The 72,089-nt window shown below is 39.1% G+C and overlaps 1 long non-coding RNA gene across 1 annotated transcript; it reads right to left on the reverse strand.

The window, feature by feature from the left end:
* Positions 1-35,274: 35,274 nt before the first annotated feature.
* On the reverse strand, positions 35,275-39,062 carry LOC114014399 (uncharacterized). The gene is made up of 3 exons (XR_003557866.2): positions 38,850-39,062; positions 38,454-38,527; positions 35,275-35,651 (listed from the first exon to the last, which is right to left on the reverse strand). It is a non-coding gene; the product is annotated as an uncharacterized LOC114014399 (long non-coding RNA).
* Positions 39,063-72,089: the final 33,027 nt, after the last annotated feature.

Consider the following 72,089-nt stretch of genomic DNA (forward strand, 5'->3'; position numbering starts at 1 on the left):
AATGTCTACAGTCATGCTTGCATCAGGATTTCATCTTCAAAGGCAAGAGCTGTAGCAGAAATCTTGGCATATGACACACATGCAAAGTACCAGTAGGACACACCTTTTGTATATCAACCCGTTCACGTCACAGTTCTACGTATTTGGGTGCATAATTCAGACTGATCAGCCAACCACACATTGCAATATGGCAGATGTAGTTCATTGCTCTCAGCCCTTGGGAGACAGTGAACTGCAACTGCTCTGAAGCAGTACCTTAGGGAAGCAGAGTGTAAGCTGCTGTTTGAATGGATACAAAACTAAGTGTTTTGTGCTACTTCGTATGTGGGTTGATGTGGGCTGAAACAAAAGATTTTACTTATTTTTCCCAGTTAGAGATTCAAGTTCTCTACACAGTTAACAGAGTTCCTGATTATTTTTTTTTCATTTTTCAGAAACTGAAAATAACTTTTCCAGTTACTGCTGGAAAAGCTTACTGCTAAGAAGTCTGCAGCATGCAAGGAAAATATAGGGAAAGCTGCAATAACCTCCAAAAAATTCAGTCTTTTGGGTCAGATCTGAGTCATATTGACTTGAGTCAGACTCATTCATGATCAAAACCTAAAATCTGGTGGTGAGTGATCCAGTTGCTGGAATGTACTTTGCTTTCAAAGGAAAGGTTAAAGATCTTAATTGGCAGTAATGCCCCTGCATGTTAAGATGCTGGAAAAACATTAATGGCAGTAAAAGGAAAAATTTTCAGCATGTCCCACCGCATCAGTCTAATCTCCTGAGAAGCAGAAGCAAGGAGAGAAACTTATTTTGGGTAAGTTCAGAGAAGCGATTACTTCCTGCTATAAAATATGGACAATAATAATAATAATAAAAAGAAGAAACAGCAGAGGAAATGGTAAACAGTAGTAAACTGTAAACCCAATAGTGGGAACAGTAGGAGGAAAATTATGAAGCACTTAGCAAATTGAAGAAAGAAACCAAATATCATTTAGATAATATGTCATGCTGGTTGTATAATAGCAGTAACATCTTCCTTTGTCCAGCTGGCAACATTATACTGAACATAAGGCAAGCAAAGCCTTTCTTCTATCTAAATATGAATTGCTCTTTGTTCTTGTAAACGAACAATAGCTACAACCAGATTGAGGAGGGCTATCAATGCAGTGTCAGATCATGATCACGTTTACTGAAGGATGAATAAGAATTGCCTCCAGCCTCACAGAACAGTTATATGCATTTAGTAACAACAGCAAGATTATACCAGAATAAATTACTTATGGAAATCTATGAAGCCCATAAGGGCTATATTGTTGCCAGTTTGTACGTCAGAGCAATCATTTAGGGCCTGCAGCCAGGTAGGGGTTTTTCCTTTGGTTTGAAATGTAACCAAAAGCCAACAATTCATTACATTTGTATATGGAAAAGGCTTAGATATGTTCCACGGTTCTGTATAGTTAAAATGTATGTCTTGTCAAATTAATTCAGCTATAAACATACCACAAATAATGTGTAAATCTCTTCTTCCTTATTTGCTGTGTTACTTAACCTGTTTTTTTCTTTTAAACTTATAATTGATCTGATTTTCTGCACTTCTTTCACCAATAAAGACAATGACTTTTGTTTGCCATCTAAAGCCTCCCAGCTAGCAAAACAATTACTTAAAACTCTGCCTTTATCTGACATAGCTGTTGACGCAATCTGTAGAAAGATACAGCTGCTGCCAAGTGTTACAGGGTTCACAGAAAGTACATATTTAGAGAATATGCTTATCAAAATAAGTGGGAGGCAAAAAAAGCAGAACACATAGGTACTAAATACATCTTGTCTCTAAAGGGGAAGAAAATCCCATGTTTCATTGAAATGTTAGAAGTTCCAGCTTCCTCAAATGCTTGAGAAGCATTTCATAAAATGCTTAGTAGTGGACAATTGTAATTTCCAGTGAAGTCACAGAATCACAGAACTACAGCATGGTCAGGGTTGGAAGGGACCTCTGGAGATCATCTAGTCCAGCCCCCTGCTAAAGCAGCTTCGCCTACAGCAGGCTGCACAGAAATGCATCCAGGCAGGTTTTGAATGTCCCCAGAGAAGGAGACTCCACAGTCTCTCTGGGTAGCCTGTCCCAGTGCTCTGTCACCATCAAAGTGAAGAAGTTTTTCCTCATATTCAGATAGAACTACTTGTGTTGCAGTTTGTGCCCATTGCCCCTTGTCCTGTCACTGGGCACCACTGCAAGGAGCCTGGCCCCGTCCTCTTGACACTCACCCTTAAGACATTTGTATGCATTTATAAGATCCCCCCAATCTTCTCCTCTCCAGGCTACACAGCCCCGGCTCTCTCAGCCTTCCCTCACAAGGGAGATGCTCCAGTCCCCTCACCATCTTCATAGCCCCCCGCTGGGCCCTCTCCAGCAGTTCCCTGTCTCCCTTGAACTGGGGAGCCCAGAACTGGACACAGGGCTGCAGGTGCAGCCTCACCAGGGCAGAGCAAAGACGGAGGATCATCTCCCTCAACCTGCTGGCCATGCTGCTCCCAAAGCCCCTCAGGGTCCTTCTTGGCCACCAGGACACACAGGTGGCTCATGGGCAGCTTGCTGTCCCCCAGAACCCCCAGGTCCTTCTCCGCAGAGCTGCCTTCCAGCAGGTCACCCCTGGCCTGTGCTGGTGCATGGGGTTGTCCCTCCCCAGGTGCAGGACCTTACACTTGCCTTTGTTGAGCTTCATTAGGTTCCTTTCCTCCCAGCTCTCCAGCCTGCCCAGGTGTCACTGAATGGCAGCGCAGCCTCCTGGTGTGTCAGCCACTCCTCCCAGCTCTGTACCATCAGCAAACCTGCTGAGGGTGCGCTCTCTCCCTCCATCCAGCTCATGAATAAATTGAACCAGACTGGACCCAGTACTGACCCCTGGGGAACACCGCGAGCTACAGGCTTCCAGCTAAACTATGTCAATTACAAGCCTTTCTGGATCATCTCTATGATAGCATAGACGTAAGGCTAAGGAAAGGTAAGAGAAGAGAATATTTGTATCTACAAATTAATTTGAGCAACAGTGGGGCAACCCATCTATGTTGGTAAGGAAAGATGCTGAGACATGATTTCAGGTCAATGGCTGGAGTCTGGAGTAACCTCACTGAGGTTTCCCAGAAAAGAGGACACCTGGATCTCCTTCACGGTCTTGGCTTTGACCATATCCCTTATCTCATTTCAAAACACATACAGACCTTTCACATTGTTTTGCTTGGGCATCTTTAAGTCATCCTGGCAAAAAGACTCTGCCAGGAAAATATACACAGCTTGAAAGTATAAAGCACTTATTTATTGAATAACGCACATTAAAAAAAAGCATATAGCCGAGATTTACTGGGCTATTAGGACAAGCATTAGTGTGCTCACCATCCGTGATAAAGAGTTTTCATTAATAAAGTGTTAACTACACCCCTAATTGTTACCTTATCAGCACGGAAGTAGGGCATACCATGTCCTGATGACCTGTTTGGTCATGACCCTCTTTTGGCAATGACTGAATGGAGAAGTTACTACTAGACGGAGAGGTGATAGGTCTAAAATGTTTATGAAAATGCCTAGGCAAAGGATCAAGGCTCTGAACTGAAACTGTCCCTTGTTTGGTGCATGCTTTTTTCTATTCTAGCAGCATATCACTATATTTACCCCTGAAAAGAGCAACCTTCAGGATGGTGTTCATCTGAGCGATGACTATTTTAATGCTCTGCTTAGTAATTTCTGTACTTTCATAACCACATCTGATTTGGGGGGAAAACAACAACTATTTTTTTTTTTTTTGTATGCTTTCCTAGGTATATCTTTTAAATCACTTAAAAACTTTGAATCATAGAATAGTTTAGGTTGGAAAAGACTTTAAATCATCCAGTCTAACCACTGATGTAACGCTGCCAGGTCACAACTAAACCATGGCCCTAAGTGCCACATCTACACATCTTTTAAATACCTCCAGGGATGGTGACTCAACCACTTCCCTGGGAAGACTGTTGTAATGCTTGACAAACCTTACAGCAAAAAAAAAAAAATCGTAATATACAATCTAAACATCCCCTGGCACAACTGGAGGCCATTTCATCTTGTCCTGTCACTTGTTACTTGGGAGAAGAGACTGACACCCACCTCTGTATAACCTCCTTCCAGGCAGTTGTAGAGAGCAGTAAGGTCCACCTTGAGCCCCCTTTTCTCCAGACTAAACACCCCCAGTTCCTTCAGCTGCTCCTCATAAGACTTGTGCTCCAGACCCTTCCCCAGCTCCGTTGCCCTGCTCTGGACACGCTCCAGCACCTCAATGTCTGTCTTGCAGTGAGGGCCCCAAACCCGAACCCAGGATTCGAGGGGCGGCCTCACCAGTGCCCAGTACAGGGGGACAGTCCCTTCCCTGGTCCTGCTGGCCACACTGTTGCTGATACAAGCCAGGATGCTGTTGGCCTTCTTGGCCACTCGGGCACACTGCTGGCTCATGTTCAGCTGGTCATCAGCCAGCATCCCCAGGTCCTTTCCCACCAGGCAGCTTTCCAGCCGCTCTTCCCCAAGCCTGCAGCGCTGTGTGGGGTTGTGGTGACCCAACAGCAGGACCCGGCACTGAGCCTTGTTGAACCTCATAGAACTGGCCTTGGCCCATCGATCCAGCCTGTGCAGATCCATCTGCAGAGCCTTCCTGCCCTCAAGCAGATCAACACTTGTCCCCAACTTTGTTTTGTTTCCCCATGTTTGTCATCTGAAAACTTACTGAGGGTGGACTCAATCCCCTCATCCAGATCATTGATAAAGATATTAAATGGGACTAGGCTCCAGTTAACTTCCAGACAACTGGGACCTCCCCAGTTTGCCAGGACTGCTGATCAATGATTGAAAGTGTCTCAGTGTGCAGTTCCACCACCTCCCTCAGTACCCTTGGGTGTATCCTGTTCAGCCCCATAGACTTGTGCCTGCCTAAGTGGTGTTCCTGGCATTTCAATGACCATTTTCCATTTGATTATGAGGGCTTAATTCTGCTCCCCAGCCCTGTCTTCCAGCTCAGGGGGTTAGGTACCCCAAGAATAACTAATCTTACTAATAAATGCTGAGGAAAAGAAGGAATTAAGTACCTTAACCTTTCCTCATCCTTTGGCGCTATGTTTCCCCTTGCATCCACCAAAGGATGAAGATTCTCCTTAGCCCTCCTTTTGTTGTTAATATGTTTATAGAAACATTTTTTCTTGTCTTTTATGGCAGTATCCAGATTAAATTCTAGTTGAGCTTTGGGCCTTGTAATTTTCTCCTTGCATAACTTCACGACATCCTTGTAGTCCTCCTGAGTTGCTGCCCCTTCTTCCAAAGGTCATACACTTTCCTTTTTTCCTGAGTTCCAGCCAACATTCTCTGTTCAGCCAGGCTGATCTTCTTCCCACTGCCTCACCTTTCAGCTCATGGGGACAACCTGCTCCTGCGCCTTTCAGATTTCTGTCTTGAAGGATGCCCAGCCTTTCTGGACCCCTTTGCCCTTCAGGGCTGCCTCCCACGGGGTTCTGTCAACCAGAGTCCTAAACGGACCAAAGCCTGCTCTCTGGAAGTCCAAGGTAGCAGTTCTGCTGATTGCTTTTCTTACTTCTCCAAGAATCAAAACTTCTATCATTTCATGATCACTATGCTCAAGACATCCTCCAGCCATCACATCATCCACAAGTCCTTCTCTGTTCACAAACAGGTCCAGCCGGGCACCTTCCCTAGCTGGCTCCCTCACCAGCTCTGTCAGGAAGTTATCTTCCACACACTCCAGGAACCTCCTAGGCTGTTTCCTCTCAGCTGTATTGTATCTCCAGCAGACATCTGGTAAGTGGAAGTCCCCCAGAAGAACAAGGGCTAGTGGCTGTGAGACTTTTCTGAGCTGCTTTTAGAATTTACCATACCTACTCTATGTTTGGCCAGGAGCTAGAAACTTTTGAAAAATGCATTACTCTAATGACATCCATGGAGGAGAAATCCTTACCTGATTTGTCCTGCACATGGCTAGAACAGGTCTTGTGTACTGTCAGTTTGAAAACTCCATGTTGCTGAATGCACAGTTCAAACTGCAGCAACATTGTTATTTGGAAAACACCTGGTTAAGTTGCATCAGGAAACCTGTGGGTTTATATGTTGTATTTTTTATTTATGTGAGAAAAACCCATCAGGAAGTCATTACTTGCCTTTCTTGCATCTCTCCAGTGGCACAGCTATAACATGAGTCAAAGAGCAAGACTCTCTCATTTGAAATCTGCAAATCTCAGTGTTCGTTGACAGCTCTGTAATTTTTGTCAATACCTTTCACAAACCGCACAGTATTGCTATTTTCTTGATGACATCTGGAGGGATATAGGCTGGAGTTACCAGTTTAGTAGGCCAGTCAGTATATCAAAATGGTCAAGTAATCTGCCTGTGCAGTCCATGCTTACAAACAGGTGAATTATTTAAATATTTTACTGTGCCACTGTGCTCTGCAATCAGAAAAGGCATAATTAAGATTAGTGAATGTCTAATGGGAACAGCAGATTTTAATCAGATTGTTTACTGCCAGTGGATCCGGATAGTTTTCACTTGCCTCGGTTTCAGTTTCAAGAATGCATCCAAAGAAATGTTTGCCAGGGAACTGTTTGGTTTCATGAACATATTTTGATGTTGAGACTTTCAGTAGCTTATGCAGAGGGCAGTAATGAAGGAAACAGGTTTTAAAGTGAGTTGTCCATCATGGAGATGAGTTTTGTAGTTTGTGGGCCTAGCAAATCCATATATTTGCCAAAGACTTTTGAAATCACTCTGGGAGGTGTCTCACCACCAAGGACTGCCTCTGACAGAGGAAAAGCAAGGACCTGGCACTCTGCTGTAATTTGAAACACCGTACTGGTTGGTAGAAAAAGAAAAGGGTTCACAATGTTTTTCCATCAAAATCCACAAAGCTTAGGGTCTGTGGGCAACATGGAGAAGCAGTAATTTTTAACTGAGCACTTGAAGTTTTGTCTTTTAAGTTACTCAGGCAAGAAAAGAGCTTTTGCACTGCCTAGCTCAGGCTGCAGGGCAGCCTGTTAAATGGAGAGCACCTCTCAGATCAGTGAGCCACTTAAACTCTGTGTGTGTATGAGTGTGTGTCTGTGTGCATTTGTTTGTATCTTTTCCTCCAAGACATTTGATAAGTAAATAACGGCTGCACTCCACTTTTTTAATCCTGCCCAATTACCAGATCTTCCATCAGCACACTAGAAAGAACAGGTTCCGGAACTGTTTTTGTGGCTGATAAAGCCATTGTAGGACCTTACCTTAAATGACGGCTCTTTGTCAGAAAAAGGAGACAATACAGGGTGAGGCTGGGCATGTTTTTACTGCTAATCATGTTTTGATTGTTCTGAGGGTTCCCTGGTTGCTGTGCATACAGTACTTGTGTGAGCTGTGTGGTATTACACATCAGTGAGATGGCCAAGGCCTGTTTTCAAGGCATGTATAAATTTTGGGGCAGGGTAGGGTATTAGTCCTTAAAACCATATTGTTTAGAGGGTACATCAGCATGCCAAATTTCCGCCATTAGCATGGCAGCGTGGCACACAAATGATGACATCCATCCCCTGTCTGAAGCTGAGGATAAATGGAACAATGAAGATAAGCTTAAACAAGTAGTCAGAGTGATTCACCAACCGGATTAGCAGAACAGAAAAATCCATGAGGCTTTCCATGACCTCCCACAGGCTTTTGTTTTCCATGGTGCTGAGAGTGCATTATTTCCATCAAACAATGTGAAACAATGCAAACCAGTATCACAGAGTAAGGGGCAGTCTGAGGCATAATCCCACTGCTGCCCACAGTCCCTAGGGACCATTCCTCAGACACACCCTGCTTCCAATGTTTCTTCTGCTTGGAGGCTGGAAGGAGGATTGGGGGCTGCAGGAAGGAGGAGTTTGCATTGTGTATTAGCTGCAGGTGAGGCACCCCTGCCAGTGATAAGAGGTTTCATTTTCTAGTATGACTTGAATGTGCATATATGTTTTTCCTCCCTATTAATTTTAAGCCCCTGGGCTGAGTTCAGCCAAGTCTGGCAGAACAGCAGTCTTGACAGTAACTGGGTTTCATCAAGAATGTTGTCTGGACTGAGAGGGGGAACACTATTAATGCCTTCACTAAACAAAATGCTCTAGTGTGAGCCAAACATCTCTGGACATCAACTAGCAGAGAATGAAATAAATGGATTCCCATCCACAAGAAAGTGGATGGGGTGGCTTTTCACCATTTGCACCTATCCCTCAGGTACAATAGCTGAAATGGTGGTCAGTTGAGAGAGACCCACAGCAGAGAAGGGAGAGCATGAAGAGGAAGAAAAAGGCAACACACAGACACCAGCCAGTGGGAGTGCCAGATTTCTAAAGAAACCTTGCACAATCTGGGAAATAATAGGAACAAGAACTGTATCTGTATTCAGAGCTTACAGATTATAGCACAGTTAGAAATTAAAAGCCAAAAAGAAGACAAAGATTGTTTTCACTGTCTCATGAGGTAGATGAGAGGTGAGAAGTGAATGAGGCATGATTACCAGAAATAATACCAAAGGCACTGCAACAACTGATAAGGTAATTTCATGTAAACTGTGACCCAAGACAAACTAAGTCTTAAAATGAGACTGTTTTTCTTTACCTGTGGCCAAGAACCACAGGGGGAACCAAAGCATATTTCCGAGCAGAGATCTCTGATACTTACATGTAACTTTGGAAGGATTTTTAAATTCCCTAGCTGAAGGACAGAATCATTTCTTGTATTTGTGATTTCAGCATGCAAGAATTATTCCTGAAAAAAAATAGACGTCTCCAGAAGAGCTTTTGAAAAGTGGGGATGGATGAACTATCTGCGGAACGGATTCCATTTGTGGCAGACGCCTGAGCAGAGAAGGTAGTAGCTCTACAAGAAATCTAGGTGTCGGTCCAGAGGCAGTCTTACTCTTCCACTGCAGCAACCACTGCTCAGAGCAGACTGTGGAAAAAAAGAATACTTAGGGTGCTAGGAGCTTGGAAGTGAGAGGCATCTCATGTGCTTTCTTCTGATGATAAGAAAGAAGAAAAAAGGAAAATATGATACATGCAGGATGTGGAGACGACTGACAAATACGAGAGGGTACACAATGTAACTTGAAGAGGACGGGAGACAGTCTCCGTGCCTCTACTGGAGAAAGTGACTTTCTCTTAGGTTTGAAACTGGTGGGTGTACATCCAGTATTCTTCCTTCCCTTTTTTTCCCCCCCTTACTGTGACTCCCCTGATGCAAAAAAAAGAAGGGAAGATCTGTTTTCTACCCCAACCTTTCAATGGGAAAAAGTATTTTCTCTTTTAAGCCACTTATCCAAAACTATAATTTTATGTGCATCTTTTCCTCTTTGAGGTGCTGATGCAAAACTTACTAAAATTAATGAACAGATCTTGGCCCCATGTGTTTTGGGTTAATATGGTGTGTCTACAGTGTCAACCAAGCATAGGCGTGAACTTGTTCCCAAGTTCATAATCATATCTAGTGTGCACAGCAGACAAAAATACTCACACAACCATGTATCCGTCTCTGGACACAGAGTCTAGATTGCTCCCAATGAGCTCAACAGTGCCAGGCCTCAGGCCTCAGCATGATAATTTTCTTTAAGTTTAATTTTTGCATTGTCTTCAGCATAGCTTTCCTCTGAGTTACATTCTCACAGTTGCCAGCTTTCCCAGACTGTTCCCAAAATGCAGTTTGGATGTTGCAGTCCTGTTGGTAAGAAGACTTACGTGGGTTGTATGGTTTATACATTATATTGCTGGACTATACCAGCTGACCTCAGGAGGAGAAAATAAGTCTCGGCATTGCTTGATTTCCTAGCAAAGATATAGCCAGAGAGACAAGTGACAATGACATTGCATGTTAGCGTCTCACCCTGCAGATCAGCCTCAGATGCACTGGCTCACTAAACCCTTCTCCAGCTGGAGGTATTCCCAAATCAGCTACTTATGTGCACTGCTCTGAACAGAGCAGCATCCAGGTGCACAAACTCCTGAATGCGCTGGGCATGCATAGAGTTATGATGGCCAGCAAGCCTGGGTCAGCTCTTCACTTCACAGTGTGAAACTGCATGGGTGAAAAAGAAAATTAATAGCCAGAACGTATTGCCACCAAGCATTAAAAAGTATGCTGAGCCTGGCTGTAAAGAGGAAAAATAAAAAAAAAAAATTTCCTCCACTTTTTCTCAAAGAATGACTGCTGTCACTGTATTTGCCCCAGTGCAGTGGCAATGCATGGGCTTGGAACCCCCAGGCAGTTTCTATGCTGCTCAGGGGGCCTGAGGCAGGCTATGGCTCAGCCAAGGTGTGCTATTACAGTAATGGAAACCAAACCATGTGTTTGAAACAAGGTGTTTCTTCTGAGTGCTGGAGAGGAGAGTGGGTATTTGTGAGCTTAGAAAAAACACCAACTTGCCATGAAGCCTAGGAAAAATAATCTTTGTTTTCTTGAAAACAGTCTCTTGATTCCTGCCTGTCAGATGAAATGCGTTTGCCAATGTCTTGAAGTTACCTTTTGGTTTGTTTTTGAAGATAAAATGGTTTTTAAAAGGACTGTGAACAGAGTACTAAAGTTGTTTTTTAAAAATTAAATATCTTGGAATTGTTTATAAAGCTTATCCAAACTATCACAGAATTGAAATAAGGATAAAAATGAGCTCAGTGGACTTTGGATCACATAAGACTGCAGCTCTCTGCAGAGCTGGTTTCTCTTCATGTTTCTTCCTTAGCAACTCTGTCTCTGAAAACGACTCCAACATTTTCCAGACAGAAATGTTATGCTTTAAAAAAAAATGTTTGTACAGTTTGTTCCGTTTATATCAATGTTTTATTAAATCTTTAGAATCAAAGAATTGAGATTTGTGAGCAATAGCTACTCCCACAACAAAACCTGTCAATTGTGTAGGGCACTGCTCACTTGGCTGCTGTTTCTGCGGGTTTTAGAAACTGCTGCTTGCAAAGGGCACCTTTTTTAGTGTTGTGAAGGTTTGATGCAGCTGGCCATGAGCAGGCCTTTGATATCCATTGTCTCCAATGATAATGGTAATTGTGGAGAAAGGTGCCTTTTAGCATGGAAATTTATCCAGTGGGTATTCGCAAAGATTCTTTATTCATGTGCTTTTATATCTCTGCTGAATACATTCTCTCAGTCAAAGGAGTCTTTGAAAAATTGAGGTGGTGGCTTAAAACACATTTTCAAACTATAGAAGCACTAAACCTTCTGGTGAATAACGGTATTTGATTGATGCTTCTGTATGTAAAGTTTATGCTGCAGATAAAGATAATAATTAGTTTCTCCAAGTGCATACTTCAGAGCATGAGCAGAGTTCCTGAGAAAACTTATAATATCATTCTCTTGCTGTTTTGCCAGCTGTCTTACATTTCTCCTGTTGGAAGTGGTATATATTTGGGGAAAAGTAACACAAATGCTTCCAGAAAAAGAAGCAGACTTCTCAATTCTAAGTTCATTTGACTCCTCCATCAGAAATTATGCAGCATCCTTCCACTTCTGCTGTGCTTACCATAAACATAGCCTGAAGACTTCAGCCCAGAAGCACAATGCGAAATATTGTAGTTGTCAGCATTAGTGTGGTGTTGTATCCATTGAGGACCTGATTCTTCTGTATCCTTCTTTTGAAAGGTCTTGAGTTTACCCTGCAGCTTGGAATATTTTGGTTTATACATAGGCAACAGAACTGAAGCTGCAGCTTCCTAGGTTACTCAGATAAGTGTCATCTTTAAGCACATTTGGACTTTCAGGCTACTGCAAGCTGTAAGACTATTATAACAAAATCAATCTGAGTAAATTGATGTAAATTTGAGTAACATTCCACAATTGTTAGCAATGTTTTCACTTGCTGGGTAAACTTTGAAACATGGGAATAAAAGCAGTTAGAAGGAAAAAAATATGTCTTTTAGTCTTTTGTTGTATTATTTAGTATACAATGGAAAGTGTTTGGCAATTATAATTACCACTGTTTTAAATAGCACTGTATATAGTTATGCTATTAAATAATCCCCCTGTAAAATAGCAGTATTTTTTATGGAGATGTGCTAGTGACTCCTGTACTTTATTTTCAGTTCTAGAAATAGGGCATAGTTTGTTTCACTGAAAAGGCTCCTTTAACAGGAAAATCTATTTCTTTCTTCTGGATTATCAGTTAAACACACATATTATTTCAGCTGACAATTGAAAAACCATGGTGCACTGTAATGAAGCCGAGTGTGTTCAATTTAGTTCTCCTAAATTCCTGGCAGACAGCCAAACCATTCAGGATTTTCAGGGAAACGTTTATGGAGATCTGGTAGTGCTCTTTTAAAATTTTATTTTTCTTTTAATGTCATTATAAAACCATTTCATAGACTGCAGAAATGTTTCTCATTGTTTTACTTTGTTGTCAGTGTCTAAGTAGTAGTCCCAATTTTAGCAAACACCATACAGTTTAGCAGCTGTGTGCCAGAGTGTTGCTTCATTTTTCTGATGAAAAAATGTATTTCATATGAAGTAGGTCAAGGAAATATTCAGTTGTTAATGTTTACTGGCTGCTAGCAGAGTCTAAGAAAAGAAAATCCTGTATTAACTGTCATCTTTTAGCTTTCCACTTACACTCACAAAAACATGAAAAGAATTATAGACGGGAAAGCCCACCTAAGTACAAACCCACCTACCCACCCCACCCCTTATTGTCATTCTGCCTTAAAAAAATGAAAAAGAGTTGCAGGTAGATGCAGTACACACTCTAGGTTTAGGAGGAAACCATAATGAAGTTTTAGGATCATGTTTTTTTCTCTCAGAGACTTTCTTGCCTAGTTTAGGTCTTGCTTAGGCTTTGGTGGTGGCCACTCTTTTCTGGTGGCTGCCCTCTAGCTCAGGCAGAGGAGTTCATCTGGATTATCCCTCTCACAGTCAGATGTGGCGACATTCAATGTTGTCATAGCTTTTCATTTGTCCTTTGAATTTGAATGAAGCTACAAGCTGGTATGGAATTGAATTAGTTAGAATCAGCAGTATTTAAAATTTGAACTGAGAAAGGGGGAAGGACTGCTCAGCAGACACAGGTCCTGGTTCTAGAACTGTGGGGCCAAAATGGCATGAAAGGCAATTCTGGGGCAGAATCCTTGCTCTGGGATATTTAATTTCCACTGACTTTACCATAGTTATGTGTTTACACTCTCCTTCGTCTCGTAGACTTAAGCAGGGAGTTCCAACAAAAGCTGGGTTTGTTGCTTTGAAAGATAATTTAAAAAAATAGTTCTAAAAAACACTTTCAGAAAATACTTCTGTAAAGCTTTGGTGAGTGGGTAAGGCTGTGAAATAAAGCCTAATATGATTTTTATTGTGTACAGAAGTTTCTGTGTAATTGAACTTTTCACAGTAAAAAAAACCAGGATAATGGAGTGTATAACTGAAACCTTGTCAGAGGTTTCAGAAAAGCAAAGTAAATTAACCTGAAATTAAAAGATAGCAGAACCTTATAAAAAAACATAGATATGTGCATTAAGGTCCTTTTTTCTCTCTGTTCAAAATACTGATTTGATAATCTGAAGCTGCAGGGTTTGATTTGTCTGCAGTGCTTAGTATCTGTGCAACTCAATCCCCATTGAAATGAAGGTAAACACCACAGAGAGCAGAGCTAGGTTAACACTGAGCACTTTGAGTGTTTTTTCCTTTGGCTCCACAGTTTGCTAGTTGCTTTTCTACAGTGTTCTGATTTCTGTATGAAAAGAAAAGAAAGAAAAGAAAAAAAAAGAGTAAATATTTCTACCCAAGAACCATGAAAAGTACCTTGCTTGCTTGCCTTCTACATAGATTCTTTTTGCAGGAGTTAAGTTTTAACTTTAACATCCAAGTAATTGGGTAAGGTTGAGGTGAAACTGTGTTAATATAGCTATGAAACTGGATTACTTTACGATTTCATGCTGAAGTTTTTAACCTAAACGTTTATTTTTTGTAGATGTCTTCCAATAGAATGTTTATTCTTTGATAACTTTTTCCTCATTAAGCTGCCTCAGCATTTAATTGCATGTGTGTGATTATTTGATGAGGTCAGCTTGATTCAACGCAAAGGCCAATAAGGCAATCGGTGAGACAATACTGCTAAAGACATGATAGTCTTCTTCCTTCGTGTTACTGCAGTCCTTGATTCCTTAATTCAGTCTTTCTTGCCATAGAGAAAGCTACTCAAACAGACGAGTCTCAGATGTGCTTATGGCAAGGCCTTTTAGATGTGCATTTATTACAACTCTCCTTAAACAGCTTAATGGGTAAAGGCAGCCAGAAAAAAGAATAGCAAAGGGTGTTATTGCTGGCATTTAAACTGAACAAAACAACATCCACTGCTTATGGCGGAGAAATATTTTATGGTCATGAAGAAAAGATTTATCCCAAATGATAGACTTCATCACTGCAATGTAAAGTTTGCTGCCCTGCTCAAGCACTATGTAAGAAATAGTTTTGCTATGTCTGACCTGCAGTTGCTCAACACCCTTCTGCTCTTTAGTATTGGAAAACTGGCTGCCAAACTTCTCTCCCTGAGGCGTCAATTAGTTTGGAATGGATCTTTACACTTCTGTGATAGGTGTAACAACATAGGCAAAGATGGAAGATGGCATTCTAATTTGTTTTAATGAAGGAGGATTTAGCAGAATTCATGTAATCATGGCGCCTGCTATTTTGGTTGCATCACCTAATTGTTGGGCCCTTTCAATACTGTATTAGCCCCATCCTGAAGCATTTTACTTTGTAAAATGACAGTTCGTTCCACTTGCAAATGCAGGTTGAATTTAGATTGGATGTAAATTGCTGATTTTAATTAGTTTTTAATCTCACCAATCTAGGGTGAGAGGCCCAGTGTGGGAAGAGGCTGTCTCGAAAGACTTATTTCAGTTTGAGACTTGTATGAGGTCAGTGTCTGACAATTTGTCACTGTTTATCCTCAAATCTTACTCTTCACATGTGTGTTGTCAGCACTGTCATTTGGAAGCGGTAGTGACTCTGGACCTTTAAAGGTGGAATGTGGGAGCACTTTGATCAGCAAAACTTTATTAAAATATTTTTCTTCTCCATGTTTCCTATTGTTGAGCTGGGTATTTCTTGACAGTAATGGTTAACAGTGTAGGAAGTATGCTACTTGAGAAAAGGTGTAGATCTTGCCACTGAAGGAGAAAATCAGTTCAATTTATGCTTCATGAGGCTCAAGGGAGCTATTCGCAAAGCTGAGTTGGTACTATTACTACAGCTGTAATTCTTACCGTGTATGAGATCTCTCTGCTAATTTTATTTGATGTCCTTATGCTCAGTGCCACGTGAGTGGAACTGTTATGACAATAATGGGATGTGTGCTACCAGTGCTATGTACAAGCTCCAGCACTTCTCTCAGAAGGTTAATGCTTTTATGTGGACCCCAACCACTTCCTTCAGCCGGTGAGACAATCCACATTTATACCCTTATTGTTTCAGTTTAAGATGGCTAGGGAAAACATCTGAAAACATTCCAAAATAAGCTGTGGCAGCTTTAGCAATGAAAAGCAAAAGTAAACCAATCTAAGCAATTAGCAAGACATATCTATCCAGATAACTTGTGTTTTGACATATGCAAATTTAAACACAATGATAATGTGAGAGCAGTAGATGCAGAGAGTAAATATCATGACAGATGTTCAGGAAGCTTTTACCTCAGAATTCCACACAGCACTCTATAAATCATAGTGAACGCAACAGCTCACAGAAACAGAGTAGAATTTGTCCTTCTGATTTATCCAACAAGCTCTTTCTCTATCATTGTGATGTATAATCTTTTTTGGGTGAAATTTCCAACTTAATTCCTCCTTACTTTTGCATGACCAGCACTCTGATAAATATTAAAACTGGTATGGAACATTACACCTACAGCTAAAATACTGCATGTAAAACCCAGATACTTCCACACAAACTGGGGATATTTTTATGTTCTGTAATACTTTTTTTTTTCTTCTTCCTGCATTACAAACCCTCTGAGGAATGTTACATGTTCCAAACTGCTGATGTTTCCATTTTCATTTATTGGCTGTTTATGGCTTTTAACTCTATTAATTATTTTGTTTTGATGTAGTAGCTCTTCTGCAATAAATTTCTTCAATTTTCAGGCAGTGATGAGAGAAAAGCAATGAGAATCATGGTCAGATTGTTCTATTTCTTAGTGTACTTTTTAATTGCAGGATATTTCTGTGCCTTTTCCTGAATATATTTAGTGTGAGCACACCCTGTTGTTGGGTTGCTACCAATTCCATCATCTCTTCATAAGAAAGCAACATTTGTTTGCCTGTTGGACCAGACTAAGCTGAGCATGACCATAACTAAAAAGAAAGATGTTTCAAAGGGTGGTTCCCACTAGAAAAAAAAAAAAAAAAAAAGAAAAAGAAAAAAGAAGAAAAAAAAAAAAAAAGACACCAGAGAAGGCAGAATCCCTCCTGTCTATAACCATGGCTAAAAATAATATCCAGAACAATAAACAAATTACTTCTCAACTTCTCTACAGAAGAATGATAGCTGTTGCAGGTTTTAAAACTGCAAAGAACGTTATTTCCTGCATAATGTAATTTTTCTCAAGTTATGGAAAATTTCTCATTTGTAAACTAAATAGAATAATTATCTATCAAATATATAATACATTCGCACCATGGCCAGTTGTTGACTGTGTCTATAGTGGAAGGCTGAGCAGGTTCAGTTACTAGCTTGCTGTTGTCCAGACTGCTGAACACCTTGCAGAGTCTTGGCTTATGTCAATATATTTCAAATAATATCTTGGCCTGATTTGGGGGATGAAACAAGCCAGCAACTCTTCCCTTTGGAGGTTTGAATAAAGCCACCAGGAGGAAATAATTTTTTATCCATATGGGCAGAAGACAGACTGCGTTGCTCTCAGGGCTAGAGAATGGGACTCGGCCATATTTACTAAAGTAAATTTACTCTGGGCTTGGGCCATGCTGTGTAAATAAGGAATGCACGGCTATCTCCTGGGACGTGGAAGTAAAGCTGGACAGGCTCATTGATGGAAAATGTTGAAGAGGTCCTTTAGCCTCAGTTAGTCTCTCTTCAGTGATTTTTGTGCCTGACTACTCTTTTTCATGGGGCACTGACACCCAAAGGAAAATTCATTCCAGTATACAAACCAAATGTTCAAGAAAATGCAGAAGTCTGAGTGCATGAGGCATACACTTTCTCTGCTATATTGGATTGTAACATCTTTCCAATTGTTTTCATGAATTTGAAAGAGAGAAAAAAACCCATAACCAGCCTTAAATAAAACTACTGACAGGAAGCTTCACAAATGCGGAGCTGGAGTGATAAAGTTTGACAAGCTAAAGCAGCAGTAAGTAATGAATTTATCCTTTGAAGTCTGTGTACATATACAAAAATTCTCAAAGGTTTTAAGAAAACACTATCATTTGCTTATGTTTGATACATCACATTGAGTGCTTGGAAGCTTTCTTGCCTACTGTCTAGGTAGGAACTAAATCTCTTGAAAATTTGCCAACTTGAAGGTACAATCCAGTGAGTTATGACATGGAACCAATGAGTTGCACGGACAAGAAAAACTAAACGGCAGATCGTTTTATCATTTTTCCAAGGCAACAGGTTGCTTAGTCTATGAAGGAACGTGGGTCCAGTATTTGTTTCATTTAGTTCATGTATTGTATGAATTGTGATGTTATTTAGTTTAGTTTTGTTTTCTAGTAGAGGTGCTAAGGAGGTCTGGTCTCATCCATCATTTTTCACTGTGTTGTACAGATGGAGGTATCAGGTGATAAAGTTCACACTGGTGATGTTCATAGAGTCACTAGCCTTGAAGTCACAGATGGTTGCTGGCCTAATATGGCAACATTATCTGTTAAATGTGTCATTTGCTTGCTGGTGAATTCTTTGATTTACAACGAAATGGAAGAATGCTTGGCACTGACTGCTGAGACTAGAGTCAGTGGCTGGCCATTATTCCTGGCAAAGAGGTTATTTCCGTATTTTCAACAAGCCAGCTTGCCAAAATCTGGTTCAAAACGAAATGTAGTAAGTGTAGATGTTAGAGGATTTTGTCAAGATTTCGAAAGTTTAGGGGTACTTTTCCAGGGTGTTACCTAGGAAGTGAAATCATCAAAAGCTTCCGTTAATAAACTTTTCACTTGTGAAATCAGGGTGCTTTTTTTTGACAAATCCTTTACTTGGAAAGCAGCAAATACACTGTGCTTACCTTCCACTTCTGTACCCACACTGAGTTACAGTCTCAATATATTTCCCCTATAGATAAATGTCTTCATTATGAATCTCTCCCATGCATCCCTGAGAAATATCACTTGAAAGGGCTGCAAGCTACTATTTTCATTCGCTTGCACTTGTTAGATTACAGTGAGTGATGGGATGATTATTTTTTCTTCTTATAAATGTTTATGGTGGATAATTATTTCAACTGATAAAAGAAAAGCAAATCAAAACTTACACCATTCTGGTCTTCTCTGATTTGCAGCTGGGCTAGTCTTTACATTTGTGAAGTGAATGTAAAAATAATTATTCTGGATTCTTAGAAACATACATACATTTTGTCAAGATGTAAACAGCTTCCCCAGATGTAAGCCAATAAAAGATCAGCAAGCAGAACAGTCTGCTGCACTTCAAACACTTCAAACCTTCTCAGGCTTTACAAATCTCTCTAGTGAAAGTTTGCAAAAAAAAAAAAAAAATGCTGTCTATTCCATGTGTTATTTCAAATAACAAGGTATGGAAATCTGAGGGAGAAGCAAATTTTGCTTTTCAAAGAAAAAATACTTGAATGATTTAACTTCTGTATAGCAAGCAAAGAGAAAGGAGCAATGTTATGGTTGGGAATGAGTACCTGTTTCTCTCAATAGTGTCATCCACCCACAGCTCATTGTACAAACTGTGGCTTGTTGTTGCTGGGGGATGCAGGGTCCACTTCAGCATTTGCCACTTCTAAATGAAAATATATACACAAACTGGAAACAAGGACTGCACAAGAGCTCTACCTTTAAATACAGGATTCATGTCTTAAACCTGTTCCTAAGAAAATATTTTACCATCTTCCTCCCCATCCCAGGCACTTTTTATGCTTAGCTGGTACCCTGTGTAACTAATTGTTTAGTAATCTCAGAGCGTTGGTAGCTTTTCCTGATTTATGCCTGGAATACAAAGACAACTGAAGTACTCTTCTGATTACTTTCTCTTGTGGAGGATATGCAAAAGGGCTTTTTTTCTGTTGTTCTAGGTATGAGTGGAAAAGTCTGAAATCTAGCTTTTTGTAACACATTTATATTTATTTTCACGTTGGTAAGGAAGATTGTCAGAAGTTTTAAACAACAAATACTAAACTTTATTTGGGGTTTTTCTTAACAGATTTAATCAGATTAAAATAATATTAATTACAATAAATGGTGAATTAATGATCTGAAAACACTGTGGTACAGAAGATCTGGTAAAAGTATATACTGGACAGTATAGCATGCTTTTGATGTCAGATGAACAAATACCTTCTTTAAAGAGAAAATGATGTGTTTTGAGGATGAAACAAGAAGCAGAAGGGTTTATTAATCTGGTTTTGTTAACCACAAATTCTACCATATCGAGGCTGGGGTTTGTGACTGGAAAAAATTGTAGAATGTAATTTCACAGGAAGTATACTGGTTTTAATATGCTCTTTAAAATGGTGCTTGGGGAAGAGATATGTTTTTTCTGCTTGAATTGAAACACAGGGTGACTTTTGTCTAATTACCAGGGAAGAAGCAAACCAGACCTGTAGTAACTTCCTCTGAAGATGCTGCATTTTATATCCTCTCTACTTGTAGTCTATCTTTGGCACACCCCTTTTTCTTTTGCTTTCAAACCGTATTTTGCTTAGTGAAGAGTAAGGACATTTTTTCCTGTATGATTGACTATGCAGAGCTCTGCCACGTGAAAGTCATAGTCTTATCTGGAGAATGATGGTGTAGAGCCAAGAGTAGAATTAGAGCAGAGAATTAGGAGGTGGCCAGCAAGGGCTGCCAGCTGTTGCAAATGGCAGGGTATGTTAGATCATATTCTTTCACATACACTGATCTTTCTTGCTGAATGTAATAATGTTAACCAGATATCTCAGCATCCATTTGCATCGGATCCAGACTAAAAGAGCCAACATAAAGTGATGGTCATATTGGAGGAGGAAAAAAAAAAAAAAAAAAGGAAACAGTTCACCAGAAAACTTTAATGCTAATAAATGGATCTGTTCCCTGAGATTAGACTCCTTGGGTGGATGGCAGCATACTAAGAATTCAGAACACATCACATTCAAAAAACAACACACAGACATAACATTGTTTATTGTGCAGAAAATAGAATCTGTAAACTCCAAAAGGGATAACTATCACAGCAATCCATTATGCCTACAGGTAATATAATGAGCATTGTGAAACAGGTTACGTGGACTGGAAATGCACTAAGCAGCAAGTGAATGAATGCCAGCCTTTAGGAGGCTGTCAGTTCAGTACATGAATGGGAGACATGTTATTTAATGGTGTCGCTATTCACAGAGTGTTCTCGTTCTTTTCATGTAGATGCTCTCATGAGCAAGATTTCTTACTGTATGTCTTCCTTTCTCGTGCAGCATTATCTGTTGCCATAAGCACAGCAATACTTCTGGTCGCACAATAATATTTTAACTGGAAAATCATCAGTCCCTTTAACACAAATCTTTTCTGCTTCTCCCAAGAACTCATCACTTCTGCTTTTGTTGCTGCCACTATGGATGAGGTGACCAAAGAGCTAGTTTTGCTCCCACCACAGTCCCCATGTCTGACGAGCACTGTGGCACTGGGACACTTGAGCTGGCTAGGTGCACCAGGTGAGGGAAGGCAGGAACCAAGGTAGCAGATCTGGCCAGCTTGGACATAACATTGCCTTGGCATGGGACTATATTCATACTGCTGTATTGATAAGGCCTTAAACCCCTGATGTGTCTTTTGGGCTTTCTATAGAGTGCTGGCAAAAAGAGCAGAATCATTTACTTTGGAAATATCAGATGATTTTAGTTTAGTTTGATACTTAAGTTTTGCCTGCACCTCATACACCAAATCCGTAGATTTCAGGGGGGAAAAAAAAAAAGATGGGGGGGGGGGTTGTTGGGGAAGAGGATTTTAGGCTGAGGTAGCAACATGTTCTGAAATTACCTTGTGCTACCTCCAGTGAATGAGCCATCTATGAGCAGTATTACTGTACCATACAGTAACAATATTTACTGTTATTTTTTCACTTTCTTCAACAGCTTACTTGGAAAATATTACATTTCAATATTGATAATGCAACAGAATGGCAATAAGATTTGTTTGGAAGTACAATATTTATGGAGTGCCTCTTCTTTTTTATAATAGAACATTGGTCTGTATGCATGCATGCCTGTAGGTCTATATGAGGACTATGTGCATGCAAATGTGACAGAAATGGCCCTAGCAAGAATTTTTAAATGACCATTTCAATGACAAGATTCTGCATCGCTATCAATTAAATCAGCTAACTTCTACAGGCTGAATGCTCCCTGGGAACATGGTCAAAGCTATAATGGGAGCTGACAAACTTAGAGATTGTTTGACTGATGAAATCTGTGAAGAAATTCAGAATAGCAAACCATCTCTGCCATGTAACTTTAAGCTAAAAAATGTAGAATGGCAGAGACAAAATAATCACAAGGACAAAAAGGGAAAGGACAAATTTCATCTGCACAAGGAATGAAAAAAAGCATGCCAGTCTGAACTCAGAGACAAGCACAAGCCAGAGTCAGAGAAAAGTAGCAAAACAGGTATGAATAATTCAGAGACAGAAAATCTCCCCAGTAAATTTTACTATTTAAATATTCTATATAATTTGATCTTCCATTAAAAATAAAATAGAAAATGAGTTTTTCACTCTTTATCTGTGTTTCTGAAGCACTAGCATTTATGAAGGGTAATCTAGAGGTTTCTGTGTCTATAAGTGAGGTTACTTTACTCCCATCCTACAGATAATGTAATATTAATTCTACCCAAGCACAGAAGCACTTGTCTACGTCCCTACTTACTTATCCACATAAGAACTGGAATATGGACCTCCACCATCTCCTGGCAGCGACTCATTTCTCCTAGTGAGTAATGCCATCCAATAAAGTGTTCTCCCAACGTGTTCTGCCCTTTTGGAAGACTATTTATTCACTACTTACACAGATTTATTCTGAACATCTGGGTTTTACTGATTAGAAATGCATAACAAAGATGTACCTTGATTTCACTGTGTTTCTGAAAGCTAAGGAGGGGTTTGGCCATGGTGTTGACATTTGGAAGGACTAGGGTTTCTTTTGAGGCCATTCTTCATTTTTGCTATTATTTTAATACAACACTTGTATGTATTTATTTTTGGCATTGCACTTTGAAGTAGCTTATTAAAATGTATGTTAAGCTTGGGAGCCCTTGGGATCTAATCTGGACATAAGTATGACCCTCAGAGTCTGATGCAGCATTCACTCAAACCAATGGATGTCTTTCAAAGGACTTGGATTATGGTCTAAACTCTCATAAACAGTTCATATATGAGATGAGCTTGAGAAGCCACGCATTGTTTTCACATATCATCACTTATCAGGTAAAAATTTTTGGTGTTCAGGCAGAATAAATAACTTTAGAACTGAAGAGGCTGCCTGTGTAAAAAGAAAGCATGAACCAAGTTCCAAACCAATACAAATTTAATTATGTGGAAGACGAAGTCCAGAACAAGTTTAAAATATAAAATGTAATTTCAACCATAATAGTTTTGCTAAATGTATCCTACTGAAATTGGAAACCCACAAAGAAAAGTAATTCAAACAGACCCTTCTTCTTCAGAATCTAGAAATAAGGGTATGCTGCCTCCCAGTTCTCAACCAAGACAATTTCCCCTTCTTAAAGTGTGGCTGTTTAATTATAATTAACATATGAAATTCATTATTTCCATTAAATAATTTAGGTAGGCCTCACAAACATCTGATAGTAATTTTCATCTAGACATTAAAAAAGTAGGTAACTAAGAGTTATTACTCACCATATTGTATGTTCCTGTAACATGAACTTAGTATTTGTTTTCATCAAGTTTTCTACTCTCTATGGTTTGTATACAGACTAATGAGAGAAATCTGGGTTATACAAATTGGAGCTCTCTGGTTTCATTCCTGAAGGTTATTAATTTTTTCTGTAAGCTTACTGTGTTTGATTTGTATTCTTCCCCATCATGGAGTAAAACTTTATTTTTAAAATGTTCAGAGTAAAGCCTAATAATTTTCTGGATTGAACTCAAGTATTTTCAGCTACTGGGATATTTTTATAGTGACTTACAATAATGTTAAAAATCAGATGATTGAGCATCTACCCAAGACTCACACGGTTTTGCACTACTATGTAGTTGCATATATAAAAGTATGTAGTCAGAGCTCATATCAAAATCTTGTATCACATGTCACTGGTTGACGTCAAACAATTCTTGCAAGTCTTCTAGTCAGTAATTGAATTTTTCAGCTGCTTTTTCTTCGGTTACTAGAGCACAAGTCTCTGGAAACACAAAGGGGTTTTTTAGCTTTAGTAAGGATTTGACCATTTCTAGATGAAAAAGACATTTGTATGTTTATATAAATCTGAGCACTTACATACACAGATTTTAAAATATATATTTGGTTATATCTGATGGAATATGTAGAATTCACAGGTATCCAACAGGGAAATATTGACTTTGACATGAGAAGCAACTCCTTCCTAACTCATAGATCCATGGAGGGAAAAGAAGCTAGTTCTAAGTAACGAGACAGTTTAGAAAGGAGACAGTAGAAATAAACTAGAAAGTTTAATGATCCGTGTCATTATCCACACTATGCTTATTGCATCAGAAGCTGTAAGATACGTGAATCTCTCAGAGGTTAAAGTAACTGGTTTGAGGGGAAAAAAATAGGAAAGTAAGGTTCTTCAGAAAGTTGAAACCACCCAGTAACACCTCTGTTATGCCCTTGGTCCCTATCAGGCCTCCAGTTGTTAGAAGTTTAGCATTGGAGAAATCATGTAGAAAATAGAATGCAGTTCATGAACCTCAAAGACATAGTGAACTATGAGAGAGCTGGGGTTGCTCAGCCTGGAGAAGAGGCTCTTTCAGTACTTAAAGGGGGCTTATAAGAAAGACGAGGACAGACTTTTTAATAGGGCCTGTAGCAATAGGACACGGGGTAATGGTTTTAAACCAAAAGATGTCAGACAGAAGGAAGGAATTCTTTACTACAAGGGTGGTGAGACACTGGCACAGGCTGCCCAGAGAAGCTGTGGATGCCCCATCCCTGGGAGTGCTCAGGGCCAGGCTGGATGGGGCTTGGAGCAACCTGGTCTGGTGGAAGGTGTCCCTGCCCATGGCAGGGGGTTGGAGCTGGGTGATCTTTAAGGTCCCTTCCAACCCAAATCATTCTATGAATCGATATAATGAGATACATCAAGGTCTTCTGCCACTGTTACCTTTATCTAAAAATTTGTATCCCACGAGAATTTCTAATTATGTGAAGGTTTTGCCATTGTGTTTTTTTCATTATGCTGTCAATAATCAACCAAGCCAGTCATTTCATTACAGAAGGCCATAATTTATTCCAGACTTCCTCCAGTTTTGTTCCAGACTGTTATACCTCAGTAGCAAGGAGAAAATGAAGGGAAAAGGAAGAAAAATTGTAATAATGAAACCATGAGGTATAAGTTTTGAGACAATGTTGAACTGAAACTTCTGCTTAATGGAAGGGCTAGTGGCTCATGACCTCACCTCAAGCCTACAGGCATGAATTGAAGCAGAAAGTGTCCCTGACAAAATGATTGATTAAATTTACTGAAAGTGTGTGCTTCATTTCTCCTTTCAAGGATGATATTTTCACCTCACGCCCACCCCCACCCCCCCGTATTACTACTAGCACTTCACTGAGTATCTCTTTCAGCTCTTCAGACATCCTCTAGCCCACTCTTCCACCTTCTGTATTTCATTCAGGAAGCTTATCCACCTTTTCCTGCATTGTGCGAAAGGACCACTATGGGGGAATCAAAAGCACTGAAGGAAAAACCATCTTGATCTCAATTCTGATACCAGGATGAGTTTTCAGCCATCCTGGGTAGGCAGAGGCAATCATTTTGGACTAAAACATATTCAGATGCTGCAATTATTTCAAACTGTTTAGTATATATAGTTCCTATGGAGAACTGAGTTGCTTAGCGTTGCTCTACCTAGGAAGTAAATTGCATGTTTTCCAAATTACAGTCCTTTTTTTTTTCTTTTTTTTTTTTTTTTTTTTTTTGTGGGTACACACGTCTCCAAAAAACTCTGAAGTCTTTCACAGTAGAAAGCACTTTTTCTTTTTTTCTACTTCATTGCATATCAACTTTCAAAATATTGTTTATAATTGTTTGTTGAATCTTCCAAGAGTTTCCTGTTGTTCAAAGACTCAAGGTAAAGATCAGGCCTGTGTGTATGAATTTCAGTCAGTATCCTTAATGGATATATCACGTCAAAACCCTTGTAAGTTAGAAGCAAATAAAATTTGGCTTTTCAAGCTTCTTATCAGCTTATTTAGCAATAGAATTTACACTGTAAGCACCAATAAACACCTGGGGAACACTAATATACCTGGCACAATTTTTATGTTTTTTTATAACTTTTCAATTCTTGATCTTACTAATTGATAATTACACCAACACTGATATTTTTGACTCCATGACACTGTTCAACATTTGTATAATTTCTCTCTTAAGATACTAGGGTTTAATTTTCCTTAGGTACTAATTTCTGTTTTAATAATTAATGTGATTTTACATGAAAGCAATCCTTGGGATGTTTATCCATATGTGGCTCATATTGTGTTGACAAATTGTTGATTTAAAAATATTACTTATTTAAACATATAATCAGAATGATATTATGATGCTTTTTTATTTTACTAGTTCATCTGGTTTCTTTATCTAAAACAATTCAAAATTTTCTACTTGTTTGCAATGTTTATGTATAATTTTCATGATCCCTCTTCAGAGTTTAGTATAAATCAAAGTGTTTTGCAGAATCAGAAATCTAGTAGCAATAATACAAGAGAAAGTTTATGAGAGCTTGGTTATCCTCAAAAGTAACAGTAACACAAAAATCTATTTATGCCAGATTTACAGACTCACAGAGCTATAATTCCTCACTGATTTTTGTGCAATATTCAATGTAAAATATTGCATATGCTCTTGCCATGATGTGGACTACAGTGCCTATTCCTTCAGCCTGATAAATCTGTGGACAAGACTTCGAGCAAAGGAGGAGTTTCTATTTCTATGCATCTATTCTGTATCCTGATAAATATCAAAAGCAGAAATGCTATGTTACAAAAAATACTGTGTTTTTACCATTAAATTTTCACATGCTAGAGCAAACTGTTTATCAGCAAGGATAGCATTCCGAACATCTGGTCAATAAACTACCTGTTTGTGATAGGTTTGCTAGCACTGAACTAGAAAAATCTCTGGGGTTTGCTAAAAATTGTCAGCAACTGAGACTCATAGTAAGCTGTTCTATCTACCACATTGATTGCAAGAGATAAAATGTACCTTTATTAAAACTGAAGGCATTGTCTTCCGCTTTCAAATTCAGTGTCTTTTATTTCTGATCTTTATTGCAGAGAATGCTAACTACAGCATGGATAATATCCTGTGTACTGAGAGATTCTGCAAGGGCCACAGAATTTACTTTAGTAAAAATTATCTTCTTAGGTTTTCAAGAATTCTGAACATTCAATTGATTTCCTCGCTGAACTTTCTAATAAGCTGCTGAGGTTTATGGGTGTAGAATTAGTCAAATACCAAAGGCCTTCAGTAGGAAATATAGCTATTGACATCAGTGTTGTCTGGGAAATTCCTTCAGCTTGAGTAAGAAATGTTCAGGAATGAACAAGCCTTACTACTTGTTTTAGGCATCAAACCAGGCTTAGAACTGACAGACCAAATCCTCAGAATGATGCCCAAAGAAAGGAACAAAGCTGCCATCATCAAACTGGTTTAGATGAAAAGCTACAATGCAGTCTTTACTGTCCCTTCCTACCTGTGCAGAGTGGATTTTATCCCAGGAGGTCTGAGTACCAGAAGTTTTCCCTTGGAGAACCCCCAATGCCAGAAGGCCTGCGAGTGCTGGCAAAATCTCCATGAGTCAAGCAGACAATGTAGGTTACAGGAGTCTGCTACATTGTGGCTTTCCAGTCGGTAAGGGGTGGAAATTAGGAAATATTGGGAAAAAGGGATTGCCATTCTCCAGCTTGTCTGGACTGGAGGAAAAAGGAAGAGAAGGAAACCAGCAGAAGTGAAGCAATATTTCTTCTGGAATAAAGCAAAGGAGATTTATATGGTCATTTCTGCTCTGGGTTGCAGCGTTCTGTGAATAGATGGCTTTTGTTATTTTATAAATAACAGTGCACCTTTAAAGTTAAAATAAGCATATGGAATAGTAATAAAGAAAGGAATTATTCACCAAACGTGTCCTATAGAGGTTGCCAGTTGTGGTGGGTTGACCCTGGCTGAATGCCAGGTGCCCACCAAAGCTGCTCTGTCACTCTCCTCCTTGGCTGGACAGGGGAGAGAAAATGCAGTGAAAGGCTCAAGATAAGGACAGGGAGGTCACTCAGCAATTACTGTCATGGGCTAAACAGACCCGGCTTGGGGAATTAGTTTAATTTATTACCAATCAAATCAGAGTAAGACACTGAGAAATAAAACCAAATCCTAAAATACCTTCTCCCGCCCCTCCCTTCTTCCTGGACTTACCTTCACTGCCAATTTCTCTCCCAGGCAGTGGGGGCTGGGGTCAGTCCATCACACGCTGTCTCTGCCACCCCTTCCCCCTCAGAGGCAGGGTCCTCACACTCTGCCCGGCTCCAGCCTGGGGTCCCTCTGATGGGAGACAGTCCTCCATGAACTGCTCCAGCATGGGTCCTTCCCATGAGCTGCTGCTCTTCACAAACTCTTCCAGCCTGGGTCCCTCCCACAGGGTGAAGTCCTTCTGGAACAGACTGCTCCAGCGAGGATCCACCATGGGATCACAAGTCCTGCCAGCAAACCTGCTCCAGCCTGGGCTCCTCTCTCCACAGGTCCTGTCAGAGGCCTGCCCTAGTAGGGTCTTCCCATGGGGTCACAGCCTTTTTCAGGCAACAACCTGCTCTGGTGTGGTGTCCTCCATGGGCTGCAGGTGGATACCTGCTCCACCGTTAACCTCCATGGGCTGCAGGGCACAGCCTGCCTCACCGTGGGCTGCGCCACGGGCTGCAGGGGAATCTCTGCTCTGGTGCCTGGAGCAGCTGCTCCCCCTCCTTCTGCACTGCCCGGGGGGTCTGCAGAGCTGCTGCTCTCACATAGTCTCACTCCTTTCTTTGCAGCTGCTCAGGTTCTTTTCCCCTCTTCTTATACATGCTATCTCAGAAGCACTACCAGGATTGCTGATGGGCTCAGCCTTGGCCAGTGGTGGGTCTGTCTTGGAGCCTGCTGGCATTGGCTCCATTGGACATGGAGGAAGCTCCCAGTCACTTCTCACAGAAGTCTCTCCTGCAGCCCCTTGCCACACAAACCCAGCATATCCGTAAAACAGGTAGCTTCATACTGATCAAGAGAGTTATAGATTAAACACCAGCTGAGAACATTCAGGCTTATGCAATGTGTTTCCTGGGCTTTGAAGAACTTCCATGTCCTGTAGATGGCTTAGTGTATGTGACACCTTACAAACATCTCTTACTGTAAGCACTTAAATTGTCTTGTAGCCCTACAAAAACATGTTGTGTGCTTAAGTTTTATTACATTAATGGTTAAGCAATATAATTGAGAAATAATCTATTCTTCTGTGTCCTAAATCTAAAAACATAATGCTAACAGATAAAAAACTGAGAAAAACAAAAGCAAACAGAGAAAGCAAAAAATCAAAAGCAGGGCCTCTCTCAGAAGACAGAGGTGCAATTTAACTTGAAAACAGAATAGGAATGTCATCTTTCCCTATGAAACTAGTTCTTGTACAAAGTACTTTATAAGAAACACAAGGTAATATATCTTAAGATGAAAAGAAAAAGATAAAAGGAACTGTCCGATATGCTATACAAAACCAATACACCATATGCTAGAATATACACCTGGTATAACACTCAGTACTACCTTGATTTATACTGAATATTATTAAGTCAATGTATACCATGTGAGCATCACCCTTATGTATGCAGACATAAGGATGTAAGCACTACTACATTTTCAAAACCTTCGTTCTCCAGCTGTTTAAACATGTTCTTTCTCTCATCCCTCCTGGTTTTTATTTTTCAGGTTGACTTCTTCAACTAAGAATTTCTATATATGTTTCCAACGCAGAAAAACATCTTTTGAAAAAGTTTCATCAAAATATGACAGAACCATTTTGTACTACGTTATTTTTTCCAGATATCCTGTTCAAATACTTTGTGCTTGTGTTGTATATACCAGGAGGTATTTGGAAAAATTAAAAAAGGAGGTCACCGGTTTCCTTAAATACAGATCACAGCTATCAGAAGCTCCCTTTGTTCTGTCATTTCATTCATATTGTGTTTCTCTCTGATGACTGTTACGTTACTCATACAACATGAGTTAGTAGTGAGTTAGTAGCTATCTAATATGAGTTAGTAATGTTTGTTAGTCCAGTAATCCATGTCCATTTTCAGCATGGATTTCAGCATCTCATTTTTCCAGATAAAGCTATATCTCATTCCCAGTGTAGGATGGGATAATGCTATCCCAAAGGAATCATATATGTCCAGAAAATGCACACCTGCATCATGAGGGGATTTGCGGCATGTGTTTGCATGACCTACATAATCTGGCAGTTCAAGGCACATTCAACAAGTACTAGCTCTCCATATTTCTAATACAGAACTAAATAAATCAATTCATCTTCCTGACTTGCCCAGTTTTAGTTTTTCAGCATCTATTTTTTCATCAGTTCCTTACCAGGCTGTTCAACAGTTTTGTTATCAAAAAGATTATCCTAACATTTATATTAAGTTAATTTTTCTTGATGTCTTCTTATTGTATCTATATATTTAAATGAAATTTTATACCAGTCTTTATAACTTCATGTGTTCTTACTTTCCCATGTTTGATGCATGCAAGCTCTAAGTAATTTGCATTAAACAATTGAATTCAACAAATTGATATTTCACAGAATACTTACACATCACACCGTTCTTCCTTGGATATTTTGTTGTTGTCGTATTCATGAATAGAAAATAAATATGAAAGGCATCTAAGCACCACAGTTGCATCTTTTTGTGGAAGCTGATGCTATGTATTTCCTTTGAATATTTATAATCTTTTATCATTCATTGCTTAGCAGAGCTATAATTATATGCAGGCATTTTATTAATCCATAAAATGAGACAGCACCAAAATACCTTCTATTTTTCTCCTTTTGTCTGCCTCAGCTGTGCTGTTTATTTTTGAATGGCTGAAGGGGAATCAGAGCAGTGATAATTAAGTATACCTGCTTTCATAATTGTTGTTCAAGACTTTCTTCGAGGAGCTTTCTAGAACATAACAAGCCTGGCTGTACTGTGATTTAAATGACTAGATAAGCTGGATTCAACTTCTATGTGGATGCTTTCCCAATTAGTTCAATTTTCTTTATTCCAGGTTGGAAAGTAATTAAGGGAAACCAAATTGTGGTGAGTCATTCTAACTCTGAGAATTTTTTTATACAAGGAATTAATGGAGTTTTACTCATTATTTTTAAAACCCTCTCTAATTTCCAACAACTTTCCTGAGAACCTCTGAACAAGAACTCCCGATCTTTGACTTCTTTAGTCTTGGAATAGTGACTCATGCACAAAATCATGAAGAAAGTTGTAGCCATCAGCCTAATTAACTGAACCTCTTGCTTCCACCTAACAACGCTGTGGCTGCCCTGAGTGATCAGACAGCAGCACTGCATGCTACATCTTCCGATTCTGAACCCCTGGCAAGTACCTCAGCTGTGTTCCTGTGCCATCGGTATTGAGATAAAACTGCTGGAGCACGCTCAAGGGCAGTAGTGCTCTTTAGTAATTCCCCTGGATTAGATGACTTCCCCGGGTTCTGCTTTACAATTCAGACACAATTGTTAGGAGTTTCTCCCACTCTTTGAAAAACAAACAAACAAACAAGCAAAAAAAACCTGAAGAGAGCAAATAGTACTAAATTATCCTCTACAAAATATTCCACATTATTGTTCTCCCAGCACCCTTGTCTTTACTCTTAATTGAAGCAAACTCCTGCTTGGCTGTGCCATCTAGTTCTGGTTTTGACCACCAAAGCAGAGAAATTGTATGAGTGTGGTTTGCAGAACTGGAGCTATGAACGCAGCATGGGGAAGCCCTGAGTGGATGGGCAGTGCCGTTAATTCTCTAGAACACCCAGGAAGCTGAGCCATGTTGATTGCATGTTATGTGATCAGCTGGCTCCCAACGTCGGCTGCTCTGGTCCTTCAAACAGGGCCAGCTGGTGACAATGAGTTGTTTCAGTGATATAAGAGCTGCAACAACTATGGAAGTATTGCTTGTAAAACAAGCAAGCAAATGTGGAATGAGGACAATTATGTCCAAATGGTGTGGGCTGGGAGAGTTTACTACTGAATAGCTTCAGGAAAAAAGGGGCACAGCAGGAAGAACATGAATATTATATCAGTAAGTAGAAAATTAACAGAAGTGGAATGATTGCAGAAAAGGATAAAGAGGGGGATTATTAAAAAAGTTTGAATAGTCTTCTGGGGGTGAAAAGACTTTTCACCTGTATGTCTACAGTACTCATTAGCTTTTGTTTAATTAGAGGGGTCTTAGGACTGTTCTGACTCTGCAGGACACTAAGACATGCTCAGCCATCTCAAACCTGTAAAAAGAGACTCTGGGGGATCTAGGTCACCTGTTTGATGATATTGCAGGCTAACGTGATGATTTTATTTAGCAGAACACCAGAGTGTGGGATATCTCACTCTAACAAGAAGATGAGTTAAACATAACATCAGTGAAAGTGGAGGTATGATGCATGCTTAAAATTGTTGTTACTAAAAAGGATGATGTCATTGGCACGTTGTAGGTTTTTGCAATCTGGGATAAACTGTTAGACAACTTTGGTGTAAAATAAAAGCAGCTGAATCCAACCCATGGATGCTAATTTCAGATTAATTTTGCTGCTCCACTAATGTTAGGTGTGACCATCTAGTGACTCCAGACTGACAGCTGATCTGTCATTTCCTGTTTTCAAAAGCTAGTTGTAGCTGGAACAAAAGGTTGGAAAACCTCAAAATAAACTGTACAGTGAATGACCTGGGGATACAAAAGGGAATTTTCCTGTTCTCATGATACTGAAATACATCCTATTCACAGTGATTCCAATTTTTAAAACACTATGCTAGGGTCTTTGACAACTAAAATGACATGTGAGATGCACTCACACCTACACCCACATATGCACAGGACAAAATCATTTTGACAGTAACTAAAGTGAATGAAGATAAATGGTGGGGGGGGGGAAACCCATGAATTAATTCTGCAAAGCATAAGTCCGAGTGGGATAGATAGCAGCATACAGCATTTAATAGTGTCATGTCACAGATGGAAAAGAATTTCCAAAATCTCTTTGACAGACTGATTGCTTTGATGCAATCACTTATGTGAAAAGCCCAAATGGAAGTGACTGCACCCTTTAAATGGTTTAAAGGTTCTCACAGAGGGCTTGCTTGCAATATTTGCTATTGATGGTATTATACTTGGGAAATTAAGATGACACTGCTGATGGTATCAAGCCTTCTCTGTACGTGTAGAGCTAGTTAGAAAGACCAGCATATGGCTGGTATTGAGGTGGAAACCCTTCTGGTCAATGTTTATTTCTGCCTTACAGGGTATTGCTTTACTTCTTCATCCAAGGGCCTGATTGAACAGCAGAGGTGGCAGATGGCTGTTTGGCCAGAATATTTTTAGGAGAGATGGTGGCTATTCCAGTCCTGTGGGTGATCTTTGGATGGGTGTAGAGCACAGACTGGAGGATTCCAGCAAGGACCACTGCCCCTTTTCAGAAACAAGAGTGTGTGCCGTGCTTACAGTTTGGGAAACCACAGAAAGTGCTGAACTATACAGTAAGTGTGGAATAAAAGGTTCTCAGTGTAAGGAGACAGCAAAAAAGAGTGAGGAGGATTTGTTTTTAAACCTTGTATTGCATTGTCTTAACTAACAGAGTAGAGGTAACTTCTACTAAAAGTCCTACTTGTTTGTCTTTGTTTTGGGGTTGTTTTCTTCTAGTTCAGTATTTTACATTCCAGTAAAACCTATGTTTGGAGATTAAGTGACTTTCTACAAACTCCTTAAGCAAATATGTGATATATCCACTTGAGGATGCTGGCTTTCATAGAATCTTGTGCAAGTATCCTTTACATGTTGATTAAATATGTCACCAGAGTTTGGCACTTCCTGTTCATGGCTTTCATTTCTGCTCCTGGCTTACTGCTCAGTATTAGTGCTCGGAAAGATCCCCAGCTTGAATTGCAAAACCTGTTTTCTGCCAGTAACTCACAGCTTCAACATCAATTTTGCTTTGCCAAAAACTGTGCTGCAATGTGTCCTTCAGGCATTACTCTGCCTTTTCCCCATGTAGCACTCCCATCTTCAGGTTACCGTGTAACTATTATAACTTCATTAGTCTATGTCTTCCATTTGAGACACATAACTAGCTCAGCATAGCTTTTGTGTTATTATCTTGGCATCAGTTCCTGGATGGCAGTCCCAATTCAGTACCTTATCACTGCAGATTTTTATCCTGCTATTTGATGTGCACTCTGGTATGTGGACATCACAAACAGCTTTTGCCTGGAATCTTGATAGTAATCTGTGGCTTGCAGGAAAATTTGCATAACATCATATTTTGGAAAAAAAAAAAAACAAACTTGGTTGGAATGTGATGCTTGTTTTCTTTCCAGTTCTTTCTGATAAATGAACAAAAGATAATCTGATGTTGCTAATGCAGCTTATCCATTTCCTTCCTGAAAGTGGAATTGATGTGTGAATTCACTATTAAGACAGTAGCCATATATAGCTAATTCTTATTACTGGACCTATATTTATACTATGTGCTGCAGGATAGATCTAAATTTCATTTTCTTATTTCATTTGGATACATACATTCCATCTAGCTCTGTAAGCCATCTATCTCATAATGGTTTGTATTGTCTTTCTGTACTTGAATGTGTACACCGCTCTCACAGTTTCTAGTGGTGCCCTACAATTAAATATCTGTTAAAGATCAGGAATGCTGTGATGTTAGTATTGACATCACTTGTGTCAAGAAGCACTGTTGTACACTAAAAAATACTCTCTAGGCAACCTTGCTTTTTGTCCTCCGAGCCTTCTGATCCTACCAAGCATTTTATCATGGAATAGTATCGTGACTTTGGAAAGTTATCTTTGGCCATCAGTCTTGGTATTGTTCTCTATGCTTTACTTGCAACTACTGACATGCAAATGTCACATCAGCTGCATCCCATTAGAGTCAAGCTACACAGCAAGTAGCTCACAGTCTGAGGTTGTCTTTAATGGATAGTGTCACACGGTATTCTAGCTGTTAGTTTGCCAAAGCCCAAGAGCAGTGTCATGCCACTGCAATTGCAACTGCCTCGATTTTTGTATTTTCACTTAAGGATAGAAATGGTAGTGGCATTATTTCAGTTTTCCAATTACTGAGAAAAAGTCTGTCCACTTGGATCTGCCAGTTTGTGTTTCTATTTTAAAATAAGCAAGATATTTCCCCTTCTTCATTGCTTGACTTTTGTATTTGCTGAGGGATGAGATTCTACTTACACTGCAACCTCCACTGCTTGTCTATTGTGTTCTTGATAACTTATTTTTCAGTATTTTATGTTAACCTCTGTGAAGAATCCCTCCTTTTGTAAGTAATCAGTGTGGAGCCATCTGAACTCTTTAGAGACATTATACGAAAGAGTTTTTAATGACATCCTGGAAGAGTATAAAAATCTTTGATTATATGGTCAAAATTACTCTGCAATTGTTTTCCAGGCTCAGTGTTTAGTCACTGATCCTGCATATCTTACTGGGTTTAGTTTGTTTGAGTTTTTTATCATTACTATAGGATTGCAAACTATTATACTTGCAGTAACAGACTAGTAGGAATTTATTGAAGTAGTTCACATTTTTAGTGAATAGTTGGTAGATTTTAATATTGCAGAAACAGTCATGAGCCAGATATCAACGCATCATCTCCAAAGAAACAGATGCTTAAGTGCTGTTAGTCTGACGCTGACAGGTACTTTTACTTTCAAATTCTATTTTTTATTTTAAATATTATCACCTTAGATACTCCACACACACACACACACACACACCCCCATTCAGGAGTGTGTTAGTGTTTGAGAAGGGTTCATGGTTCACACATATGACTAAGTTCTTCCACTTTTTAGGGCCTTTTTGTGCACAGGAGAAGAGATGCCTTATGTGATGCTTCTTAGTGAGTTTCCTGACAAAGGAGCTGTGCCAGCGATCTGGTTGTTTCCTCTGCAAGTACGCTGGACATATGCACACACACTCCATCTGTATGAATGAGAGAGGAGAAAAGTGCATTTCAACATCTGTTGCAGGCAGTTATAAATAATATAGTAGTCTAATATTCCTAGGAATTATGCCTAAAGCAGGGCCCATGGCTCAGCAATTAAAAATGGAAAAACTAGCCTAGTACGATACCTCTAGGTCTCTTGTTTCCTATGATCTTCCTTTAAGTTTTTACCAGATGTTCCTTGAGAAAATCAAGGTCAAGTTACTTTTTATCATGATTTGTGATTTTTCATGGTTGTATTTGAATGTCTGGATGATCCCTGACATTTCTGAAATAAAGCTCTGTGAATAATTGGCCTGGGTGGCACAAGCAAGAAACTGTGGGATTAGGAGGGAATTCATACTTTGATTTTTCAATGAAATCAGCAAATAATTGTTTCAGGATATATATTTGAATGAAATATATAATTTTCTCTAGGATTTTATTTCATTATTGTTATTCAGGTTATACCTCTGATTACAATACCTGGGGGATAAAAACCCTGAAGGTGATTGCGTGAGCCCAGTTTCACATCACATAGAGCAAATTTCATTCATATGTGATGGACTACACTAGCATGTTCTTTGAAGGATTGTTTAAAAGCTACTTCTGCATAATTCCCTATGAGTAAAAAGATATAAAGTACTTTCTAAAATTCCTAACAACATGATGGATTATAAATTTTTAAACTGAAATAAATCAGAATGGATAAACTAATTTCCTTTCTTTCAGAGATGTTAAAGACAGCAAATGTGATAATAGTAATGAAAAAAATATTTTTGAAAGTTGACTCGATTTTAAATATTTTCAAGGATAGTTAATTAGAGCTGACATCCAAAAAGCACCTATTTTCATTAATTCATAGCAAAAGAAAAAGTATCAATATTAATGTATAAATTCCCTTGCTTTTTAGAGACTCAAAACAAAAATTAAACCTCAGAGTCTTATTGTAGTGTAAGGCAGAATGATACCTGTTCTGAAAATCACTATTTTGAGGCAAAGAGAAATTAAAAATGGTCTTCCTAAAACAATAGAGAACTCACCTTTTGAAGATTTTATTTCTAGAAAGAAACATATGAAGAAAATTATATGAAATAAGCTATTACCCATTTTAAATAATGTTTACGTTAATAATAGAACAGCATTCTTTTTAAACTGATGCTTTTGGCACTTGTTATGTGGTATCTGTCTTACCACGTATTTATGAGAAAGAAAAAATAAAGGGAAATTAAAGGATGAAAGAGAAAACTGTTGATAAATACTCTTTTAAAATAACTTTACTTTGACATAAATTATGAGCTATGCCAGCAGTGGTGTTTCAATTATTGGTATGTAATTATCTAGGGAGGAAGGGTTTTAAGAATTCATAGCAACTCCTTAGCATGTCTTATTGGATTTATGCCAGCATGACGGATTTGGTAATGAACTGCTAATCTGACTGTGCTCACCACCTGCCCAAGGTTTGAAATGTGGGTCTGTCTAAATGTCAGCTGCAATTAAGTGTTAGTACCAAAAGGATCTCAGAAAATGAGAAAGTAGTAGGATAGATTTAACTGTCTATTATTGGTATTTATGGCTCTTCTCAGGTTTAATCACTCGCAGCCACTGCACACTAAACACTTTCTTGCAAATGTGGCTGGAAATAGTGTTTAATAGAAGAAATGGGATGAAATGAAGACAGGGAGTTTAGACTAGTAAAACATTCTGATAATGAGATTTGTTAGACAGTAGAAGAATCTCCTAAGGGCAGAAGGGGAAACCAGTGTCTGGGACATGTCCAATTAAACTTGAAAAACAGAAAATGTTCTCCTTGGAACAGGAAATAGATGTAATGAATTTTTTTCATGACTAATTTCTGTTATTCTCAAAGATTTTTCCCAGGCAAGAAATTTTCCTTGTTTCCTATCACTTCTGCAATGAGTAGTTTCATTGTTTTAAAGGATTAAGGCAAATAATTTACAATGTCTATGTTAACTTTGAAACTGGAAAGTTAATCATAGTCTGAATCACATGCACCTCATGCTTACTTATTAATTTATATCCTCTAATCTAAGCCTGGTAAAACAGGAATCTATTCTACCATGTTCTAAAATAGGAACTGTTGTGAGAACATTTCTACTACAAAATATTCCTCAGATTATGTATTCACACTAGCAGTCATGATGCTCTTTTGCGATTAACATTGATACAAGATGAGCTTTCTTGGAGTCACTCCCAATTTTACACTTATTGGGCAAATCTAGGGACATTTCAAAGAAGTGGACACCTGCTAATGTAAACCCAATATTTTGAGAGCACAAAAGAAATGGCTCGGTAATGGGGGGCAACCATTTTGTTAGTCCCAAAATGCAGGGTAGCTATTAAGCTGCAATCTGTCAATTTACACCAAAGCTGACTTTACTGAATCTTGGAAGTTAATAACTTCTACTTAATTTTGTTCCCAGGCTCAGCTATACCTGGGACCATTACCCACTTTAGGCTGGCCTGATTTTTCATTATCCTGCTTCTGACTCTATGTGCAAACTTAACACTGGAAAGCATACCACAGAAACTATTGTTCTATATAAATATAAATACACATATACATATTCACAAAAATACCTATGGATAGAAAGTGAGAAACAAGAATTCCAGTAACTTGACTAAATGCCATTTATATTTTTCTAATCCGAAGAATAAGAATTTTTAAAATACATTCACATTTTATTTTTAATTAAAATTATCAATTTTCCTAAATTTTCACAAAAAATATTTCCCACAATTTTCAAATTACTTCTTTAGAATGGAGTTGGATAGTTTACCTGAAAGGTTTGTTCTTCTTCACTTCTTTCATCTCAGAAAGTGTAGCATATGTAAGGAAGGGCAAAACCAAAGCCTAGAAATGAGAGTAATATTCAATATTTCAAACCAGTTTTTCTTAATACCTCTATTTTTCTAGGAGGAAAACACAGAGAAACCATTCTTGTTCCTTTCGCAGTATCTTACTTTCTAACATTCTGTTTCTTTGATGGAAAAACAGTTTTTAAAAAGTAAGAAGAAAGTGGCTTTCTCCATTAATAATGAAAATACTACTTTATAAACAATTTTAAATGAAAAATCTTAATACATTATCAAATCAAAATTCAGACTTTTTCCTTTCTTTAACAGATTAGATTAAAATTAGAATAATATTTTGAATAGTTCCACTAGCCTACCACCTTTCTTATCATATTCTGAGATAAGATTTGCAAAGTCAGGTCATCTAACAAGCACTTCATTTTCAGGATATTTGCATGATCTGCAATAGTAAACATACTACTAATAAAATTTTCTGAAGATGTAATCACTGGAAAGTACAACAGCAGTGCTTCCCAAGAAGCAGGCAGCACTTTTCTGCTTTCCCACTAATTCCTGCCGTGCTGATTCTGTGCTCGCAGAGCTTAGCAGTGACCCCGATTCAGATTTTTTTCTCAATATCAAAAACCAGTGAGTGATCCACTGACAGCATTCAAAGCACCCTTGGTTGTTCATAAGCATTTATCAGACCCTGAGAGCAGTTTTTCCAGCTGACAGATCTCTTTTGTGAGGTTTAACTAGGTCGGCACTCACATTGTAATGCATGTCTGGATCTGAACTCCGTGGCCCTGCCCTGTCTCTGCTTGCTGTACAGATTCTCATTTTCAGAAATACTTCCTCTCTGAAAAACCTGCTCAGAGTGAACTACAATCTGAAGTCACAATGCACTGTCTGATCAGCGCTATCTCTTCAGCACACTGCATTAGCTGATTAAAAAAAGAAAGAGGATGATGGCTTTAAGCAAGAACAACTATCAGAAATCTGTTTATTTCCTCCTTTTTTTATTTTTATCTTTTAAATGATGAGGGAAAGAGAAGGGGAGAAAAAGAACCCCAGAGAATTTTAAGAATAAGTCATTTCATTCTTAGAAGTCAATTGAGTAATTTTCTTTCGGTTCAGTCTCACATTCCATTATAAGCCAGAACAAAAGACTAGCCCCGCACATTGGTGTGGAAATCAGAATAGGATTCTTTTGCTGAAAACTAAGATGACTTTATATTTCTTAAAAGGCAACTTGGCTGTAAGCCAGAAAAACTATGAAATGCAAAAGAAAAATGAAAAAAAGGACATATGAAATATTTTTTGCATGTATCTCCACATTCTGTATACACACTTTGCATACAGAATGCCACACTGGATTACTAATTCTTGTTTTACAAGTTAGGTAGCTTTCACATCTCTGTTGAAGTTACTTGTGGCTCAGATAGCCACATCGAAATGAAAAAAAGACTTTTTTTTTTAAACAAGTGAAAGATCTAAACCAAAACAGGTTGGTTTCATGGGTGGTAGATTATTAATTACTGAATATATATTAATAAACAAGGTTTTAAATTATGATAACATTATTTTTTTAAGAACGCTTCTCTTCCACAAGATTGTAGCTCCTTACCCTACCAAAACTGTTTAAATCCTTTTTTCCTCATACCTCAGGTAAGGCAAAGGAAGGACAAATGACTTTGCTTATATCATTCAGACAGCTGGAGAAAAACTTCATATAAAATGAAGAAAGACCTTTAATTAGTAGTGGTAGTTGCATGAAGACCACTGGTCTTTCTTTTTGCATAAGCCTTAACAGATTTACTCTCTGCTAAGACAGGCCATCAGAGAATTAATTTGTACTTGTTTAACATTTACATACTTGGTGAAAACTACAGACCCAGGAAATTGGAAGATACGTTTCAAAGCTTAAAATAAGCTCTTCCCCTAGCAACCGTTTAGGAAAATGAGACCTTTGACTTTGATTCAGAAATTGTTTATGCTCCCTAATGGTAATTACATCAGCATTTGAAGAAGGTTCCCCATTATGTAAAGGGTAACTGTAAAGCACATGAAGTATCAAAACAAGCACAGAAAAGCCAGAAGAAGTTCAATTCACAAATTAATTTTACAATGTCTGGGGCACATTCTGCGATGACATCTAGATTAAAGATAAGACAGAACCGTATTTTGCTACTATGGTGACACAGCACCTGCAAACAGCCTAGATAGGATGCACCCAGCTATGGACTGAATTCAGCCCACAGGAACAATCGCCCGCCCCACACACTACTCCTGCATACCTTTTTGATGAGGCATCCTCACACATGCACAAATCTGATCCCTGATATCGTTTCTTAAAGGCCCAGTACGCCCCTTTCTTTCTCATGTATAGCACTCATTGAGGATGTATTCTGTACAATTCTTCTTAACCCCACCTTCCTTTCCTGTCTTGTAAGCATTACAGTTAGTAAAATTATTGTATGTAATGTAATCTGATTCTTCATAAAGATATAATCATTATGACTGATGAGCTAACATACAATCAAAGAATAATGTAGATTGAAAGGGACCCCTTGTGGTTATCTGGCCCAATTCCTTACACAAAGCTGGGACAACTACAAAACTACAGTAAATGTCTCAGAGCTGCGTCCAGTTGAGTTCTGAATGCCTGCAGGGATGGAGATGCCCCACATCTCTTCAGGCAACCTGTTACAGGGTTTGACCACCTTCATAGCAAACAATTTTTTCCTCACATAGAGTCAAAATTTTGCTTGCTTCTACTTGGGTCTCTTCTTTCTTGTCCTTCTGCTTTGCACCTCCAAGAGCAGCCTCACTCTGACTCCTCCATACCTCCCATTCAGGCTGGGGAAGACTGCAATGAAATCTCCCCTGAACCCCTTTTTCCAGGCTAAACAAGCCAACTTTTCTCAGTGTCTCCTTATGCACTCCATTGCATATCCAATGCATATGGAACGTTCTATATGCTCCAGTGTCCCAACTTCTGGATGGCCTTCCACTGAGCTACCTTGGGTATGTCCATGTCTGTCTTGCACTGGGGAGCCCAGACCTGGACCCAGCACTCCAGATGTACCTCAGCAATGCTGACCAGAGGGGAAGGATCCCACCCCTCAACTGGTAAGCATTGGTCTCCCCTCTGCAGCTTGGTATGCAGCTGGCTTTCAGCACTGAAAGGGCACATTTCTGGCTCATGGTCAACTGGTTGTCTACCAGGTCTCCCAGGTCCTTTTCTGCCAAGCTGCTTTTTAGCCAGTTGGCCCTGAGCCTGTACTGGTGCTTCTGGCTATTCCTCCGCAGGGGCAGGATTTTGCAATTCCCTTCACTGATCTTCATGAAGTTCCTGCCAGCCCATTTCTCCAGCTTGATGAGATTCCTCTGAGTTGCAGCCCTACCCTCCAGTTTACTGACAGTTCCATTCATCTGGATTTTGTTTTTGAATTACTTACTAAGGGTGCACTTAAACATTTATTGACCCAGATCATTCCCTGAGGAACACCGCCAGTACCTACCTAGCACTTGAACGTTGTACCACTGACATCTACCCTTCGAGCTCAGTGGTTCATCTAGTCTGCTTTCAAGTGTCACCACTGTAACTTTTCCTATCTCTTAATGTTGATTATTTTTTAATCTAAAAAAAAAAAAAAGAAGCAAAATTAAGAAGAAACAAGCGTGCCTTTCATTTCTTGGCTCTGAAAATCCCAGCTGCGTATGCTCAACTTCCTCAAGCTTTTCTGTTTTCCAGAAAACATTAAAAATAAAGTTTTCACATTCTAACATCTAAGGGGAAAAAAAGACAGAACAGATAATTTTTCTTTTGAAGTTAGTTCTTAAAAATGGCTCTTCCAAAGGGTCGTCTGAGTTCATAACACCTGGATGGAAATTGCAGAAGTTTTCTGAGCACTTCTACTCTTTCTTTTTTTTAAAGAAAATTGGCAAAGCAAAAATGCTGAGAGCTGTTCCTCCTTTCTTCACAGGCTACTCCTGAAAAAGCCCTCTTGAACTAATATGTAAATGTGTATTGCTGCATAATTAAGGATTAGAAAAATGAGGCCAAACTCATCCAGTTTACTTTTTCCAGCCAGCCTTGTATAAATGAGGTGGTGATCTAGAAGAAGTTGGTCTTTTCATTTAAACTGGGACTGTTCCAGAAGACCACGTATGAATAGAAATATTTATTGAAGATGAAATGTTCCAGACTTGAACAGTGGGTAGGAACAGCAAATTCCTGAATAGAAATTAGTATGTAATTATATAATATTTAGTTTTTTTCATAGTGTTTTTAGTTAAATCATAAATATGTTTTATCTATTTCAAAAAAACAGAAGCTAGTTTTCTGCTTTGGTATTTTTGGAAACATTTTAAACATTTATTAATCATCAATTATAATAACTTTTTCTGTTTTATTTTTCTACCATTCTGCCTTAAAAAATTGTACATCTTTTTCTCTGAGAGTAGTTTGGCGCATGGGCCCATGCCCACGTTTGTGAGTTGTGTGACATTCAGAATTGGCCTGACATTTAAATATTTGTCCTTATTTTGGCTTCCGGTGATGATCAAGAGCTCATCTTAGTCCCAGTCCAAAAGCTAACAGGCTTCCCTTAATATAGGTGTGTCTCATGCCAAAATTCAGCAAAAAAACCCCTACTGAATAAAGGTAGAGGTAAGGACAAGGTATGCAAAGAGTCTTAGAGACATATTAAAAAAGACATGGTTGCCTCAAGTTCAAATCTTGGTCCTGAGGAACACTTCTTGACCAAAACATAAATGTAATTGTTAAAAACAGATTGACAAAGAATTTCTGACCAGCAACTACTTCAGTATCATAAATAATTTCTAATAACAGCTACCTGAAACATCAGTGATAATAATAATTAATTGCATTTCACTTTCTGTCATTCCTGCAGTCCCTTAACTCATGGCAATAAACAGGCAAGCAAAATGGCACCTGCCCCTTCCATAGGATAGGCAAGGCCTGAGTATTAGCTTCCTAACTGTTTTTTACACGAGAGGACACCTCTGCAGAGGTGTTTGCAAACTGGGTGAATATCAGCAAGTGAGCAAATGTCCTACTCTAGCAGTGGTGGTCACCAAGTCTGGTCCCGAAGATCCTCTGACACTGCTAACCTCTAGCATGTTTTACATAACTTCTTTGGCTGCTGAGGAGGTCCCAGGGGAACAGGCGACCGAGGCTGGTGTTGCTTACATGGTCTCCCTGACTACCTTCCTCTGCTGCCACTGCTGGCACTGGATGGACCGTTCCACTGACCCGAAGAGGGATTTTTATTTTCTTATATTCTGGCAGGACGACCCAAACTTTACACACACAAGTGGTTATGGACTTGGCTCAAAAAACATTCACATTCCACATCGAGCCTGTCCCATCTGCTCTCTCTTTGATGCCCAGATCCCATGCAGGATGCTCTCTGTGTCCCTTGCAGTACTATCTGTGAAGAGAGAGTGCCATCTTAGGTGTATGGGAATTTTGTGTGAATTCAAACACACACCAAAGACAGATAGGTGAGCCCCGGATCCTCTGAACAATGTTTCTGAGTTTCTTCACCAGCTTAGGTAGTCAGGTGTTCACCTCTTACATGGGCCATGCCCTGCCTCTCCCTGCACATGCATTCACCCTCCCCACACCCCCAGGCACTCTGGCACTCCAGGCCAGAGGTGTGAAGAGGGGCAGCGGAAGAGGAGCACGGAGGGAAGAGTAGAATGAGTTGGAGGACAGTGGCAAGGTCAGAGTATCACAGAGGTGTGTTGTGGTTTTTTTCTCTTTTAAATGGACATATCATCAATGGTGCTTGATTTTTCTCCACCTATGTGGCATTTGGTTTCTGTGCCCTTGCTGTGAGCAGAACCTGCTCAGAAATTATGCTGGGCTGGTTGGACTGGTGGGAGCGGGGAAGGGTGATCAATAAAGCTTGAGCATCTGCTTTTAAGGTAGAAAACTGCATCAGGTATGAGTGAATCCAGTAGAGCAGACTGCCTGGGTTTGCTGAGGAAGGAGCCCACATGTAAGATTTTTTTGCCCTTGTTGTTAGGCAGGCTGTCTTTGATGGCAAAGTGGATGTGGTGTTCAGCCGGAGACACCTCAGCAAGAGTCATAGGTCTCTCCCTGGTGAAGGTCAGGAGTACAGCGGTTCTGCAGGGCCTGGGGCCCCTTTCCAGGGTCATTGAAAGAGCAGCAGGTTGACTGTCATGACTTGGAGGTTACAGTGCTGCTGGGGACACCATGGAGCCAGGCGTAGGGGTAGCGGGGACCAAGGCTTGGAAGAGCTGTGCCCTCCTGGTGGGGCACTGGTGGGTGGTGCACACCGGGCAGTGCTGCAAGGGCCACGCATGCACAAATGTGTCAGTGAGTCTACCAGCTCCAAAGATCCTGGCACCTGCATTTGAGCATCTACCTCATTAAATCATTATATCTTAAACATGGTTTCTGGCTCGAGCTAACAAGCACTCTCCCAAACTATTTTTAGATGTGGTTTCAGAGTTATCACAGACCAAAGACCATTTGCAATCAGCAGTTCACGTGTGGCTACCTTATTTTGGTGGATAAGGGTGTTTAATAGTATGGCTGCAGCCAGTAATAGAGATCCTGACTTATGCATAGACCTCCTCATTATGTTTAGCAAACCACACGCTTGCCTTTTAATTAGTCCTGTGAAAGTTGCAGGGGTTGGGTCACCATGAGAAGGGTACTTAGGGTGTGATAACAAATGAAGAAAGAAAGAAAACGCTCTGAAATTTGTGACTGTGAAATTAACAGTAATACAGAGCAGAATGGGAAAAGGCTTTCTGCATGTTTATTGTTGTCTTGAAGCTGCAGCAAAAAAAGTCTACCAACTTATATACTGCAGTAATTAGCAATTTCCCGTCTCCACACAGTGATTATCTTCAGACTCAGGCTTAGAGCTCCCCTGTTCCTGCATGCATGTGAAAGCACAGGTGCCTGCCAAGACTGCCCACAGTTCCCTCATTGTAAAAGTGGAGAAACTCTAGGTTTTCTATAAGGCAACTGACAGCTCCTTTATAATTTCCATACCTGAGTACATCAGGTTAACCTTATACTTCTAAAAGTCACCATTTGTGCTCCTTTTCTCCTCCAGCATGTCATACAGTGGCATATCTGTGTTCAGTCAATGGGGTATGTGGCAAGGGGGTTGTCACCAAGCTCTGGCTAACTGCCTGTGTGCTGTTATTCTCTCTCTCTCTCCAGACGAAAAGCAGAGGCTGCTTTGAGTCTATGTACCTTTACTGTCAGGTGATGCACAAAGAAGTCAAATGGGGGGATGGGGGTGGGGGGGAAGTGCAAATGCCATCATCCTGTAAGTCATCTTAACCTTGCATTTCCAAAAAAAACTATGCAAAGCCCATTTATTTCTTATATAACAGCTTATTACTGCTACTAGTTACTTTACTGATATATAAATAATTGCTGCAGGCAAAGCCCCAACTCAACTGTGCTTAAATTTAAACATGGAATATCTTTGTACCTCTGTCAGATGCCAAACAACTGTTCAGGAGTTTGAAGTTAAAACAACTCCCTTTTATTACATCTCCTGCTTATGATTTTTTTTAAAGTAAAAATACAGTCAACCCAATGTCAAGTAGTAGAAAATTTAACTTTTTCTCAATAAGTTTAACAGGGCTACCCAGTGGGTAACTTGTAACGTGCTATTGCCTGGCGTTATCTCACTGACTTTCAAAATGCCTTTGCAAACTGGGTTCCCTTCCAACAGCCAAGTGCTTTTCATCCTTGCTGAAGAGTTCTGCTGTTGTCCTTATACTTGCCCCTAGCTTTGCTAGATAAACCACTAATACACATTCTTGCATTTTTCTTGCCAAGTCTCTGAGTGGCTTGCATGGCAATTTCTCCCATCAAAGACCACTGTTTACCAATACCTTGTTAGATACAGATCTGACAGGTTTAAGCTTCCAGGCTTTGACATCATGGAGGGGTAGCTCTTGGACAATGGCTCCTCGACACATCCTTCACAAGAAGCTTTTTCTTACCAGGCAGCGTGAGTCCTAAACACAGAAGCAGGTACAGTGCAGACAGATGAAAGAAGATAGTGAAAGAAATGTATGGAGGTTTTATTTTGTTTTACCTTTGTTTTATCTGAAGCCTGCTATGGTATCATGGTAAAACCTCAGTCTTAGCTTAGATGAAGTAAAGATTTTCCGAGGGGAGAGCATAAATTGGGGCAATAAGCCAAAAAATACAACTTTCCTGGTTTGCTTGAGTTTTTAAAAATCAGGAGTCCTGTCACGCTCCAGTGTGGGTAGAGGAAGACACCAGAGCAGAGACAAGAGATGGAAGAATCGGCTACAAGAAGTTTATGCATCCATCAAAGCCCCAGGAGCACACGCACCAGGGTGACCCTTCAGCTGCCTCTTCTCCCTCCCCTCAACCCCCCTCCCAGACTGGTGACTTCAGGCAAATGAGAGTCATGGGCGCCAGCAGCAAGACAAAGGGAGGGCAGCAGATTTCATGTTGTTCCAGCACTGAGAAAGTTGCTCAGGTTGCTGACATATGCTGTGGAGACAGATTTCCGCAGTGTGCAGACTGAGATGCATAATCTGAACAAGGTTATGAGCCAAACATCTACAGTGTTTATTGAAAACATCCCCAATGTTTAAAATTCCGTGGTCTTCTGAAACCCAGAAATCCAGCCCTGCAGTTATTTCTCCCTTTCCGAGAGAATGAGACGCATACATGCTTGGGAACACGTGGGTCACTTTTTTCCCCTCCCTCCTAGCAGGAGAGACAGTTTAGCCTGCTTTTCCTGGTTCGCATCCTGGGATGAATCACTGCAGACAAACAGCTCCAGCAGAGAGGCGGCTCAGAGGCCAGTACAGGAGGAGAAGAGGAGCTGTCTGTCACTGGGCAGGAATCACCGTGTAGAGACAGGGAGAGGGGAGGAGAGTGATTTATGTGGGTCCCTTTACGAGGGTGTCTGGCTTTCAGATACTGTGTGGGATTTTTCTTTGACAAACAAACAAATACTAGTTATATTTCTCTGTCTGGAAAAACTCACTGCTTCAACCAGTCACTCTCCTCTTTGCTCATTCTTTTGACTCTCACTCATGCTAAGCTGCTTTAGAGGTATTTTTGGAGATATTCAGGCTTGGAACACTGTGTTCCTCCTAGCTGTTTTCAAACTTTCTTGCATGACACTCCTTTCCACAGTGCTGGTCTTTGGGCCAGCCAGAAATAAGGGTATTACTGAGCACAAAAAAAGCGTTGTGTATCTTCTCCAATAACTACTTTTAAAGCTGTAATATATCTGCAGAGTGATTTTAGCACATTTTTAAATGCCAAAGGACATTTTAAGACCGTGTCTGGTGACATTATTCATGACACATCTTCTCTGCAAAGGTGGGAAGTAAGAAGAAATAAAGGCTAGACAGGTTTATTTGTTCAAACGTACACAGACTTGGCTCTGTGTAAAGGGGTACTGTAACCTCTTAGTTCTCGTAAAACTGACCCTTGTGCCTGTGCATGCATGTGTACATGCATAAAAGATAAAGACGGAGCAAGTGAGAATATTCTTGTAGCAGTACACAAAGCTGCTCCCATCCATGAGGCGCTTGTTTTCTGGAATTTATGTCTTGAAAATTCAGAAGTCCCCCAAGTATAAGAGAGAAAGGTTTTTGCATAGGAGAACTGCTAAAATTCCACAACTCCAGAGATCCATACTCATTTCTTTCATATTTTGATGCCAGATATTTTATTTGTACATTGCTTTCTGTTAGGTATCATCCCAGCAATCTATCAGGCTGCTTAAGACTTTCATGCATTGCAGTCCAGATAAGAACTAGAATAAATTTCAACTTTGTGTGGATAAAATATATGAGATCTCATTTAAGGTAGTTTTAAGAACATCGCTGCAAATGTAAGCTGGATTCCTGCCATGTGCACCAAGAAGGCATGTTAGCATGCCTCTTCCAAAATTCTACTGCAGTCTGTGTCCTAGCAAGCACGTTTCCTAGCTGCTGCCCTGGAAGTTGCTACAAGTGATCTGTGTCACTGTGCTGGTGGGAACACACGGAGGAGAAAAGTCTGGGACCCCCTGAACTAAAGCATATTGTTATTTTCTCAAGTAAAATTTTATTATTATTATTTCTCTTTCCGCTGTTGCCATGTACCATTATATCATTCATACTGGTTGAATGTCCATCATCACGCTTCTTTTCTGTGAAACACATTAGATTTTTTTGTGCAAGGGATTGGAGCACTCAGACTTTAAGACACTCACTTGCACTTGCCCATATTGATTTTTGTTGTATATAAAATACATGGAATGTGCATACACACACATGCACACACAGAAACGTACAAAATCCCATGGTTATTTATTTTATTGACAGCTGTTTGATTATATTTGAAGATATGCATTAGACTTCATTTGATTTCTACTTAGTTTAAAACTGAGTGCTATAAGCAATCATCCTATTGTTACAATGAATTCAACCCATACTATTCCTAGGAGTGCTTCTGTGCTTTAAAAACCCCCACAAATTTCACATTAAGCAAGCAGTGAGGAGAGCACAGGTTTTCTACTTAAACAGAGCATTATGTGTTATCATGGATATAACGAATAGATAGCTATTCTCTCTTCCTTTCAGGTGCTCAGGTAGAATCAGTTATAATTTTGGTTTCCAAAATTTTGAGGGGAAAATGGCTTTATCCTGAATGTTTCCTGATCCCGCGATACTCTCATAGCATGCAGTTGCATGTGCAGTTATTCGTATCATGACAATTTCCATGGTGTGCATTACAAAGAATGGTTTCATTTCTGTAACTGCACTTTTTTGTAGAAGGTATTCCCTACTGCTTTTTGGGAGGAGTTTTAACCACAGAAAAAAAAAAAGTCCTGAGAAAAATGTGCAATGAAAGGTGATTTATGTTGGTAGGTGAAAACATTCATTAAAATTTTAGCACACTCTTCTCTGGCTTGTCACAGAGTAGAGTGAGGGTGGACCTAAGAAGATCTTTGCTGCGTACTTTGCTTTGACATAGCCCAGTGACAGCTGCCTATACCCCTGTGCAGTGTGCTTAACGTCTGACTTGCAGAATAATTTATGTCATTCAGCATGCTAATAGGTCCCTCCAAAGGTGCTTTTTCATTACTTATATAACAAATTTGTTCAAAGTAAGATACTCATGACTATAGCACAGAGAGAAAACACGCATTGCTACCATGAGAGCTATTTTATTTTCTATCATCAGCACCAGGATGGTGCATATATTTTGGGAAGTGGCAAGGCTGATGGACAGTACTAAGTTTGAGTTTCTACCTATACCCTTATAGACAACAGCAAAAACAAACAAACTAAAAAAAAAAAAAAAAAAAAAAAAAGCAAGCAAGACCACTACATGGCAACCACATTTGCTTGTGCTGAAGATCAAACAACTCGGTGGTAGTTCTTAAATTCTGGTTGTATTGATTGTGCTATTATCACACTGTGCTTTCCTGCCCATTTGTTATCTTTCTTCTTTTCCATAGGTTTGTTTCCAGAGAAGCTACTCTCCTGACTCAGGCAAGACTGCACGTGAATGGTAGCAGCAGCCTTGGAAATCCCTTTGTTATTCATCAGGGACTGTTTGAACCTCTGCCAGCTTCTTTGATGGGGCCTCATTCAGAAGCCATCAGGATCAATGGAAAAACTCCAGTTAATAAGGCCTTGATGCCAATCCAGATCTGACTTCAAAGTTCTCCCAAGAAGGATCTGCTTCACAGTATGCTACTTGATAATTCTCGTGCATGGGCACATTTTTCCTGTGAAAGAAAATGTATTTGCTTCCATTCTGCTACAGAAAAGCTTGCATGTGTCCTTGGATTTTTGGCAGATGTTGAAAACAGATCAGGAGCAGATGATGTGAGGGCAACAATATGTCCCTGAGCAACAGCAAAGCAGCAGGTGCAGGAGGAGCATATGCCAGATTCCCATCAGCAGAAGCAGCCGCATGGAGGGCTCTCTGGGACTGCATGTGAGGTGCATGCTCCACTCTTCTGCTGGCACTGGGGAATATTCATAAGTCTGCACTAGGCCAAGCAAATAATTTACAAACTTAATTTTCAGTTATGTAATAATTCAGAAAGTAAACACACGGAGACTGTAGTGCAAGAGGATTTCTCAGGGAAAACAACCTGGGTCTTTAAAAAAGTATCATATTTTACTTTTAAATATTGAATGTCTAGATACAATAATGAACAAAATTAGACACCTCAACTCTGACCTTGTCCTAAAACCTTTCCCACACATCCAGGAACACGAAAAGATTCCACTCATTTATTTTTAATAAAAGACACCAGTTTCAGAAGATACTGTATAAAGTTAATTTGGAATGTTCAATGAGACTGCTTCTGAGACATTCTTAAAAAAAAAAAAATAATTTAAAAAGCAACAACAAACCAAAAACAACAAAAAGAAAGACAAGCAATGGTTCAGTGACTGAAAGCTTTTTTCTGCTCTTCAGCCCTGGTATGCTACATTGCTTTGAATGGATTCAATAAAAATAAGTCCATTGTGATAAAAATTGAATTCTGGATAGAAGTTTTCCATTTCCCTCCAATGTCACATTATCTGTGTGAAGGTGGACAAAAATCCAGTTTATAAAATATATATGCATATTATGCATTTTACCTCAAGATAAAGCCAAGATTTTTCTAAAACAAAAGATGATACACCCCTAAAGTAACAACTATTAAAAAGCAGCCAGTGCAATAGAATATAAACTTTGTGCACCACGCGGGATCTGTTTCTAAACTCCTGCTGTGCCACACTATTCCATGCTAGTGACTTGAAACTCAGCTTGGGGAATAGGGGTCCTTTCTTTCTTTCTTTCTGACTTCAGTTGAAACTTTCTCATTAAAACCTATAGGAAGATTGTTTTTTGATATTTTTTTCTCTTAGGAAAAATTTCCTCAGAAGTCCCCAATTCTTCCCTTGAACCATATGACTACATTTAAGGAACCAGTTAGAAACCTAAATGCATATATTAAAAAAAAAACAAAACCCACCACCACAACCCAAACTATTTTATGCCTGTTCAGGTAGTATCTAAAGTCCACAGGACAATATGTAAATGGGAGAAACAAAGTATCTCCACTGGTATAAGTTTTTATAAATTAGTGGTCTCTAAAGTACTAATAGCATGACAAGGATTTTGTGAATATATGTTTTGGAATAACTTGCAATGTCACTAATGAAATCTAATGCAAAAGATCTGGAGCAAGTGTTAACAAGACTAGGAACTCACTTTGAGATGACCAGTAAAAAAATTCAGTTCTAAGTCATTCACAGCACCATATCGATAGATTTCCCAGTAATAACTAATACCAAGAATCAGGTTATCACTAACCTTGAATTTTAATCAGAATTTATTGAAGAGGATGGAATGGGAATTCAGGGACTGCCTGACACACTTAGCTATATCAACCTGTTTGACAAATGACATGTGGATACATTAAATGTTTGAAATATTGATTTAAATTAACCCACCTGACTTTGCACTGACTTCATAAACCACCTGAGTGAGGTCCCCCAGACCACGCCTGTCTATGCCATGCCCTGTGCTCCTGAAATACCATAGAGGTACGAGGCCATAAAACTAATCCTCGCAGATATTAGGACACCGAACCCCTGTACAACTGGCAGGTCACACTGACTTACAGTTAGGTCTTGGTAGAAAGCACTGTAAGAGCACTGCAGTTATCTTTAAGGAAATGCCTGTGCAGTAGGAAATGAGCAAATCAGATATTCCAGAAAAACTACAGGAATTTCCTGAAGCCAAAAGGGAATTAGAAGGCTTGTGAGGAGCCGAAATACCTCAGCATTTGCTAGGAAATCCTAGAATGCCTATCCAGAAATGTCGGCTTGTTACATACCCATGCAAGGCAGGCTGGGGAAAAGCAATAACCAGCATGGCAGCCCTCCTCCCAACAGATAAAAGGGGTAAAGTTCAGTTCGGAAATCTGAAATTCTTCAAGGAACTTTGGAAGCTCTTTTGCTTTATATTGGCAAAGAGGTGTTCCTGCTGGAGCATTAGCGGGAAGGGCAGTATAAGACATGATCAATAACAAGCCTGAAAATCTACAGAAAGATAAAATCTGTATCTTTGAAAGAACAGATTATGAACCCATGCTGTAAAAAAATGTTCTTCATCTTCTCTTCTCTTTCCCATTTGAATCCAGAAGGCACACAGGTTGATGTCATTCTGTAACAGTATATACAATTCAGAAATTATTCACTATCATAATACTTAATTTTATTTGTGAGTTCACTGAGTTCTAAATAAATTATGCTTTTCCAAACTAATAGATAATTATTTTTTCCAAATTAAAATTAAATATACTTAAAATTAACTTTGTGACAGCTGGCAATGGGTCCATTGGAACCAGATGCCAGGTGGGAATAGGCAAGGAACATTGTTTTCCAACCATTCTCCCACCCCCCAGATCTACTCCTGCAACAGAGACTCTGCACAAACAGGAGTAAGAGCCAGTTACACTAATCCTAGTCACACACCATACCTCCAGGGAAAATTCTGTAGAGGATCTACAAGATGTAATTGTTTCCATTTAGAGAGAGAAAAGCAGAGCAGTGAAACTGTCTTGAAATGCTGCGTTTTGTTCATATGGGAAAGGGAAGCTAAGGATGAAAAGCTGGACATAACTGAAATAAAGTATTTTGGGGCTTTTGCACACATCAAATGAAGACAAGCAGCTTGGCTGCTGTTTAAGTTGCTGATCCAGCCAGGTTTTTTGAGATCTCTGCCTGCAGAGTTTCAGCGTCTGGCCAATTTGAAGCCTCTCACAGGCTCAGGAAAGAGCATTTTGCAGCTTCCTCTGCTCAGCTAGTGTTGCGGATGAGTGGAATGCATCTCACTCAAAAGAGAGAAGCAGCAATATGTTTTATTGAGGTAAAATAATAATTTGACAGAGTTCAATAAATTCAATGAAATTTAACAGTTTAACAGTGATTTACCAAGGTTCAGTAAGTTTGATGGCAAGGTCCACCTTATTAATTACTGCATGGAAAAAACATACAAAGGAAAATCGAGTTACAATCAAGTTAGAATGATTCACACAGAGACCAGAGACTAGAGACGCAAAGGGTAAATAAAATCCTCCTGTTGAGTCACCTAGGTTCAAAGTGGACCCCTTTGCTTTCTAAACAACTGGTGGAGCCTAGGTGTGGCTAGGTCCAATCTCAATCTCAGATCTGGACAACAGTTTATGCCTAATAGAATTATCTATAACATGTTTATACTAATATTGAGTAGCTACATGGATTAGTAATATTACATCAGTAGTTAATTCAGCTTGCTATTAGTCACTTACCGAGGATCTGTTGTGGGTAAGGGATCTCTCTGCCTTGGGCAAGGAAGGATCTCTTAGTCCTAGGTGAGGAATCTCAAACTTTGAGAGCCATCCCTGCCCAAGGGGAGAGTCACCTGGTGTGCAGTCCAGCTGCAATTCAGGGAGAGCATGTATTGAGCCCATCCTGAGAGTAATATTTGTAGAGTGAAGTAGTTGACCACTAGTCCATAGTACAGTCAAAGTAGGCGTCTTTGGCATCTTGTTCTGTACTTTGGTTATCTTGCATTTTTGGGCTTCAAAATCACCTTTTGAAATATTTTTTCAAGGCATCTTCACTCCCTTGCACGTGAGTCAGGAGCTTTCCTGCTTGCAGGTTCACCCCAGGGCATGAGACCTATTGCTCCTTGGTTAGCCTGAACCTAAGTGTGGTTAGGGGTCCAGTGTATCCATCACAGCTAGCCTACTGGATAACTGAAATGATTTTTTAGATTCACATATAGAGATTTTCCACAGCATAGATAGGAGCCAGGCACTTTTTTGTCAGTTGCATCTTTGAAAATGTCCCTAGAGATGGGCAAAATGATTCTTCTACTGTCCTCCTGCCCTTGTACCCTTCCCTTCAGCTGCAGAACTGCCAGAGCCTACAAACAAGATAAAGGCATTTAAGAGAATCCAGAAGCATAATATTTTGCAAAGGTAGTTTAGAAATTCTTATTAATTTATCTTTCTTACCAGTTTAGTTTTGTCTTTTTTTTTTTCTTTTCCTTTTCCTTTGTCTTTTTTTTTTTTTTTTTTTTTTTTTTTTTTTTTTTCTCCTTCCTTTTGGTCTTATTACAGTATGCTGTTGTTTTCTGTCAGCAGGAGACGTGTGAAAAGGTTTGGAAAATTATATTCTGAAGTTCTGTAGTCTCTTGCAATCCCAGCAAGGGCTGGGTTTTAATCTTTTATATATCAGGATTTCATTAAAGTTTCTTTTTTCCCCCTTCTAATTCTCAGTATGAATCAAAACTGAATTGAGCATTAGGCTGTTTAAACAGTAAAGCATTTACACAGAGGAACTCCAGCTGTAGTGTAAATACTATTTAACAAGGTTTTTTTAAAAGACATAGTCCTGGAAAAGTCATTATAACTATTTGTTTGCCAGAAACTATAGGAATAAGAGAAAAATCCTTTGTGTGTCATTTATTATTGTCACTTTATAGGTCAGGGAATTATAAACAGCTTTAAGTATTTTGCAATAGCAACTTTTTACTGAAAGCTTTTCTTTTTAAAAGGCAATGTCTGTTTTTTAGCTGCGGCAATTCTTCAATGCATTCTTTCAGTTAATTCAGTTGAGTTGCCTACATATTTTTACAATTATGGATGCCAAGAAGATTTTATAGCCACATGTTGATGCTACCAGTTTTGCTTATTGTGTATATAAATCTTGTACCAGCATTGCAACTGTCAGTCAGAAACTGTCTTTTACAAGTATGGCTGCTAGATGGTTTACTTAATCTAATAGTTTCCAATTCACATAAAGTTAGTTAGGAGTTCCTGCCATAACCTTTTGTGGCAAACTTGTATAAAACTCATATACATCCCATAAATATATACTACTACTCATCAACTTTAATTCCTTCTCCTGACATATAATCCATAGTAAATGTAGTATAACCTATTGATAGGCTCCATATGAGTCTAAGGGCTTTTTTTTCGTAGGATTCAATACCCTGAAACTCCCTAAAACACACACAGAAAAATGTTTCACTGTCCAGCTGTTTTAAAGCTAACATCATCTTGTAGCCTTTCTCTTTTTATAACAAAGGACTCTAAAGACCAACCAACCTCCTTGCAATGCAACATTCGACAAGAGTTTTTTACTATACTTGTGACAATCCGCATCCACTGGGTTTGAACACACCTAAGAAGCAATTTTACATTCTCACTTACCCAAAAATCTTGATGAAAGACCAGCTTTTAAATGTATATTAAAACTTCAGTGGTATTACTTAGGTGGTGAGGTACACTCTTACTGGACTTCATCCTTGGTGCTTATCTTTTGAAAACAAAAGAAAACCTTTGCATTTACATGGCACATTAAAACAGAACCAAGAGGCAAATACCCCATTCAAATATGGTTCAAAATATGATAAAAAACCAATAATGCAGCTGTACTGGTGCAAATGAAAATAATATGTAAAAACTTTTTCATCTAAGTAATACAATCTTTTTGGCATGGAAAAATTAATAATCCAAGAAAATGTATGAAAACACTATTCATTTTAATTTTCCTCACCATTGTACTCTTAGACGACAGGAATTACCTGTACCAAGGAAGGCCAAAGCAGATAAAGAAGTTACTAAGCACAAAAATCTAAAAACCAGATGCTGTGAAGTAACCATGATGATCAAAAAGACTTTATCATACTTCTCTAACATTTCACATCTTAGGCCAAAAATAAAATATGATATGTGAATATTAACCTGCAGTGGGAGTTCATACAATGTAAGGAAAGAAAGAGGAACTTTAGGAAAAGAGGAAGGTTGATGACAGTTTTTAAAAACTGTACTTAGAGTTTTCCAAGCATGATGTCTTTACAGATTTATGTAAGGATAGCATGCTAATCCAAGGTTAAAAACAGAACAAAGTTTGCTATGCTTGTGTCATATGTGCTTCCCTTTCTGAATGTTAAATTAACTGGGGCAGTAGCTCAGTATGTGAGCCAGGCCAACCACACAGATCAGATCCATATTCCACCCCCAGATATTAATGTCTGGCTCTAGTTCAGCAACAGAAGACGCATTCTTCGTGTATCTACAATGAACAGACAGTTGCAAGTTCTTTTCTCAAGTAGGGATACTTTTGCCCTAAATATCAGTCCTAAAAGTGTTCTTATCAAAGGAGCCCATACAGTGGAGCTGACATCATCATTAAAAATATGGAAAAGAGACAAGATTTACAACGTCTTCTTGTTCACAGCCATCTTTCTACTGTCATTTCCTCCCTGATTCTCCCATTATGTATTTTTAGTCCTTCCCTTATTCTTTTTCATTCGTTCTCCAGTTGCTTGCTTTCTTCCACCTCAGAAGGGTCAGCTCTTGAGCAGTCAGTAAGCTCACCCACACAGATGATAACAAGCTTAGTGCATCATCCTTCTTGATGATACTATGTTGATGAACTGACAACATAAAGTTGTCAAGAGAAATTAGTTGAAGAGTCAGTTGTTTAGGACTGAATGTAAAACCATATTGCAAACCCAACTCTTTGATGCATTGCTATCCAGCCAAATCCTAAGACACAGTCAACCACCAATGATACCTGTTTTCGAAGTGACTGGCTGCCCTAGCAGCAAGGTATCCTTGGGCAAGCCTTCCTTTTGCTGATCCTACTCTATCTATAACAGATCAGAGTGAGATGTAATCCATGTCTCCCAATCACCAGCCTTACACTATGTGTGGAAGGGCTGCTCTGCACAAACAAGTAGGGCTCGGTACACCCATAGTATATACTTTCAGCCTCCAGCTCCAGAAGTGCCCTACGTGGTTCTTTGATGTGCTTTCTTACATCAGGTATTGTTATTTCAGTATTTAAACTTTAACGGTAGATGCAGTTGATTCTCAGAAAAAAGGGAGTAGATGGCATGCTACTGGATTAAATGTGATTTATATGTAACTGTTACATAGAAATTGTAGATGTCTCTACCTGTTATTAATTTACTTGGCTAATTACAAGGAACATTAAAAGTAGGAGGACTACAGCTCTTAGAAGCACCGTGAGAGAAAATTAGTTTCAAACATATTTTCACCTTCTTACATATACTATTGCTGCGTTTTTAAAGCAATTCGGAGTGTTTTCCACTCAGTCACCTCCTTCACTTTTCTCCATAACATTTTACATTTTTCAGTAATTTATATATCGAATGTGCTCATCTCAAAAATTGGCTTCTGCCTGTTCCCAGACCTGCAGTGACTTGCAGTACTCAGGCTACATCCTTGCTTTCTTTTACATCATTGCTGCTGTTAGAAGTTCTACATGGTAAATTGTGCCTGCATTAACACATCTGTAAGCCCAGTGTTTCACAGTTCACAGTGATGTCTGCTCCTTGATGGAGGTCCAGCCTCTAAAACCAGTTATCCATTTGTCAGGATATGAAAGCACAAACGTCACTGCTGGCAGGGCGTAGAATGGAAGGAAGCCTAACTCAAGCTGTCTACACTGCAACTGTTTCCTGTCCACGTACAAGGTAAGGGTACAATTTATTAAAAATTTCACAGAGCTCCTGGTTCGCATTCCATTGCAAGCACATTAATTACATGGTTGACAAAATTTTGTGTCCACTCCTACAGATTTTTTATTTTTTTTAGCTGTAAAACTGCTGTCAGTTCCACATATGGAAAGGCAAAAGTATTTAAATATCTGCAGTCATTTTGTGTGACAGCTACAGCACTGTCCCATCAGTAGCTACAGCCTGACTTAGTCCAGAGCAGTGTCTCTTGGTGTTTGCGTTGGCAATACAGAAAGATATAAACTTTCATCCTTTCCCATGTAGCACTCACAGTACTCGAAGGAGGTGTTATCATTCATGTGCTTTCATGCTATTGAGGAGAGACTTCCAGAAACTTACAGCACCACTAACTAAAATCCAGGGAAGGCTCCCCAGGAAAAACCTCCAAAAGAAGCCCTATAGATATGGAGGGATGTCAGGACCACATTCATACAGCACAAATGAACCAGGGGATAAATCTAAGTTTTGCCCTGTAACTGATGGCAGAAAGGATTCCTTGTTGTCAGTGATAAATTGTTCACAGCACAAGGGGACTGGCAGCTATAATAAGCCTTAAAAGCAGTTAGGTCTCAGTCATAAAAGATGTAGAATACTGGACTTTATAAAATGAAAAAAAAAAAGAAAAAGATATTATTTTTTTTTTATAGTAACAAAATTAACAAGACCAGAAGAGCCTATGATTTCATGTAGATGGACATCCTGCACTAATGCGGGTTTGCATACTTCACCTGAAATCAAACGCTGTGACCTTAAACAAAGAATTTGAGTTGTTATGGAGCTAAACTGTGAACCACAAACCCAAACCAGGAGACACTAGAATCAGTGTAGGCTCACATCTTTCCCAGGGAACGGGCCGAAATAATCTTAGCCTGTGAAATATGCTCTGTGCTTGAAGAAGATAGTAAAAGGGCCACAGCTTCCCTGGCAACCTGGCTTTCCATCCTAATCCTGGTTCTAAAGGTTCATATGCTTCCTCACCACTCCATCAAAACACAGTTATTAGTACAGAAACACAACCCACAGGGCTCTCTGCAGCACCTCTGAGCACTTTCCAGGCTATCTACTTGCCGTCTTCAATCCTTGCCAACAAGGGCTGCAGGAAGCTGTAAAACTAATCTGTATAAAATACATTTGGTAAATTGTTTTAAAGAGAGATTAGAGAGTTAGTGGACCAAAAAGGAAGATAAGTAAGTAAAATTTACTTTAATTAATTAATTAAAGACATAAATTAATTTATTCAATAAATTAATTTAATTAATAAATCAATTAATTAAAGTTAAAATTAGGGAGAAATCCTATTTAGAAAGATTATCCTGTTTCTACCTATTCTTATTTTCTGGGTTCAGAAATCTGCAGAAACCAGGAGCTACATCAAGTCAGTTTTGATCATCCAGCATGCTTAATTTGATTACTGTTATGTGTCTCTGACATACGCAGCTTAAAAGAATTTGTTTTCAGTACAGCAGTACATTATTAATCCCATTAGCTATGTGAAATTAATAAGCGAAACAAAAAATAATCTGGTTATAGAATTTCTGGTTACTTGGCCTGGTGACATAGCAGCACAACTTCTGTATCACAAAAGAAAGAGCATACTGAGTGCAGAAATCACTAAATGATGCACACCATGGACTGCTGCATAAGGTCAGATTTCAGAACGACTTGCCCTGCCTGTCAAACCGAAAGAGCTGCGGTGTGCCAAAGAGAGGGGCACCTTGCTTTGCAGCAGGCTAGCATTCGTACCCATGCTGTTTCTCTAGGCACAGAACAAAATGGAGCACAACGTTAATAAATGTTTTAGATTGCTGGCCTCCAGGCTGATATGCAGGTTAAATGGACAAAATTGATGGGAACCAAGTAAGATCCGGGAGAGAGCCATAACTGCATATTCTTCTTTGGTGTTTTGCGTCCTGTTGTTCTTTAATTTAGAATTTCAGTTAAGCTTCAGGTGTCTGTGAAGAGCTAACAAATTGCAGGTCCCATTTAATGTTGAGAAGGAGATATCATGGAATGAAAAACAAATCCATATTGAATAAGGTTTAGTCATAAATACAGCCTTTTAATGGTTATGACTTCAGCTGACTGAATAAGAAGTGCATCTCAGAAAAGTGAAAGTACATCCCTAAGGCTGCAAGAATATTTTCCAGAACCATTGCTCCCATTTTGTTGCAAGAGTAAGAATAAAGCATTTGTGATAACAAGCCTTTCCTCAGGTTCCCCTTGGCTTACTGCTCGGATACTGACGCGTGAGGTACAAAAGCATACTGCTGGTGCTAAATGAGGGATTCATCTGCCCAAACATAAATAAAAAGTTATCTTCAAGTCCAAGCTTGGTGTCTCTTTATAGTCCCTTAATACAATAGGCATCTCTGGATATTAAATCAGACCAATTTATGATAAAATAAATACCTAATACATGCCCTTTGAAGGTGCCTGTTGATCACTATAAAGGTAGTGACTACCTTAGACTTTAGCGTTAAACTTTAATACACCTAAAATTAGATGACATGAATGCCACCCTAAATGCTTCCCTTTGTCATTGCATCTTTAGAGTTAGCAGAGTATTTAAAAAAAAAAAAAAAATCAGTATTTGCAATGCCAAACTACAGAGCTTTTCACTTCCAGTTGATGCTCAGAGGGCTGGAGCACCTCTCCTATGAAGACAGGCTGACCGTGTTGGGGTTCTTCAGCCTGCAGAAGAGAAGGCTCCAGGGAGACCTTGCAGCAGCCTTCCAGTGCCTAAAAGGGGACCTACAGGAAAGCTGGAGAGGGACTTTTAGAAGGGCATGTAGTGACAGGACAACAGGCAATGGCTTTAAAATAAAAGAGAGTAGATTTACATTAGACAGAAGGAAGAAATTCTTCACTATGAGGGTGGTGAGGTGCTGGCGCAGGTTTCCCAGAGAAGCTGTGGGTGCCCCATCCCTGGGAGTGTCCAAGGCCAGGCCGGATGGGGCTTGGAGCAACCTGGTCTGGTGGAAGGTGTCCCTGCCCATGGCAGGGGGTTGGAACTGGGTGATCTTTAAGGTCCCTTCCAACCCAAACCACTCTATGATTCTATGATTGCCAAACTGAATGTAGTCTGAGCCAGAGCAGTATTACTCTGCAGTAGGCTGCAATGTAGGATCATGTACAAGTCATTCTTCTAGGCATAGACTAACACAAAGAAAACACCAGAAGTACTGTGTTTTTCTAATCTTCAGGGTGATTCATAAAAGTAATGGGAACATACTGAAAAAGCTGAGTGTCATTAATATTCTCTTAAAGGAAGAATACATCCTATTTTACAACAGACACACTGCATGAAGATTAGTCCCCCTCACACATGATAGTTGTGATATGAAAGAAAGGCTTAAGAAATCCAAATTAATCTCACAATTCTTAAGTACCTTCTTTCTTCCTTTGCTTTGAAGGAAGTTAGGTTTTGTGGTTCTCTATGGCACCAGAAACAAAGGAGGTGAATACTTAGCAAATGAGCAGAACTAAAATCTGAACGATTTCACCACAGAATTTTTTGGCTGAATTACTTCTATCAGCTGCCTGTTCAGCCCGAAGTTTAATCTGGCAGCACTCAAGGGTTCTCAGAGAAGTTAGCACAGATGAATACTTTCACATCCAGCCATCCACAAATATCTCAACATGTTGAAAGTCACGGAAATTTTCTAAAACATGAATGCCATGGAATTCATAGCTCCCAAGACAGCTGTAACAAAATGCAAGCAGAGGTCCTGACCCTGCAAATGCTCAGTTCATTAGGTTTATTCAGGAGAATAAGTAGATGAAGTATCAGCCCTTTCGTCAAAATGCTCAATACACCAGCAGCTGGTGTGCTGTGACAGATATTCATTGAAACCCTGTTCATCATGATTTTGTTCTTTCTACCATCATTTTCTTTATCTCTGACTGTTACTTCTTCCCACATCTTTAGATGGGAACTCTTTGAGATCTGAATTGCCTAATTTCATGTATGTTACCACAATGCAACTAATGTGCTCTTTGACACGGTTCTTTAAACAACATGGTAACACAAAATTTAAATAATTGTAGGTCATGATGAGTGTGACAGTCATCATAATCTAGACTGTGATGAGGATGGTAATGGTGATGTAAAACATGGTATTCCAGCAGAAGCATCTTTCTCTGAGCATCAACATTAGAGTAAGAGCAGTATCTTTAAAAAGTACATTAAAGATAAATGCTAAAATTAGGCACACTCTTCACTGTTTTATGACATATTCAGCATGTAATTCAGTCCTGAGCAGGGGAACTGGGCTACTCTGTAAAACAGAGATTATATGAGGTGTGATGGTTAAAGCAGGATGCCACGACTCTGTAAATCCAGTTCCACGAGAACGGGTTAAATCTCTGAACAATCCTGTCTAAAACATGAGGTGGAGGAGAGAAGTTGTCTGATTTTGCAACTTTACTGGCATGTCTGTAACTAATAAGAATAGGTCCTGGCATGGTTGTGCCTGGCAATCAAGCATCTCCCAAACTACTCCTAGGGACGACTCAGGAGCAAGCATGTGCCAAGGACCATTTCTAATAGGTAGTTTGAACACGACCACCCTGTTCTGGAATATAGGACAGTTGGATAGTATATATGACATCAAGCTGTGCTGCTGGCTTCAGGATCATGGAAATGTTTAGCTTGTCATTATAGCCTGTGTCCAACAATGTTAAGAAGGCCAAGGGTATTAGAATTATATATCTATATGTATGTATGTATGATATTACATTATATTAACATTATATCATAATATTATTGGATTATTATTTATTATATATCATATAATGATGTCTTTTAGATTAATATTTTCATTAAATTATAAAATGCAATATCTGAGATATATAATTAAAACATTGCAAAACTGTTGTGAAATATTATTGGTTCATTTATTACATTATAATCATATGAGCATAAAGCAACACAGTTAATGTTGCAGTTTAGTGTAGATCAGCTGTATCTATAAGCTCCACCTTTTATGGATTAATTTTTAGTCAGCTTCTGTTCAGCCAAATGATTATTTATTTTTTTTTCTGGGGAGTGAAGTCCCTCACTTCTGATGCAATGAGGATATAGAAATGCATATCACTTAGATGTGGCTATCTCTTAAGCCCACTTTGCTGCAGCTAACTGCTACTGTACCGGGTCTTCAGCACCGAGGAGCAGTTTCCTCAGCATTGGTATTAAAGCTGTGCATGACACCATGACAGAAGGAAGAACACACACACTTCTGTAGTATTCAAAAAGGAAATGGTTTGCAGAAAGCACATTGTGCAATAGTCTATGTTTAGGCCAGGTGGAAGTTCTCCAGAAAAGAATCTGGGACTACAGGGAATCATAATCTGAACATGAAATTAATTTTGTGTAAAAAAACAGATGCATGAGCAGACATTCGACCAGTCAGATGCATGATTATCTGTCCTTTTTACTCAGCACTGTTAAGATCGCAGCTGAACTATTGTGTCCAGGTATCTACCAGGTATTCTAGGTAGACATAAACCAACGAGAAGGAATTCTGCAGGGAGCACTGGAGTTGTTAAAAGTCTGGAAAGCATGAACAATAAGGAAAAATGAAAGAACTTGCACTGTTTAGTTTAGAGTTTGAGAGAAGAAGTGAAAACAGAATGCAAGTATCTGAAAGAATATCACAGAGAAGGGAATAATGTGCATCCATATCTGTGATGAATAGCACAAAGAATAATAGTTTTTAGTTTGCAGTAAAGGACGTTCAGGTAAGATATTAGGGTGAAAAGACTGTTAAGTGGTAAGAATAATTTAACATAGAACCAGACCGTCTAGGGAGTCTGCAGTATCTCCAATCGTGGAAATCTTTAAGAACAGGCTAGACAAATATCTGCAAAATGTTTACGTATTACTTACCTTGCCTTGGGGCAAATAAGTTGATTAGATAACTTGAGGTCCCTCCCAGTCCCCTTTCTGATGATTCTATAATGGTAGGGTGTTTCCCCTTTCTGAAAGGGGTGCTCCATTTATAACAGTGATCCAACTCCACTGGATTACAAGAGGGTGTGACATTGAGAAGAGACTTTAGGCCACTTTTGCTACTCTCATTAAACTTGGACAGTGAGACATGAATTTGAGTGAGGCTGAAGCTGAGAAAAGTGCTGGAGCAGAGGTGAAAGTGCCTGAGGATTTAAATGACAACTGAAAAACAAGGAGAGTCACTTTCAGGTGAGAAGAGACCAACAACTATGGCATATTGCTATGGGCGTATTTATAGTCATGGGATTTGCATAAATGCAGATGTCCCAAGAGAGTACTAGAACACAAAATGATAGCTTCATACTGAAGCCAGTCATTTCACAAATCAGCACACGCTGTTGCACCGTTGGAACACATACCCTCTGCTCGCCTAGGTCTACTTACTGTTTGCTTATCTTCTTTCATAAATGCTGTGAACTTTCTCACCCTTCCCAAAGCAGACCTGTTTGTGATAATTATAACCGTCTAATAATACATAACACTTCCACCCTCTGTGAAGTCCATCTTGCTCTGTAACGATACTCCATATTCAGTCAACATTCACATTCATTCTTTTATGACAATGAGTATTTGTCTTCTTTTTTCTGTGCAAGGAAGGAGTCTGCAAGAGTGGCTTCCAAATAGTCTAAGCTTGGCAAGGGAGACAGGACAAAGCCAGGAAAAATAGTGTCTTCCAGTTTTTAAGTTTCAGTCTCGCAGCACTTTCTGCAAGGTTGGACAACATCAGAGCCTGAATGGAAGTAGAACTTCATGTATTTTTTTATTGTCATAATGTATCACACAGTTCATTTTTCAGTTCATATCAGCACTGGGTTCTTTTATTTTAAAAGTTATTATTTTTTTAAAAAATCCATTTTTAGATACTTAACAGTTTATGGAACAGGTGTGCAATAAAAGTCAACAGGAGGCCACGCTCACCTGAGTTTTACCTTCATTTTACCTTTAAAATTTTACCTCCAACCATTGAGATTGATCACAGGATCTTACCATCTCATTCATGAAACCTGGATTTGCTGACAGGATTTCTGAATGCAAAAGTGAAATCTGCCCGTTGGTCTGTCAAGATGAGTTTCTTTTGGGGTTTCTGGAGGGTTGTACAACCGCAAACAGGTAAAACCACATTCATCTTCAAAAATTCTGATTCCCTTCAAAGGAAATCTTACAAATATATTTACTTAAGTACTACATAATTATTATATTAATATCCCTTTAATTGACTTGTCATGAAATTATAACTTCTAGGAAAATTGTCACTAATACAAAATAAAGAGGTAAACACCAGTAAAGTAATAATGATGATGGAAGATGTGTTGTTGCAAAACAAACTGAAGAAAAATTAGGTCATGGCAAAGATAACATCAATACCATGTATTTGGTACCCTTTAATTTACATGTTAAAGGTATCATAAAACCGAGTACTCTGAAAAATACCTGATGTGTGAATCAGGATGCAACAGTGCTGAATGCTCTAAGGAGTGTAATAATGTAATAATTTCAACATTTTTTTAATCTTAAATTAAACCTGCCACAAGAACTGAGAAAGATGAAGGGTAGCAAAGAGAATTATAATGCTAAACATGTTGAAAATGACAAAACTTTGAATTTTCTGAACAGATCTCAAGACACTTACAGATATGAGTTAACATTTCCTTATTTATCTGATAGATGAAGAATTAGGGAAAGTTATAAACAGGTAAGTACATGTCCTAAGTCCCAGCTGCCATGCAACTACCAGGTTGCTATTGAGAGCTGGTCATCAGCACAAGGTGCCACACTAAAGACACCCATTACATTCTTACCCATTTGAGCTTATTTCTATGGGAACATGCAGTATGTCTGTGGACTTGCAGCACTTTTTAGGGCGTTAAATATATCTCTATGTCATCGTCTCTTCTTTCATAAATAGCTGAAGGGAAATAAAAACCAGACTGCTTAGGAGCTGATAGGTTTTTAAGAACATATTCCTGCTCACTTGCGAACTCTATTAGCTAGTTATATTTTCATTTAAATCGCCACTTTGCTAATATCAAAGAGCGTAATTGTGAACAAGATGCTTGTGAGCCTGAAATGAAATGGAGAAGAAGGTGTGCAGGAATAATCTTGTCTCCAGGAACAGATAAACTTATGAATGAAGCAGTGTCTGGGAGTGCTCCTGGGCAATGGAAGAGGATTGCCCCCACTGTGAACCTGCTGGGGCAGTCCTGGGCACGTTTCTGTCCCAGGCTTACAGTAAAGTTTCCCAAACCTTTCCCACATTCATTTCTGATATTAAAATCGTCCATTTTCAACAGGTGGCTTAGGTACAGCCCCCTCTCCTGCATGGTAAGAAAAATCAATAGTGTAGGTGTTGTCCACTCGGAGTCAGTTTGCCTAAGTGCCTGGAAAAGTTACAAATTTACTTACTTCTTTTAATTAGCTACAATAGCCTCAGCTGGTGTATACTGGGCTTTCTTTCTGAAAGTATTGCATGTGGCTTTTGCCTCTTTTTCCACAGAGCAAGAAGCCCAAGACTTTAAAGGCATCATCAGTCACGTTTTGCATGTAGTTATTGACAAGAATACTGACCACTTTCATTGCTTATAATCAGAATACTTTTAAAATAATTTTATCTTTAATGGATAATTCCTCTTCTAGAGTGTTTTTTTTTTATTATTTTGTCCAAATGATAAATTCAAGTAACAAATAATTCTTTCAATGTATTTATTAAACTCTAGAGAAGAGAAATTTCAAGTAGCAAAATTCCAAGCAGTGTTAGGATTAAAAGTATCCTTAGTATGAAGCATATAACAAATATACAGGTAAATCTGTTAACAGTTCATGAACCAGCTAGTGTAGTTTAATATAAGAAAATACAAAAATTTGCTTTTTGGATGTCTAAGCATTGCCAAGTAAAACAGTAAAATTGAAAGGCTTGTACAGAGTCAAGAAGACAGAAAGGGGTTGAGTGAACAGCTTGTATCCTCTGTTCCTAATTTGTTGGAATTTTAAGAAGTTTAACTCCCTGAGGCAAACAGAAATATAAGCATAATAAAATGGAAGGGGAACATTTATGGATATGAAATGTAAAATAGTAACTGGGAATCTGGAGGTGTTAGAAATAGTTGACAAAATAATTAACCCTTCCATAATTCTTCATTCATATTTGAAGACTTATTTCATTATAAAAGAACCTCAGCTGAGTAGGAAGATATAACAGTGATAAAATAAACAGTGAAATTGAGGGTAATTTGTACAAAAAGGGAGATAAAGAATTTACAGTTGGTAAAAACCCTAAAGATATTGATGAAAAATTCCATGGTTATGAAGGTCAAATAGAACATGAGGGTACTCTTTAGATTCAGCAGGGGGAAACATTCTTAGCAACAGCAAGGATAGTTAAGAAAAATAAAGTTATCATTCCTATTGTATAAAAAGAAACGAGATCTAATAAATGTTTTCTTCTGTATTAGGTATATCCATATAATTCAGTGGCAATGAAATGCTTTTGATACTGTCCATATCTACAGTATACATAAAGTTAAATTTTTTAAAGTCAATCTTGATAACTGGCATCTTAGTGTTTAGAAAAAAATAGGTTTGGTTTTTTTTTCATGAATGTTTATTTAAGGAGTCAGGAAATAATAGCCCAGCACTGGTTTCAAGGAAATATCAAATGTTGGTTGAATTTATAAAGAGTTAAAAGATAGAACCATAATGAATGCCAGTCATGGTGAGATGGAAACAGGGACTATCATGTAAACACATTCTTGTCTTTTGATACGAATCTAAAATTAAAGTACTTGTGTTGTCATAAAACATCTTACTTCTACATTCTATTTTTAAAAAACAAAACAAGACAAAATCTAGAACTTAACTAATCAATGAAACCCACCTAAAAAATACATGAAACACAAATACATGGAAGGGAAAGAGACTTGTATAGTGGCAGACTTTTTAACATAACAAAAAAAAATTAGAAGAATAACCAGTGACTGAATATTGAAGACAGATAATTCTGAAACAAAAATTACTAATTATTATTTATTAGTACAGTTTAGTTTGAAATAGTTGTAGTGGTCTTTTATAATCTCATCTTGAATCCAAGAACTGAGATTCTTGTGGTTCTTCTGGAATGTATTAAGTTCCTTCCTACTCAGGCAGTATTTGCCCATGTGAAAGGGTACTTCTGGCACAGCTCTGACTCCCGTTACATTCTCTTTGACCTGTAATCACATTCCTGCAGACACATTTTCAAGTCTTTCAAAAGAGACAAGTTTTTCATCCTGAGGAGGAGTATGGCCATAAACACTATGTCTTAGAAGAGGACTGCTGCTCTGCTAAAGTTAAATTATACCCAGGCTATACTTCGTACTTTAAGTACAGAAAACCCAGGAAGTACAGGAAAGTATAATAACAACTAGAGTTAAGCTAAGGTTTGGTGAGTTGTTTGGGGTTTTCTTCTCTATTTCACTTTTCTTTTACACAGAATGAATGTTAAATTGTAAAAGCATTTGCATGTGAAAAAACACAAGTTATAACTAGCATATGCTTATCTACTCAGCAGCAGAAGTAAAATGTTTGTAATTAGCTGTCATCAGCCTAATTGATTGTTACTAATATTTGTTTTCTAAGTTTTCAAGAAACCTATTTCTTTGTCTGCTAAGTAACACCTTTTCTTAAATTCAGATTTTTAAAGAGCTTTTCATTGACCTTAGCTTTCCTTATCATTTATCCCTTGCTAATTTAAACAAATACATAATAAATAATTGCTTAAGTATGAATCCTGTCAGCTCACTTGGCATCCTCACCATACTTAACATTTATTCAGAGGCAAAACTCTGTAAATTGGTACTGTCACTGGAGTTAATGGGTTATATTAGCTCTGTCAGTTTTAGATTTCAAATATCACTAAATACAAACATTCAAAATAATGAGGAAGTTATGCATTTAAAAAACTTAAGGAATTAAATGGGGGAAAACTCATTATATTTATAAAATAATGCATTCTGCTGTCTTTTCTCCATCTTCTACTTTGAGTATGTAAGCCTTACCTGTTTTTAGCTATAACTATAAAGATTTTCTTTTTCCTTGCCTTTCCTTTCCCTGCCTTGCCCTGTCTTTTCTGCTCTTTCCTTTTCTTCCTCCTCCTCCTTCTCTTGCATCTCCCCAGCGCACGTGAGTTTCACAGGTACTGAACTGCTGAAGAAGCTGAGCTGTTCAGAAGTCTCACAAGATACTGTGGAAGCTGGCAAGTCTGCTTCATTCCTACACAAGTTATTTTGGTGGATGAAATCACCTGAAAACAACACAGAATCTAACACTGTGACAGGTGTTTCTTACTCAGAGAAATTACAGCAAAGGTTTTGTCCTGGTTTTCCTCATAAGCCAAATGACACATTGTATCTTCTATACTGAGCTCCAGTGAATCGATGTCACCAGCGCTTCAACACAGAGTCATAGAATCATTAAGTTGAAAAAGACCTTTGAGATCAAGTCTAACCATTAACCCAGGATTGCCAAGTCCATCGCTAAACCATGTCCCTATGCGCTGCATCTACACTTTTTAAATGCTCCCAGGGATGATGATTCTACCACCTCCCTGGGCAGCCTGTTCCAATGCTTGACCACCCTTAAAGGGAAGAAATTTTTCCTAATATCCAATCTAAATCTCTCCTGGCACAACTGGAGGCCATTTCATCTTGTCCTGTCACTTGTTACTTGGGAGAAGAGGCCAACACCCACCTGCCCACAGCCTCCAGTCAGGTAGTTGTAGAGAGCGGTAAGGTCTCCCCTGACCCCCTTTTCTCCAGGCTAAACACCCCCAGTTCCCTCAGCTGCTCCTCATAACACTTGTGCTCCAGACCCTTCCCCAGCTCCGTTGCCCGTCTCTGGACACGCTCCAGCACCTCAGTGTCTGTCTGGTAGTGAGGGGCCCAAACCTGAACCCAGGGTTCGAGGGGCGGCCTCACCAGTGCCCAGTACAGGGGGACAGTCCCTTCCCTGGTCCTGCTGGCCACACTGTTGCTGATACAAGCCAGGATGCTGTTGGCTTTCTTGGCCACTCGGGCACACTGCTGGCTCATGTTCAGCTGGTCATCAGCCAGCACCCCCAGGTCCTTTCCCACCAGGCAGCTTTCCAGCCACCCTTCCCCAAGCCTGTAGCGCTGTGTGGGGTTGTGGTGACCCAAGTGCAGGACCCAGCTCTTCTCCTTGTTGAACCTCATGCAACTGGCCTTGGCCCATCAGTTCAGCCTGTCCAGATCCCTCTGTAACACTTATGAGGTTTTGACCTTAAAAATAAAATATGGTTTGGGGAACATGAACTTGTGAGGACCTGATTTGAAGGATGAAAGGACTTTTTTCCCAGCACTGGCTGAGTTCTTCCTCTCTGAGAATAACGGTAGTTTAAGACCTCCTAGGCTGAACATGCCAAAGAAAGAGGGGGATGGGGGGAGGGAAAAAAGCCACTCAGCCACGTAAAATTTCTCCAGTCACTTTGGAAGTTTTAGGCCATTGCCTGCAAATTACACTTCCTGAAACAGAAATGCAGCACTGCCATCCAGCCTGTCAACTGCTACAGACTTTCCAGAAGCGCCACTCTCTAAAGTTGTCAACAGAGTATTTTACAAAGATATACAGTTAGCAAGGAAGCAGGTAACACAGAGATAGCCTTTATTCAGCGCAAGAGGCACACACAACCCTTCTGCAAATTGTTAGACACTTACAGCTGTTTGTCGGCAAACCAAATTGTTAGCAGTGAAACCATGGAAGAATAGGGTGTTGCAAATTTCCAGACCAAGCCTGCAAAAGACATTGTGAGACTGCAGCATGGAAAGTAAGGCCTTTGGAGACTTCCACTCATGCAAACAATCACTGGACTACATGAACTTTAGAAGTAAATTATTGGAGTTGGAAGAATAAAAAAGATACTCCAATTTCAGGGTTTCCCTACCATAATTCTGGGATTAGAGGTCCAGTCTTTAACATCATCACCATATGTCAGGCTGTCTCACATTTTGCTCATTAAAATATGACCTATTATTTTTATATTTGTTGAATAAACAGTAGCCAGGAAATTCTTTTAAACTTCTATTAGTCATGCAGTATTTCCTTCTCCTCAGATATTTAAGAGACTTGTTCTTAAAGAAGCAGAGAATGGTTCTTCTGTTCATATTTTGTCCGGTCTGAGTAGCGCAAGCTTTACTGATTTCTCTTTCTGACATCGGAGGCAGAGGAGGTGAATTCTGCATTAAAGTGATGAGTGCAGTTTGGCCTGCAAGAGTTCAGGCTACTCATTCAGTAAATGCATTCAGGCTAGGGAGATTTGTAGGTCTCTAGCTGCAAATCCCTGTTTGTTAAAATAAATGAAAAAAACCAATATTTTTATAAAACCTGTTTACATCAGAATGGTTTTTATTGCATTTGAAGACTTTTATTCTTGGAAAGTAGTCAAAAATCTTAGACAGAAGCCTTCTTTAACATTAGATATGTATCCAGGCACAAGAAAAGACTCTACCCTCCCTGCCTACCTGCCTATTGTGTGCTATAATAGCCCATTTTTTCAATGTTTTCATTCAATAAATAGATTATATTATACAGATTTTCAGCCTGGTCCTGGTCCTAATGTACTAATAGAACTTGTTCTCCCCATGGCACGGTAACTACCTACCTTTAGCCATCAACTAGGTTTTCCAAAGTAAATTAAACAACTGCTGTTCCTCAGAATATGGGTTTTGCTACTACAAGTGCAGATGTTAACTGTCACACAAGTTAGAGGTCCTCATCAAATATTTGTAGAAATCAGGCAGGTTTCTTTTGTCATGTAGAATATTTTCTGTCTGCATTTTAAAGAAAGTGGGTCACAAGGCCATATTAGCTAAGCATTCCAGGAATCAACAGGAAGAGATTCAGGGTCTTGTGTTTCCTCAAATACTGTTTTTTTAAAAAAAAAACAACTTACGGCTTCTGTTTCTCTGCATTTTTCAGTGTTGATATAAGCAGTGTGTAGGTATTAAG

Source organism: Falco cherrug, chromosome 6 (genome assembly GCF_023634085.1).
Source record: "Falco cherrug isolate bFalChe1 chromosome 6, bFalChe1.pri, whole genome shotgun sequence".
Classification (NCBI taxonomy): domain Eukaryota; kingdom Metazoa; phylum Chordata; class Aves; order Falconiformes; family Falconidae; genus Falco; species Falco cherrug.